This window comes from Biomphalaria glabrata, chromosome 4, assembly GCF_947242115.1.
Source record: "Biomphalaria glabrata chromosome 4, xgBioGlab47.1, whole genome shotgun sequence".
Lineage (NCBI taxonomy): Eukaryota > Metazoa > Mollusca > Gastropoda > Planorbidae > Biomphalaria > Biomphalaria glabrata.
The window spans coordinates 30,017,935-30,073,056 of NC_074714.1; the positions used below are offsets into that span (position 1 = coordinate 30,017,935).

General features: G+C 35.2%; 2 protein-coding genes across 9 annotated transcripts; one reads left to right on the forward strand and one right to left on the reverse strand.

Annotated features, from left to right (window-relative positions):
• The first annotated feature begins 1,235 nt into the window (after positions 1 to 1,235).
• On the forward strand, positions 1,236 to 23,717 carry LOC106059940 (UDP-N-acetylglucosamine transporter-like). Of its 8 annotated transcripts, none has more exons than XM_013217652.2 (6): positions 1,236 to 1,549; positions 13,364 to 13,485; positions 14,893 to 14,904; positions 17,172 to 17,371; positions 17,947 to 18,102; positions 18,830 to 23,717. In XM_013217652.2, exons 2-6 carry the CDS (start codon positions 13,371 to 13,373, stop codon positions 19,478 to 19,480), a joined length of 1,134 nt encoding a protein of 377 aa, XP_013073106.1. In that variant the 5' UTR covers positions 1,236 to 1,549; positions 13,364 to 13,370; the 3' UTR covers positions 19,481 to 23,717. The 8 variants fall into 8 exon arrangements, with proteins under 8 accessions (XP_013073106.1, XP_013073105.1, XP_055881576.1 ...); XM_013217651.2 differs by having other exon boundaries at positions 1,237 to 1,499; XM_056025598.1 differs by having other exon boundaries at positions 1,529 to 1,573.
• On the reverse strand, positions 22,638 to 53,508 carry LOC106059941 (uncharacterized). The gene is made up of 10 exons (XM_056025603.1): positions 53,343 to 53,508; positions 49,270 to 49,376; positions 45,088 to 45,164; positions 37,258 to 37,319; positions 28,079 to 28,182; positions 27,174 to 27,317; positions 26,908 to 27,001; positions 26,585 to 26,797; positions 26,342 to 26,432; positions 22,638 to 23,935 (listed from the first exon to the last, which is right to left on the reverse strand). The coding sequence occupies exons 1-10, from the start codon at positions 53,394 to 53,396 to the stop codon at positions 23,817 to 23,819; spliced, it is 1,065 nt and encodes a 354-aa protein (XP_055881578.1). The 5' UTR covers positions 53,397 to 53,508; the 3' UTR covers positions 22,638 to 23,816.
• Between the last annotated feature and the right edge of the window lie 1,614 nt (positions 53,509 to 55,122).

The following is a 55,122-nucleotide window of genomic DNA, read 5'->3' on the forward strand; positions in this document are numbered from 1 at the left end:
TACGGGTTCTTATTTCTTTATTGAAGTTGTCGCATGATCTCGAGTTGGCCACGCTACGAAGTCCTTCACAAATCACAATTATTATCTTGAACAGTGTAGAAATGTGTTGATTGGAATCAAAAATGCAAAATAATAGAAAAAAAAAGAGCAGAAAATAAATAGGATTAAAATCAACTATTGAATGAGTCCTGTGCAAAAAAAAAAAAAAATGTAGTAAAATTATTAATGTTTTCTCGCAAGCATTAGAGATTTATGAATGAACAGGCTCAACGCGATAAAACAAAAGGATATAGACTTAAGACGAAATACAAAGAGGCTTTGCTAAAATATGAAACAATCTTGACAGAATTTATTTACTGAACGTAATGATATTAAACAACTTTCAAACTTGTAGACTTTTATTTTCAATTGAGTGTATATAGCCAGCTCTAGGATGCAGACATTCAAACTAGAATTCCAAGTTATTGAGAAAGCAGTAGGCCTATTTGACATTGTGAGTAAAGTTCCCCTTTCAGACCTTGCGATCTATAGGGCAGATGGCGTTAAGTCATCTGCTTCTTTGGCCAATGTGTAACAAGCAGGGTGTCATATGTGGTCAGCACAACGACCAACCGTAGGCCTATTTACTTCCCCAACTAAAGTCAAGTATCCGTTAGAGATGGGTTGACTCAGGAGCGCCCTGAACATCCAGAAATTCAAAATCCAAGTCTTCACCGAGGTTCGAACCTAGGACCCCAGGTTCGGAAGCGCTTCACCACTCAGCCATCTCGCCCCCTTGTGAGAAGAGCAGTTAAGTAATGGAGGATGTTGAATTGTATTTGTAAATTGAAGTCAATGTACCTGAGATTGTGAATGTGAATGTCAAGTACATGTACCTGTTAATGTATACGATAGTAGGAATTCGTTAAATTAAGAGACTCCCCATTTCAACCGTTATACTCTATTCATTTAGTAATAGCACTAATATATATCAGATAGTTTCAAAATAATTTTTTTTCATAGAGCTAATTATTAACTACTCTCGGTACATTATTAAACTTTACACAATTATTTTAAGGTTATATGTAATTGGATGGCATACAATTTGTGGGCCGGATCGTATAGTGTATAGATATGCCAGGGCAGAATTTGACACCCAGTCCGCCCCTGTCCCACCCTATATGTGCATTAGAGGTCAGGATTACACTATCTCATTCAGATATGTTTTTGTTTTTTTAGGACTCCGAAAAATGATAGGGTCGGTGAATGGTGTGGTTCAAATCGATGCACGATGAGCCGAAAGTGACAAGCGAGTTGAGCCTACAAGTTTTACTTTCCCATATTTGATATTAGCAGAGAGTCTGTGTATTGGTTTTACCAAATAATAGGCCTATTGGTCCAAATGTAGGGCCTTTATTTGAAGTTGGCTACTCGCTAAACAAGCAACGGAAGAAGGAAGTTGTGTTCAGTGGTTACGGTGCCACGTTTGAGAAATAACTACTCTGAAATTCACCTCAAAGGTAAAGAAAAAAAAGAATGATGAAAACAAAAACAACCAGACTTTACCAGTGTACTAGTTATATCAAGTGTACAAGTACTAGACTCTAGATCTACTCTACTAGATCTAGATTCTAGTAACTAGATCAAGATTAATTTAAGATCATCAGTCAACTAATCACTAATCTAGATTAAGATTTTTAGATCATAGATCTAGATATCTATAATCAATAATAATCTAATGTAGATCTAGATCTATCATCTAGATCATCGATCTAGACTACTGACTAGATTAGAATAATTAGATCTAGAATTAGAATCTAGATATCTAGTATAGTGCAGTATAGTTATACTATAAATATAGTATTATTAGTATTAAGTCTAAGTCTAGTCTAGTAGATCTATAATGACTATAATCTATAGTACTGTACTATTAGATACTCTTTAGGAGACTTTAGTTACACTTTAGTATTATTAGTTTTTACTCTAGACTCTAACTCTAGTGACAGTGTAGTGTAGTCAAAAGTCATGCTCTAGAAATATATATATCTAGATTAGAATCTAGGTCATTCTAGGTCTAGATCTATACTCAGATTCATACAATTATTTGAGTTATATTAGACTCTAGTTTAGGTTCTAGTTTAAACTCAGGTGTACTTCAAACCTGAGTACGCTATTCTGCCTCAACATTTTGAACATGGCACTGGGTGGAGGTGGAAACAAAAACAATGGCTAGAGGCAGAGTAATTGATATAATAAAGGCTTAATGAATAGCAAAACAAGACTTCTGTGGAAGGGAATGCGAGAGCTTTCCCATTGCACGGTGCGGAATTGAAAGAGAGCTGTCAATAATGCATGCGCTGTTCCTCAAGGGACCGTTACACTAATGGCAGGTCCTGCACGGTTAGCTTGGTAAAACATAGGAAGATGGCGGGGTTCCATGTATTCTAGTCCATGTGACGGAGTGCCAGACACATTTTTTTAATATAGACATTGACTTGGATCTCTTCCAGACAGAGCGGTTTGTTCAAGCAGGCTTACATGCTACATGCCTAGAGTTTGAAGAGCCTCAAGGAACAGTTATAGGCCTACTACTGTTTCTAATTGACATAGATGATCTACCAAATCAGCAACAAAAGTCAGATTATTTGCAAATGATTGCATAATATATAGAACAATAAAAATAACAAAAGATACCGGTACTGAAATTTTACAAAAAGAATCACAAAAATGGAAATCAAATTGGAGCATGTCTTTCCTTCCAGAAAAATGACAGTTATTAAGAGTTACAAAAAAAAAAAAAACTAAAACAAATAAAAACTACTTATTTTATTCATGGTAAACCAGTCACACAGACTAAAAACTCAAAATATCTAGGCGTTAATGAAAAGCTATCATGGAATTCCCATATTGATGAAATAATTTTAAAAAATCAAGCAAAACATTAGGATTTATTAAAATATATTTTTACAAATCAAACAAGAACATAAAACTAAAATGCTATTTAACTTAAGTTAGGCCAATTTTAGAATATGTATCCTCTGTTTGGGACCTTTCAACTCAAGAAAACATAAAGAAACTAGAACAAATACAAAATAGAGCAGTGAGATTTGTAACTTGTAAAGAATATAATTACAATTTGATTAGAGTAACACCATTAGTAAAATCACTAAACTCAGAGACACTTCAGGACAGAAGAATAAAAAGTAAAGTAGCTATAATATATAAAACACTAAATCATAATTTACATATAGAAAAACAAAACCTTATGAAATGCTCAGAAAGACACAAAGATAGAACACATTTCTTATTCTATATGCTAGAACAAATTTGTACAAGTGCTCTTTCTTCCCTAGTGCCATTAGAGAATGGAATGGGTTGCCTGAATCAGCCAGGAAAACCAACAACTTAGCAGGGTTTAAGTCATTGATTAACATGCATGACTAGATTGACACATAAAATGGATAGGACGTAATTATCTTCTTTTTTGAAGTAATGTCTGTTTATAAGATTTAAGATAAGATTATAGATCTCTTGTGTAGTAGACTAATAGATCTAGTTATACTTAAATGTATAATATAAAGCATAAAGTAAGGTGTATGCATGTATTTATGTCCTGAATAGAAATAAAAACCGTTTGACCAATCTTGATAAAACTTGGCATAAATGTTATTTGGGTGCCAACTGGAACAGTAACATATGTAAAATAGCCCTAAAGCAAGCTCAAAATATCCCATTCATTTCGTTGATTAGACAAGACCAAAAGGTTATGCATGCGCATGCGTCCTTTGTGGGGGATTTAAAAAAATAGTAACACACAATAATTAATAAACTTTTTGAGCCCTTGAATTCATTCTTACAATTACATTAATAGTATCTAGACTCTAGATCTAGATTTAAATATATATAGGCCTACAAGCAAATGTTTTTATTAAAAATTGGATTTAGGTCAATTAGCTATTTTAATAGCTGCATTCATACTATTTTACACTCATGTTCACTTTACGAAGATCTGATTTATGAATCTGTGAACATGCACTATTTACATTAGATTTTTAACAAATATTTAAATTTTTACTACCTTTACTATTTTAACTGTGAATAGATCTTGATTTTAATGATATGACTGTATAGAATCTGGCCCTTGTTGTTTAGAGAGAGAGTAGTCCTTAAGGGACTGCAGGCACGACATGGCCTAAATTGTGCCGATGTGCCTCAAATCACAAATCACAATCACTTATAACTATTATTTTTGTTTAATTTTCTAATACACTGTATCAATGGTAATTGTGACGGCCCTCATGTATGACGTATATGAGTGGCTTGTTAGGTGTCTAGAGAATGATTATTTTTGAGTTGCAACACACTGGGCCATCAGAGATAAATCGGGAGCAAGCACGCAACAAAACAAGCAATAGAGAAAGATACATGGTACAAAATTGTAAAGAATTGATGGATATTTATTTACTAGAATGTACAAGGCAGAATAAAATGGGAGGGGGGGGAATTGCATCTATCTCTTTATATATTTTATATTATATATTTTATATTATATATTGTATCATCATACTAGGCACTTTTTTCCTCCGAACTTATCTGGTTGTCCTACTGATGCAGCAGCTGGCTGTGCTCCTGGGTGAAGGTCTTGCAGCTGGAGGTGGCACTCTAGCGGCTAGAGGGTTGCCGATGATTCAGTTCTTGTAGAGTCTCAATCCAAAGTTCTGATATCTGTTGTGGGCACATTAGGGCGGGTGGCCGGCTACCGTGGGCACAAGTTTGCTGCGGGCAGAGCTGATCTGCCGTGTGCAGCGTCGTTAGCAGGATAGGTCCAGTGAGTTGCGGGGAGTAGGCGAGGTTATGACGTCTTGCATAGACACGTGGTCTAACGGAACGCAGTGCCTAATAGGTGTGTGGTGTCCCAAAGGCACGTACCACCAAATAGGCAGATAGCACCAGGTAGATAGACAAGCAGTAATCTTTAAAAAAAAAGTACTAAATAGGCAGTTAAATAGAGCCAGATAGGCAGACACCTGAGGGAGGCACCAGGTATTCCTCTAGAAGTAAGAATAAATGACATAGTCCAGACTCGACTGTCAGAGAGATGGAGGAATGACAAAGTGTGTCTGTTCCGACTTAGTCTAGCATATAAAGGTCTGGAAGAGATGGGCGGAAACAGGAGGGGCAAGAGACTAAAAATTATCTTCCTAGTGGGTGAATCTGACTCGAGAATGGAGTCGCGCCTAGAAATGTCTAGAGGCGTGCTGACACGGATTATCTCCTTGATCAAAGAGAGACATGGGTAGGGGTGGTGGAAAGAATGAAGTATGCCTGGAAACTCGGGATGGGTGGGTTTGCCCAGGTGGTGTCAACCATGAACATCAGACACATGGTGCCCTTACCAATGCCCGTGTTAGGACTTTTTGTCTTTCATCGGGTCAAGGCGAGATAAGCGAGAAGTTGTGGCCATGTTGTTGCCAAGGTGGTGGACTCAGTCTAGTGAGAAGAGGAAAAGGTGGGGTTTGGTGGTGAAATCGGGCCTAAGAGTAAGAAATAATTGAGATAAAATAAATAAATAACATTTAATGCTGTGATAAAATTGAGTGAATTTGTCAGCAAGCTTTTGACCTGTGACAGTAATATATGGCTAGTATAAAATAGTATACTTAGACTTAACTTATACTACTTGCAGACCTAGGCTTATATATCATCTAGACTAGATAGATCTAGTCTGCATGGTGAAATATGATTCAAGAATTTGAATAAACAAACCAAACCAATTACAATTTTGAATTTCATTGTTATTTAGATAAAATCAGAACCAGAAAGTAATAAACATAAGGGAGGCAACTCAATGAAGACAGGTCTTTATTAAACACAAACAAAGTGCATAACAGTGTCTTTAGCATATATATAGCTTCTTCTCTAACTCCTCAACTTGGGCGGAACTCTGTTGTTTCTCTCTATAATGTAAACATTCATCTCTAGTCTAATTCCTAATAGTGCACTACTTTTGTAGAAACGAGATAGATGTCAGTGCACATCAGAATTACAAATGAGAGTTTCAACATTGCTTCCTTGTTAATTGATCTCTTCTGTCACGTGGGTGTGTTGTTTACATTAATGACCTCATTGATTTCATTGTAATTTAAACATGAAAATAGTCTAGATAATTCACAATAATTCACTAATTTTTATGATTATTTAGTAGGTCTACTCTATCTAGGCTAGCACTAAATCTAGATCTACATCTTATCATAGGAAGATATTGCCATGAATAAGACCACAGTCACGTGGCTTTCTATAAAGTAGGTCAGATATTCGGAACTACCTTATTATATTTTTCAATATCAAACACCGGTAGTGAGTTACAGTGTCAGATTTTGAGGTTTTTTTTTCAACTGTCGCACGGAGACTTCAAGGCCATGGGTAGTCACCCTTGCCTACGGTGCATGGCCTCTGCTTTTTAAAATCTTTTTTCCATGTAGAATAGTCAGGTGGTTTGTTTCAATCATTCTACACTGCTTTTACAATTTATTTGATAAACGTCTAGTCGCAGAATGGTTGGCAAAAAATTTAAATCTAAATTCAGAAAACAATTAATAAATAATTAAAAGTTTAATAAGGTCTAGTGCACATATTTATGCAAGAATTAAAGACTGAAATGCCCTCTTCCTTTTTTTTTTTTTCAATAAATATTTTAGTATTTTAACTATTTGAACACCTCTATAAATTAGTCATTTCCACAGTACACAGTATTATTGCTAAAAAGCTCTAGAATATAAATTTATAATTAGCAATTATTGTAACATCCATGACACGCTTATAAGGCGATAAAATTGAAGTAAATTTGCTTGGCAGTCTAATGTGCACAAGTTAATTTAGACCTCCATATAGTATAAATATAGTATAAGACTAAGACTAAGACTGCTTTATTGATCCTTACGGAAATTTGTTGTGATTACAAGGACTCGTTTCTCATATAAAGACAACACAACAGAAACATACACATAAATACAACAGACACAACGTAAAGAGTTCATTCAGCGACTACACACAGGTATCTTGGTGCATTCCATGTTCCCTGATCAATGAGTGGCGGTGATAGAGTCTGACCGAGTGAGGTACGAACGAGTTTTTGTACCGCTCCGTTCTTGTTTTGATTGACAGCTGTCGCACACTTCGCGACGACCTGGCGTAGTTCTGATGGAGCGGGTGGCCGTTGTCTTCCAAGATTTTTTCGATTTTTCTTAGGCACGTTTGTTCAAAAAGTTCCTTTAAATGTGGTAATGTTGTGAGTGTAATTTTTGATGCTTTTTTAATGATGTTTTCTAGACGTTGCAACAGTTTAGATGAGGCGTTGCCTTGCCAACAACTTATTCCGTATGTTAGCAGATTTTGTACAGTTGCGTTGTAAAATGTCTCAAGGATCTTCTTGTTTAATTTAAAACTGTTGAGTTTGTATAGAAAAAAGAGTCGCTGGGCTGTTTTCTTTGTCAGAGTTCCAAGGTGGTCTTCCCATGAAAGCTTGTTGTTGATGATAACGCCTAGATATTTATATGCCTTGACTTGTTCTATAGATGTGTTTATTTGCAGTTCACGTATAGTTTGTTTTTTCTTTCTAAAATCTATTATAAGTTCTTTAGTTTTTGTTACATTCAGTTCTAGAAAGTTGTCGGTGCACCAGTTTGTAAACTCTTCTATCGAGCTTCGATACTGAGTTTCGTCTCCTGAAATAAGACCGACTATGGCAGTATCATCAGCGAATTTAATGAGTTTAACTGAGTCATAGATGCTTCTTATGTCATTAGTGTAAAGAGTGTATAGTACAGGAGAAAGTACACAACCTTGTGGAGCACCCGTACATAGTACTCGAGTTGACGATTTGGTGTTGTTGACTTTAACATACTGGGGCCGTTGGGTTAAAAAGTTTAGAACCCATGCTTGTAAGTAAGGGCTTACATTTAAGTTACTCAGTTTGTTTATCATTAGATGTGGCTGTATGGTATTGAAAGCCGAGGAGAAATCTACGAAGAGGACTCGTGCGTAGGTTTTGGGTATATCGAGATGCTTATAAAGATGGTCCAATAGCAATAGAATGGCATCCTCAGTTCCTCTAGCTGCTTTGTATGCAAATTGGTGAGGGTCTAGGCTGTTATTGACTTTTGCTACAAGTTGTTTAAGCATATATTTTTCATATAAGATAACTATATAATTGGAAGCAGCTTTCTTAGGCCTGTAACTTGATGTATCGAGCACTGATGAAAATGAGATAAAGAGACTATCTTTTTTATAACTTGGGTTATAGGCCTACTCATCTTCAAGGCTAAACTTTCTTTGTTCCATCATATATATTTTATCTAAATTTCTGACATATTTGATGTATTTTATTCTAGTAGGGTACATCTAGCATTTGATCAAGTAAGTTTTAACAAAGTGTTTAGTTTAGTTGATTAAAAAAGAATAAAGATTCTACATATTGTTTTTATCTAGCATGCAAAATAGATATAAAAATAGGTTAAATTGTAACCAATTATTGTTTTTGAAATGATTGATAGAAGCTGAATTAAATTATCTTCTAACCAACCTCTTATGAATAATTATGTATAATTTCCTTTTTTCCCCTGCATCGTCAATATTGTTTCTTTTTTGCATGTAATACTACAAATCCTCAGAGTTAAAAAAAAAAAATGGAACATTTCTATACCTAATCCAATTATGCATGTATCAATCACTGGCAATGTTTTTCAGTCTCATGTTGCACTAGAGAGGAAACTGTCATTAGAGTAGACATAAGGAAGCATAACAAAAACCTATCAGTTTTTGCATTGACAGAAGTTATATTGGAGTGAATGTAGATTTTTTTTCCAACATGAATGACATCTTTCAAAATCATTTTTGTCAGTTCGGAGTGGTATATAATAATAATAATAATAATAATAGTGTGGCATCATAAGCATTAAAAAGGGCAAGGCAACGAACACCAACATTGAATTTGAAGGCATCGAGGAATTGAACTCCGCCTCTATTTATAAATATCTTGGAATAAACCAGAATGCCAAGATAAACCATAAGAAATTAAAAGAGGACTTTCTTGGCAAATATAGGCAAAGAGTTAATAAAATCCTCAACACCAAACTGTCTGGCAGTAATCTCATCACTGCAATTAACAGCTGGGCCGTCCCTGTGCTCCTTTACACGTTCGGTGTGATCAAATGGACTGACACCGACCTACATGACATTGACAGACTCACTAGAAAATTACTAACCAAGTTTCGATGTCTACACCCCAAGTCCTCCACCATAAGGTTATACCTGCCCAGGAAGGATGGGGGTCGTGGATTGCAGAACATCTTCAAATTGTGTAAGATGCAAGTTTTAAAAATACGATCAAAACTGCTCGCCTCCAGCAATAAATTAGTTTCCTTCCTACGGAAATACGACTCCGATGCAACCCCTCTGAACCTACACAATGCTGATGTCAATATCGGTTTGGACGACGTAGGGCATGAGATTCGCCAATGGGAAGAAAAAACACTCCACGGAAAATTTCCGGCTTCATTACATGGGGACAACATCGACAAGGCTGCTTCCTTAACATGGCTCAAAGCAGGTCATCTCTACCCTGAAACAGAAGGCTTTGTTACAGCAATACAGGACAGAGTAATCAGGACAAAAAATTACGAGAAGCATATCCTGAAACTCAATGTTGTCGACAAATGCCGAAAATGTGGAAATGTGGGCGAGTCGATTGAACACATTATGGCAGGATGTCCAGCCCTATCAGAATCAGCCTACCTAGGTCGCCATAACCAAGTTGCAAAGTTAATACACCAACACCTGGCTTTGACGTACAAATTGATCGGTAAGGACACTCCCCCTTATTATAAATACTCTCCGCAAGAGGTTCTCGAGTCTACTGAACATCTGCTGTACTGGGATAGGCCTATTCTGACCGACAAAACGGTAGATTTCAATCGCCCGGATCTGCTGTTCATCGATAAAAAAGAAAAAACCGCTACCATTATCGATATCGCCGTACCACTGTCTCATAATTTAAGAAAAACTGAGATAGAAAAACAAAGAAAATATGGGAACCTAGGCTTGGAGATTAAGCGTCTATGGAAATTGTCCAAAATAACAATATACCCCATTGTTATATCAACCGAGGGGATAATAACAACTGACCTCACAGACACCTTCAAGGCCCTTAACATTCCTAGGAACATCTTCGTTGCCTGTCAGAAGGCGGTACTGCTGCAGACCTGCCACATCACCAGAAAATTCCTCAGTGGAAACTGTTAAAGGGACTACGATGAATTTTGTTTCTCTTTAGCGAAACTCGACCCTGGCAGCGCCAGAGAATGACTACTCGTTCATTTCTAACATAATAATAATCTTTATTGTCCGTATATAAACAATAACAATAAATACACACCTGTATAAATTATACAGGCTATAATTTATAAAGGTAATAATCAAGGTCATAATTAAAAAGATTCAGATGTTGTTGTTGCTAGCAGGGTGCTGGCTACTAAAAGAAATTTGTGTCAGAGTTTCAGATTTTTTGTTTATTTTGTTGTTGCATTGTGCTGGTTAAAAAAAAAATGGTATGCAACTTAAATTGTTTAAATTCAACAGATCTTAAAAAAAATATCTTTTTACAAGGGGGTATTATCATGTACATATTTGTTTGGGGATTGTTATATTAAATGTTTTGATTCAGTTGTATAATAACTAAAATAGAAAATAATAGAAACAAGTCAAGTAGCTTACTATGAAAACATAACAGAGTGCTGTCCAAGCCCAGGAATGATGTAACTGACAAATTACTTGAAGATGAAACAGATTAGACAATAACCTATTTATTGAATATGGTATAAAAAAAGAGCCTGGAAATGTTATATTAGTATCTTATCTTATAAAATATAGATGTTACTTCCTGTGCTTGTTAATCATTGACCTAAACTCTGCTAAGTCGTTTGTTTTTCTGGCTGACTTAGGCAACCCATTCCATGCTCAATTAGTTCTAGGGAGGAAGGAGTATTAGTTAATTACCTATAGAAAAAACACACCCATAACGATAATTGATTCCTGAAATAGATTTGGTTTACTATTGCATGGCTACAAATAGTCACAAGGTTGGTTGAAGTATCATATAGTAAAGTGTAATATATTTTTTTTTTAAACCAGAGATCTGTAATGCTAATACTTACATCCTCAGGTTTTGCTGTATGCAATTTGAAATGTACACAATGAAAAACTAAACATATATATCCTAACAGTTTTAGTTGGACTAGAGGACTAGTCATTTGATGTATTTTTTTTTGCAAAGCTTATATCAACTCCCTCTGTCTGTCTGGAAAAAAGTTTGTACATGTTATTTCTCCAACACCTAATCTCGGATCAAACTGAAATTGTACACAATTATTTCTTTTACCTGACAACACAAGAATGAAAACAAGCAATAGAAAAAAGAATACATTTTAAAATAAAGCTTATCTAAGAGAAGGAACCGTTAAGTACTGCCATTCATCTGAAAATAATGGGGGTTTATCTCCTTTTCTGTTATATAAAACAAAATTAATTAATTAGTACTAAATGATTAACTAATAGGTTAATTCCACATCTTCACACAGTGCAATTGTAATATTGGCTTTGCAATGCTTATAAACATTTGACATCTTCACCCAATAAAACATACTCAGCCCCAAGGATTACCTTAAACGGACAGCCTCTAAATGTGGTAGACCACTTCACATATCTAGGTAGTATAGTGTCAAATGACGCCTCACTTTCAAGGGAAGTTGATAACCGTATGGCCAGGGCCAGTAGCACTTTTGGACGTCTTCAGGCGAGAGTTTGGCGGAACAGATCACTCCGCCTGCCTACAAAAATCAGTGTCTACCAGGCAGTGGTTCTCTCAACCCTTCTGTATGGCTCTGAGACATGGACACTCTACAGGAAACATCTAAGACTTCTTGAGCGCTTCCACCAAAGATGCTTGCGCTCCAGCATGGACATACAGTGGCAAGACTGCACTACAAACATCGATGTCCTTGTGAATGCCGGTATGGACAGTATAGAGGGACTTCTTTTGGTCTAACAGTTGCGCTGGGCAGGGCACGTATCCCGTATGGGAGACGAACGTATGCCAAAGGTAGTTTTTTTTTTTTGTGAGCTAAAAGGTGGTCGAAGCAACAGAGGTGCCCCACGGAAACTCTTCAAAGACCAGCTAAGGCAACAACTTTCCTTGGCTGACATAGAAGAGAGCACCTGGTTGCATGCGGCCTCAGAACGAGACAGCTGGAGGTCACTCACGAAGGCAGCGGGATACCCATTTGAGACCAAAAGAAAATCTGCTGCTGAGGACAAACGCAGGCGGCGAAAAGAAAATCTAAATTGACCGCCTGCGGACAATGGTTATGCTTGCCATGGATGTGGCAAAATATATAGGTCACAGCCACGGGAAATACTGCATTCCTCACTAATCTTCGGACTCGAAGACTAGCCTTATTATTATTATATATTTATTTATTTATTACCGGTACCCTTATTTTAAAATCAAAATAATTAATCATCAACAAGTAATAATTGTTTGATTTTTTTATTGATTCATGTCTTGTCAGGTTTAGTGAATAATTGAGCAAAGTTTTAGCTTGAACCAAAAGTGTGAAATGGGAGAAAAAACATGCTCAAACTTTTTACCAGACAAACAGACAGACCAAGTTGATATAAGCTTTGTAAAAAAACAAAATTAATCATTTAGTTGATTAAATATTGGTAATTAATTATTTTGTTTGGTATCCTGAACATGGGAAATAAATTGTACGTAATTGTACTGAAGTGGTGGTATAAGCTGAATTTAGGTCACCACTCTAAATTGTAAAAAACAATATTAAACTTTACAATCTTCTCTAGTCATAACTTTCTCACTAGCAGAGTGGTTAGAATGTTGACCTGAAGAGGCGTGTGCAATGAGTTCAAATTCATGTCACTCCCCCCCCCCCTTTTTTTTTTTGTAAATGCTTTTAAAATCTATTTCCCTTTCTTTCTTCAAACCCCCCCCCCCCCCCCCCCAATTTTCCCAACTGGTCCAGATCATAAGTGAAAGGATCATAGTGTATTGAGAAAGGTAAAAGCATGAAGTAGCACTAAACAAAAACAATTGGTAAAAATGTTATTAATCACACTGATTTATTGTTGTTGGTCTAGATCTATTACAAATTTAATTACATGATTGATCCAAACTAATTGATACACTTACACTTCGTATATGCTTTTTTTTTTATATAGTTTTTTTTTTATATTTTTTTTCTTGTTTTTATTTTTTTACAAACTAATGATAAGTTACTTCAAGTAATGCCTGTTTGTTCATTCTGATGTGTAGCAATGATATGTCACAAGAAAATAAACTAAATGAGGAGGCAAAGTCTGCATTCAACTACAGAGAGAGTCAAGATTTGCTTGAGACAGTTGCCATGAATAGAAAAGTAAGCCAAGAAAGTTCAGGTGAGTTATTGAAACAATATTACTGTTTCTCAACTGGACAATGGCATTAACATTTAGATTTACTACTGACTGTCTACTAGGTGTGTTGATAGTGTTTAGATGCATAATTGTTGTTCCAGCTTTACACACACTGCAATTGTAATGTTGGCTTTGCAATGCTTATAAACATTCCACATCTTCACACAGTGCAATTGTAATGTTGGCTTTGCAATGCTTATAAACATTCCACATCTTCACACAGTGCAATTGTAATGTTGGCTTTGCAATGCTTATAAACATTCCAAATCTTCACACAGTGCAATTGTAATGTTGGCTTTGCAATGCTTATAAACATTCCAAATCTTCACCCAGTGCAATTGTAATGTTGGCCTTATAAAGCCTGTAAAGCTTATTGTCATTCACATCATGTGAGACACACTATAGATTTCATGGCATAATTGATTTAACTTGAATAATTTATCAAATATAAATTGAGTAATCAATTGTACTGTTTGTCTAAGACTAAGACTGCTTTATTGATCCTTATGGAAATTTGTTGTGATTACAAGGACTCTTTTCTCATATAAAGACAACAGAACAGAAACATACATATAAATACAAGACACAACATAATCCTTAGTTCATGATGAAGTGAAAATAATCATGTTTACAGTTCAATAGATCATGCATATTACAGTTCAATAGATCATTCATATTACAGTTCAATAGATCATTCAAATGATTATGCATGTTAAGTAAACATTCAATAGATCATACATGTTGAGTAAACATTCAATAGATCATACATGTTGAGAAAACATTCAATAGATCATACATGTTTAGAAAACATTCAATAGATCATGCATGTTGAGTAAACATTCAATAGATCATGCATGTGGAGTAAACATTCAATAGATCATACATGTTGAGTAAACATTCAATAGATCATACATGTTTAGAAAACATTCAATAGATCATGCATGTTGAGAAAACATTCAATAGATCATACATGTTTAGAAAACATTCAATAGATCATGCATGTTGAGTAAACATTCAATAGATCATGCATGTTTAGTCTCTTCACTGCTCATTCCATCATGATGACTAATTGACAAAACCCTGGAATCAAAAGAGCCTTATTGTTGATGACTATAATACTTTCTGTGTTTACAAAGTTTAGAAATATTTTTTTTTAAATTATTATTATTGCTCACCTCTCTTAATAACTATGATCACTTTGCAGCAACTGTATATATCACTATTCAACATTTGGATATCAACTTTTCTTTTTTCATTATCAATAACTGATGACCTTTTCAGTATACATGTAACATAGCAATAAAATAGGAAATATTCTTCTCTAAGTCTTAAAACATTAAAAAAAACAATTCTAACATTAATGATAATGATCATTTTTTTATTCTGTAGGACTGTATAAAGGTAAAATGTTTTTCTTACATTTAGTGCTTGTTAGATTTTAATTGAATGATATTCTCCTGTCATTGTATGTTAAAGTACACTCAAACATTTGGTTCTCTCCTCCCTTGGTGTACGGTACATTCCAACATTTCCTTGCCTGTCATTTGTTATGTTTGATTTCTTTCCAATCCAGTCAGCTTTTTAATTCACATATTGGGATTGTGTTAACATTTAGAAATAGACTAATGTTCTTTTTTATTTGTAGCTTCTGCATGCCTAAGTTGTAGAACATGTTAACATTTTTCATTTTATAGTAGAGTACAAAACATATAAACATACAAGAATCTAGAAAAAACAACAAATGAAATTAATTGTTTATTTACTGAAATTTTGCAAATCATTAAGGACATTTTAGTTAAAGTCAGTTTTCTCACACTTTTGTCTGTGATGCACACCTAGACTAAACAAAAATTTCTTTGTATTCCCCACTCTCAAGGACTGTAAGCCCCCAAGTGGAATCTTGGAGCGTTTATAAAGTTCTAAAAAGTAATAAAAAAGAAAAAAAAAAATTGACTATCCTGCACCGTTTTGGCGCATTGTGTGGAAAGCTGTCGATACAAAGATCTGTTAAGAACTGTTATTGGCAATGTCTGAAGTTCTGAGGTCCTCCATGAAATTATGGCAACCAATTGAATTACACATACCTAGAGTTGCGATGACATGGAAAAAACAAACTAAAAGCAATATAATTATAATTACATTTGAAGTTTTTTCTTTGCCTACTGGTATATATTTAAATGTTTGGAATTCCAAGGAATTTTCTAAATGAAAAACATGGTTGTATTTGCTGCTCTACAAAATGATAGAGAGATCAAAAATAGAAGAACCTTTTAGAAATACAAAACAGGACATCAAACCTCATAGTGGCTAAAAAGACATTATGATAAAAGCAGAGAGTTTTAGATTGAAAGTTTGCCAGTAAGATGAGGAACACTTCTTCAACACTAACCAAAAATGGAAGGCAAGGGCTAGAAGAAGAAATACAGACAAACTAAGGCAGCTTTTTGAATGAAAGACTTTTAAAAAACTATTTACACTTTTGTTATAAAGTTTGTGCAGAATAGTTGCTTTTTCGATTAGTTTTTTGGGATAAAAGATTTCTTAGGCTAAAAACAGTGTCAATGTCTTAGTTAGTTATTGAGAATTTAATATTAGTGGGAGATATGAATAATTAAAAAAGGAGTAAGTCATCTTTATCTTAAACCTTTTGAGTTAGGTAGGAAGTCACTGAGAGAAAACCAGATATTAGAGAGGGACAAGGAAGGGGAAAGGGGAGCAAGAAGGCCAGGGCCTACTGGCCACCTATAAGGTCGTGGGTATTCAATAATAGTGTGTGTCATGTAGTATGGACAGATTCTATGCATGATTGTGTTACCTCCCTCTCTAAATGTTTTTGTTTATTTATGGATCCTAAATAATCGAAGTCTTGTAGTATATCAAATGTCAAGCTTGGTGCATCACTTTAAAAAAGTTTATTATAAAATCTCTTTGGCACCAAAATTTCACATTAGAAACATGTGACTGATTTTACTGATTCCAGTGCTACAAGTTTTAGTCATCCTATTACCACAAGATGTTATTTTTTAAAAAATAAATTAATAAAGATTTGTTTTGTTTTTTTGTTTAGGATAAACTGAAGCATTTGAAATATTTTTCTTTGATTAACATTTATTTGAATGACATGTTTGTTTGATAAGCTGCTTCTTAACTAATATGAAATAACAAACAAAAGTGCATTGCATTGTTCTATCTGGTCCTGGTCTAGAAACAGGAGCAAGAGAAATAAGTATTCCAACATTAAATTATTTTGTTTTCTTTGTCAATGCTAGTTCTAAAAGAATTTTTTGTGTTTCATTTAGATTTGAAAGTTTTTTAAGTTAACTTTTTTTTATGAAGTGGAGTTGGAGAGCATGGAAAAGGTTCCCCACTGCCAAAAAAAAAAAGGTTTTGAATAGATGCATTACAAGATAGGTGAAGGGAGGTTATCAGTTCACAATTTTAATGACATTCTTTCAGTTAGAAGGCAGTGCCATGGTAACATTAGGGTGCATTTAATGAAACACAATTTTTGTTTTTCTAAGAAATCTTTACCATCAATGAAACATTGTATTTGTGAATAGTTAATGTAAATTCAAGTGAAAGCTATCTGTTTGTCCTAGTGTTTGATTTCATTGTTTATAATAGTTATGATTTTAGCTGAAAGCTCATACTTTTGTACTGCATTTCAGAAGCCAAAAGTGTACAGGCCAAGACTCCAGCCAGTTTAAAGTACATCAGTCTGGTTTTATTGACCTTACAAAATGCATTGCTTATACTTGTTATGCGTTATGTGCGAACACGAGATGGTGAAATGTTTGTGGCAACGACTGCTGTCATTATGTCTGAGGCTTTCAAGTTTGTTGCTTGTTTATTCATAATTTTAATTCAGGTTAGTTCTTTGAAAGACTTAGATATGTTGTGACTAATGCAAGAGGCCAATCACCTCAGAGTGCTAATCCATTTCTATACGCCTATAAACACATTGTAGGCTAAAGGCACTTAGAGAACCTAACAGAAAACTAAAGACACTAACTAGTCTAAAAAAAATTGTTGAACTAGTAGGTCTTAGTTTTTCTTCATCATATTTATTGTTATGCATGTGGTCTCGTTCAATGGGGAACAAGTTCCATACCTTTGGTCCATGGTTTGAAAAAGCTTTACATTTTGAGGTGAAAACGCAGCACAACTAGTTAAGTCCATGTAATTCAGGGATCTCTGAGGAACATTTGACAGATGTTAGTTCTGTCATCTGATAATTTATGGACACCAACTCTTTATCTACCTTCCCCTTTGTCTCTCACTCAATTAACATGTCAAAAAGCTTCAGACACACACAGTTCTAGATCTATAAATACACAAAATTAATTAAAATGTTTAGAGAGAGAGAGAGAGAGAAGTTTAGTCTGAACAAATCAAACTAGAAAGAAAACAAAAAAATGTTAAAGAGAGTTTGTCTATTCACAGACTGGTGGTATTAAACCATGGTTAAAACTTCTTTATGAGGACATCATCCTAGAGCCAATGGATTGTGTCAAAGTTTCCATACCATCACTTATCTATGTATTACAGAACAACTTGCTCTATGTAGCTGTCTCAAATCTAGATGCTGCTACATTTCAGGTTAGTGTTGTTTCTTAGTCAATAACAACTTCAATATATTACGCTGGCAACACCCCTACAACTTCCCCTTCACCTATCCCTTAATCTGTTGGACCATTGGGACACCACACAAGATTTGTCCACCCTCTTTCTCCATTCCTCTCTGTCTTTTGCCTAGATATAGAACTTCTTTCAATGGCAGGCCCGCCATTCTTTTATGGTGTCTTCCCATCACTTTCTCTGTCTGCCTCTTCTTCTCTTTTTGGAAGGAAGGTCTTTGCAAGCCCTGAAGACCTTGTAATATGGCCATAGAGTTTTAGTTTTGAGTTTTTTTTGTACAATAGTTAGTAGGTCATCATGGGATCCAATCACTGTAGTAACCATGTCTCTAAGCTGTTTGAGTGATCTTTAAATGTGAGGTACCTAGGATACTTCTGTAGCATTTCAATTCCATTGCTAGGATCCTGCTCTCTAGCTCTGCTGTCAGCGTCCAAGACTCGCAAGCATATAAGTATGTGGCCATGACCACATGACTTTGGTGCCAAGGGCTATGCCTTTGTCTACAGCTTATTTCTTGGTAGGAAAGAATAGTCCACTGTCTGTTGTTTGGTGCAGCAAAGTATAAGACCTGCTTAGATGTCTTGTGACCATTTCTCCTCATGTCTGAGCTACTTTGTTTTTGTTACCTCACCTTTTGAACATTTAGTGTGAACACTTTTTTTTTTTATTGTATATTTTTTGTCACCAGGTAACTTATCAATTGAAAATCCTGACCACTGCCATTTTCTCTGTTGTGATGCTGAAGAAAGTGTTAAGTAAACTCCAATGGGTTTCATTAGTTATTTTGTTTGTTGGTGTAGCCATTGTACAGATGCAGCCAGATGGAAATCAGAAATCCAAAGTGGCCACAGAACAAAATCCTGTTATGGGACTTGTAGCTGTAATCATTTCCTGTTTTATGTCTGGATTTGCTGGTGTTTATTTTGAAAAGATTCTTAAAGGGACTCGCCAGTCAGTTTGGCTTCGAAATGTCCAATTAGGGGTATTGGGAGTATTGATAGGTTTGATTACCATGTATTTAAAAGATGGAGATAAAGTTTCTAAAAATGGTTTTTTCAATGGTTATGATCCCATTGTCTGGTTTGTAGTTTGTCTGCAATCATTTGGTGGACTTTTGGTTGCAGTGGTTGTCAAATATGCAGACAACATCTTGAAAGGATTTGCAACATCAGCTGCAATTATTTGTTCATGTGTAGCCTCCTTGTATTTCTTTGACTTTCAACTTTCATTGGAATTTACATTTGGTGCAGGACTGGTAATAGCTGCAGTGTACATCTATAGCAAGTATGAAGTTGGGACATCACCTGTCTTACCGACAGCATCAAGTAGGAAACTATAGAGTCTATCACATGGTTCAATTGAATATTAAAAGATAGTAGGTTGTAAAATTTCAGAAGAGTATAGTTCAATTAAGATGTGTCTCAATACTAAAGCTTCCAACATATTTGGTTGTAATAATAACATCCTTTAAGACTTCATGTTTGAATAGCTCACAGATATACTGTAATTCATAAGAAAAACAAGATACAAGTTGATGGAATTTACTCTCAATATAATGAAACTTGCAATGATTAATATCTCCCAGTAAACTAATCTAAATGAAACTTAACATAAGTAGTTTAACTTTTTTATTATTATTATTTAGCTTTTACTATTAACTTATTAAAATACATTGAAGAATTTTGTTTTATTTCTAATGTATTTTCTTCAAATAAAAAAAAAATGAATGTATAGAAAATTGAAAATGTTGAATTGATTGAATAGTGAAACAATGCTAAATGATTTAAAGAGATAAGCATTGATAACTTTAAAAGTTATAGATCAGAAGACAACCATTATTGATCTTTAAAGTCATTTGTGAAACTTAAAAAACTAACTTGACAAAACTATATCTATAGCATTTTAGATACATTTTGAACCTGTGGTTATTTCAAATTTTATCATTTGATATTCAATGAATAAGAATTGAACAGTATAATAATTTGAAATGACCACATCTAATGTTTTGTTATTATTATCACTTACACTAATGACACAAATAATGTTTATGATTACTTTATTAAGTTGTTTGTGTGATAGCTTTGACTTATTGAGTAGTGGTACTTAATCCTTTCTGTGCATTATTGTAGATATTATAAATTAGACTATATTTTAAACTGAATTTCACAGTAGATCAAATTTTTGTTTTTATCTGTGTACATGACATTTGTGTACCAATGAAACTGTAGATACTAATTTAATTTTTTTTTTACATTCGTGCTTCTCTGATCTTGTTGTCACTGTATATTATTTGATCCAGAAACGTTCAAACATTAAAAAAAAAAATTATATTTAAAAAAAAATAAATAAATACACTTTTAACTCAGCTTAGTATAATTCACTTACATTGGAAACTTTACCATGCAGGGTACTGGTAAGCTAGCTTATGCCAATATAAAATGTAGTGTTGTAGGCTGCAGATATGTTTGTAGCAACCGAAATAAACTAAATACAATTTTAACATTTGCAAGACTAATTAAAACAGTGTAACACAATCATAGTTTCTTCAAAGTTAAAGCATTTGCTGTGAGTAATTTTTTTATGGAAGATCAAAAATCTTATATTTTATTTGTCAGACACATGCTTTTAAGATTTATTTCTTTTAAAAACATAAACAAATCAGGTAGAAATTGAATAAATTTTATCTCAATATAAATTAAGACAAATCAGGTTTAAATAATAAACAATAACTCACTGGTACACTCATTTTTTTCCTTATCATCTTACAAATGTGTTTTAAATGGGTCTGATAACAAGACATTGGTTTTTGTTTCTGCATGTACATAAGAGCCAATGTGATGTTTTTACTATCATTACTGTCAATGTGATCCGACTTTGCTTCTGCAGTATTGCTTACAACATGTATATTTTATTTTTCATTCATTTTTTCTTTGTGGTTGAAACTATTTTAATAATGTTACAAAGTCTTGGTTACTTACATTTTATGAACATTTGTTTGCATTTTGCATCAGCCTAATGTAAAAGTTTGTGATGAATTAACATGTCAGGTGAACTATATTTTGTTTGTAGTATTCAACTGAAAGCCCATTATCTATCATAATGTAGAGCATTTTAGGGTTTTAAGGAAAACTTTAAAATAACCTGAACTTGAATTAAGCCCATGCTATGAGGTTTGACATTGTATGGTGACATTGTGATGCTCAACCCTTTTAAAAATGATTTTTATTTAAATTAAAAAAAAATGTGTTGAAAAGTTTAAATATAATGTGCTGTTTTTTTTATTTGAAGTGTGTGAATTACTGTGCCTGTTATTTTTTAAATAAATACATTAGATCTGAGTTTAATAATATTTTTTGTTATAGAAAATCAACAATTTGAGTTCTTATATAATTTGAATGTCAAGTTTATCTTCAAACATTGAAAACTTTCAATCCAATAAGACTGACATTTCTTTTTTAATACAGAATTCAATCAATATTTGAACCATTCAGTAAGACTAATGTTGATATGTTTTCTCAACTGTCTAGCCTGGATCTGTGTAAACTGGATCCCTTACTCTTTTGTTTGAAATTTTATGGACCCAGCATCAACATTTCAATTGACTTTTATCATTAAAGAAATCTTTTTTTAAACCATTGCAACTCTAAAGGGGTTGTTCGTAAATGACGGCACACAAAATTGACCTTTTTTGACTCTCCCCTTGTCATAAAGTATCACAAATTCTGAGGACCCCCCCCCCCCTCCCCTGACAAAATAAAAAAAAATTATTTATTTCAAATTATTTGAAGCAAAATGAGCAGAATAATTCAAATCTGAAAAATTCGTTATAGAAAATATAGCAAGAAATAATTGAAAGTTCATGCGGATGTTTCACTCGTTAACATCTGTGTGTTGATGAATTAAAGTCCTTTAGGCGATGTCACAGCTGATCTTTCAATAAATAAACTGAATTTAACTTTTTTTCTCCATTTGATGTTATTTTCAGGTTAGAGATTTGAATTTTCAAAAAACACCTTGACATTGTTATTTTTCCGGATATTTAAAATTAGTATTTTTTAGAAGAACAACCTGACAATTCACGGTCGGCAGTGCCAACATGATGTTTTCAGTTGAACTCCTCAAACAAGGCTGAAATATCTCTATATTTTCAATGCTTTTTATTTGAGAATAAAACTACCTGAGAAGTTCATGTTGAAATGAGTACCTAAAAAATGTTATTATTTTTCGATTTTTGAAGATTGAAAAAATATTTTAATTATGTTTTTTTTCTGAATTTTAAATTTGTGACGTCACAAAATCGCTACCCCTCTCCCTTAGAGCGTGACGTCATTTACGAACGACCCCAAACATTGTCACTTAATTTAGACACTTGTAAAAAAAATTCAAACATCTATCTTCTATTCTTAAACAGAGATGGGAGAAGGGGGGAAATCATGTACAGTAGTTAGTTTGAATATATTAAGACTTTAATGATCTTATTGGGAAATTTGTTGTGATTACAATTAAAAAAGAAAATAGTAAACTTTTCTTTAGTAAAAAGGATAATTTTCTTGAAAATGGATTTTGTTTAAATGCCCCATATCAATATTCTGAACACTTCCAAGTCATTTTTTGCTCACATTTCAGAGCTATGCATTCAAATAAACAAAATGTTGACTGAACTATAGTAAAATGTGCCAACAAGGTCACATCAGTTTTAGGAAGAAATATAGAAATAAAAAATGAAAGTCATACACTTTTTTTTTTACATTTGATACTGGTTTCAGTATTTTTTTCTTCAAGATTTTTGTTGTTTGAAATCATTTGTTTTTTTGTGCATATTTCTTATGTGTGAATAAATATTTGATGTGAGAATAGAAATAACTTAAGGCTGTAAGAAAGGTCTCTACTTGTATCAATAGTTTAGAAACTTCCATTGGCTGCGTGCAACACATATGTTTTTCATTGATTGAATGTTTCTGCTCTGAAAAATCTGTGAAGACAACTTGGTTGTCCTTATAAATTATTTGAGACATTGTAGAACTTATATTTATGTATTATTAAAGTATTAATTTAATCAATTGTTGACATTTGTTCAAAGTTAAAAATAATAAAGATACTAAATGTGGGATTTACACTGCTATTCTTTATTTGCTTTGTGACTCTACATGTCCTTTAATTTTCACTAATTTCTCTTTAATTCTTAAATTTTATGTCCATAACACCCTGGCTTATGTAAATTTATATTGTTAATGTTTATCAAATTTTATCCTATATATCATAGGTAGTATACAATCAAGGACATGCAATGTCAAGTTTGTTGATTTGACTCACTCCATACCTTGTATTTGTTTAGATAGGCTCTGATTTTTCTGAGCCACAAATTTTCAATATTTCTAGTTTCTGGTAACTTTTCAGACACAAATAACAACAATGAAATTATCACCATATTGAAATATTTAATAATTGTTTATACATTATTGTTTATACATACTATGTTTTGCTTGTTGACCTGGTTCAATAATGAAAGATGGGGGAAATTTACTTATATTAACTTAAGGCACTGTGGGTTCTAACATTAAAAGGAAATTTGTTCACTTGCTTTGTTGACTTGATTTTTTACAAATGAATTGCATTTCTATATTGCATTTGTTATAATATTATTTTTAATTGGCCAGTTCAACAAAAAGTTATTTTCATACAGTGAGTACTGTTGGCTGATTGGATTTAAATCTAGAATCACAACGGTGTAATGTTTCTTCTAACACACTCAGGCACTGTTGCAAACTTTCTGAAATTTCTTTAGATGCTTCATCTAAAACAAAAAAAGTGAAGTCTTGTAAGAAAGTAAGTGTATTATTATAAATAATAATGTACAACAAGTATGTGCCTATTAAAATCTCTTGTCACAGTAATATATATATATATATTGTAACGACTATTACTATCCAGGCTCTGCAAACTGCTACACTCGACACTACCAACTCAAAGAACTTGACAACTTGGTCTCCAAAATAATGTTAAACTTATATGTCCAATAAAATACAGCCAATACTGTACAATTGATTGACTGACTGACTGTACAAAAGCTTGACCGTTAACAACCGTACTGCCAACCGTATCAACTCTTGCAGTGGCTTCTTCGCCTTCTCCCAGACTTGCACATCTAAGGGTCTGACAAGGTGTGGTATCACGACCATGTCCAGACTTAGGATTGGCCACACCTACATCACGCACTCTTTTGTGCTGAAGAGAGAGGAGCCCCCACTTTGTGAGTACTGTGACTCTCGCCTCACCGTGGAACATATCCTCGTTGATTGCCCCAGATACCAGGATGTCAGGGCGAAATATTTTAGAGCCACTATTTTAAAAACACTATTTGATAATGTCGACCCTGGGAAGGTACTGGGCTTTATCCGGGAAGTGAGGCTATCTATGAAGATCTGATTTATGAATTTGTGAACAAGCACTATTTACATTAGATTTTTACCAAATATTTAAATTTTTACTACCTTTACTATTTTAACTGTGAATAGACCTTGATTTTAATGATATGACTGTATAGAATCTGGCCCTTGTTGTTTAGAGAGAGAGTAGTCCTTAAGGGACTGCAGGCAAGACATGGCCTAAATTGTGCCGGTGTGCCTCAAACCAAAAATTTAAAAAAATCAAAATCAACTGTTCAGAATTGACTTAACACAATAGGCTCTTTGTGTCAGACTTGATTGCAGATCAAGTTCAAGACATTGTCTCCTACTAGTGAGGTGTCTTGATTCTACTCTGCACCAACCCATCGTAATGCGCCGCACAGAACCACACCGCTGAACAGCACTGAAATGATCCAATGGTCTTAGTAGTGTTCAGTTAAGATGTTTCTTGAAACTAAGCCAGTCATGGCGGTTGATCATTGCCATTGTTATGGTTGATCGCTTATCTAGAGCTGGCCTGGGTAATTTGCGTCGGCTGCCTCCTACACACACTACTTAACCCCTATCCGCACCACCACAAGACTTAAAATAATATGTATGTATATAATACATGATAGCTACGCAGTTGGAGGTCAATGGTTTGGTTTTTTATTTTCTTTGCCAGCATTCTGGTCTAAATTTGAATATACAGGGCATAGTAAATACACCTATAATTATCTAAAAACTAAAAAAAAAATTATGTCCTTTGTCTGCATTGATCAAAGTCTTAAAAGTTTATCAAAGCCAAACCAATTCATTAACTTCTAAATGGAAAACTCAAGACTCTAAAGCACTAGCGGATACAGAACTTTGGAGTGGGGGGAGGGGGGAATTTTTTTTCCAAACCCTAACCCTAACGCTGAGTAAACCCTAACCCTATGCATAAACGTGCGTACAGCATATATATATATGCTATCGCCCCCTCCCGACCCCACCATATCGGCCAACATACTAGAGGGAGGGGGGGGGGTGAAATAATCTAAAAATATGTTGAAATATAAAGAATTAGTATATATTATTAACAAGTAATAAATTCGTATACAAATTTTGTGAATTCTATACTAAAATTCGTCCCCCCCCCCCCCCCCCCCCCCATCTGCCAGTGCTCTAAAGGCTGTCAGAATTTGTAATTGTAATATGAATAAAAGATAAGGAATACTAACCAAAGGTGCTACACAGAATTAATCCTGTGTGTGTAGAGTTACATTAAAATTGAATTGGGAAGCCAATGTAAACTCAAAAGAGATTTTTGCATAGGACTGTTTGATTGTTGGCGGGGGTGGGGTGTGTGTGTGTTACGTGACACATGTACATGTATGTGTCAGGGTGGGGAAGCAGGTCACTCCAAATCAAGTCAAAAGTGTATGTCAGGGCAGGGAAGCAGGTCCAAATCAAGTCAAAAGTGTATGTCAGAGGACAAGATGCACAGAGAGAGAGAAAAGGAAGGAGAATGTGAGCATTCATTGTAACAGATACACTAATTCACACGCTAAAAAGTATGTTAGGGAGATCATTAAAATGTGGCCCGTTAATTGAAATAAAAAAAAAAAAGAAAGGGTGTTTCTGTCATTATAAACAATATAAAGTCTGGTAACAAATCAAGGGCCGTAGCCAATGTGTAATGAGTCATAACTTATAAATAAAACAAAATTCTACTAAAAAAAGTTTAATAAGGAAGATGGTTACCTGAACCGCAACAAAAAACCCCCAAAGAATTAAAACATTAACATTTCTTATTAACAATAAATTACTACCTATTGTGACTGGAAAACCTGTGAATTCTTTCTTGACAAGTTTATTCATTTTGGTTTGCGTCTGGCGAATTTCATTCATGTTTGAAAGAAGCTGAATAGATAATAAAGTAATAATTAATATTTTTTAAAGGAGGTTTACATCCAAAATATAAATCAAAATGTTACTTGGAAAATGTTCAAAAATTTAGATAATTAAGTTTTTAAAATAAAAACCACTAGGGACAAAGCATTAAATGAATTTACCCTTGTAAAATTGCCTAGACATCCATGTACAGTTTGTATAGTATCACCAAGTTGAGAAAGTTCCGGTGGTGATTTATTGCACCATTGTTTTATATTGGACTTGTAACATTGCTTGAAACCATCTGACAATTGCCAGAGTTCTTTTAAAATAGTAGACAACATATGTGACATCATGAGAACTTCTTGGTCTTTGTCTTCCCCTTCCAGAGTCATCTGTAATGGGACAGAATTCTACATTTCATCTTTACAATTCACATGATAAAAGTCAAAGCTGTAAAGGTGTACTCATAGAATATTTGAAATGGAAACAAAATGACACTAACCTCTTTTTGTAAAGCACTCAACTTCTGCTGACTAGTCTGGATGTCTAAGCTTAAAGTTTCTGAGAGCGTCAATAAATCTTGTAATGTCTGAGTCCTGCACAAATTTATTTTTTTTGTTGTTTAAAAAAAATAACTTAAAATCACTCTGTCATAGAATTGTATGAAATCAAACTCAAATGTTAGTTGTAATTGTATGAATGAAATCAGCACAAATCTACAGCAGTATTGAGTTCATCTCTAAAACAACAAAAATGTCATGTGTTTACTTGTTTGTCTTTCTTTGTTTCATCTTTAGGTTATCCACTTCCATGTGTATGTCTCTAGGCAAAAGATTTGTGCAACTATCAAACATTGTAAGGAATCCATCTTGTGTTATCAACATATTCAACTGAGACTTGTACATATCTGGTCTAAATAAATAAAAAAAATTAGTTAATACAGTAGAATGTCGATTATCAGGGTTAGTTGGGAACAGGGTCGCCCAGATAACCGAACGCAGAATATTATACACTGTCCATTTTACCTAAAATATAAAGAAAATTCTTAAGGAAGGTATTGTACCATACTTATATTTAAAATTCAACCAAATTAAATTGTACATGTATACAGAGGAACTAAGCCATTTAAGATTTCCAACTTCAATTGCATAGCCAGCAAGTTACATTTTCTTTTGAACATGGATAAAGCCATGTTTCCTGAGACACTACACAACCATCTAACACTTCTCACTGTCTTTAAATCCAGTGACTTGCTCACACATGTGTTTCATAAATGTGTTTTGAAACAGACGGAATAGACCAAGATCAGGAAGCAATGCAATATAGCACTTAGCTACTGCACTGTAAAACAAAAAGCACAACAAAAAAAGCCACTCTGGATATTTCATGTTCTGGATGACTGACGTCTGAATAAATGACATTCTACTGTACAAATAATTAGTAGGCTCAACTTTATTATAGAACTCATTGACATGTCAACAATTTGATCAAATTTGCTGCTATTTTAAGCAAGATGCAGTTGATTTAATTGAAAAATTAAAATAAAACTTTGGCTGGTCAAAAAGGCCCTTCAGTATGTCCAATTTAATTTTAAAAACTTGATAAAAAGAAAAAAAAACAAATGAAATGTATTGTGTAAAACTTTTCAGACAATTGACAGAAAGCACATTTACCTTGTGTATAATGTACTGTCAAGTGAGTAACCCTTTTCTTTAAAACACAATGAATCTAAGAATCGATTCACAAACTCAATCTGGTCATTATAAGGAGCAGTTCCCTGGATCAGAAAATGAAATTGTTTTTACAACATTTAAATGAAAGATTTAAAGAGCTAATAGAAAGACAGAATAAATCCTTTTAAAGTTGGCCAAGCTTTATTAACCATGAGTTCTAATCAAATTTGCAAAGTAAATGAACTGTGTCAGCTGATGCAAAAATATGTATACCTCTCTTAACTTTAGGCTGCCTCTTTTATGTGTTTCTTATCTGCTGCTAGCTGTCAAAATTGGACCCCTTCCCCCCAAAAAAAAAAAACAACTACTATTATAAATTTTACCCAGCAATTAATTATTTGTACTTGACACTTTTGCTCTTTTGAAAGGAAACTAGTTTCAATGGTTGTATATACATTTATTTTCAAAACTAAATCAAAGAATAGAACAAATGTGATAATGAGACTCTGATCAACTGTATCATACTTAAAATATTTCAAAGACTACTAATGTCCTCTTTAAACATACTTTTGTTTCAAAACTTAAAATGTTTTTTTTTATGTTACTCATATACACTATAGTACAAGATATAAAATTCATCTTTACAGAGGTGAAATCTATAGGGAAAATACAGACAACTAAATAAAGTAAAAGTATCCCTTTCAGACTTTGCAATCTATGGGGGCAGATGATGTAAAGCTTATCTGTTTCTGTGGCTATAACTTAACAACTAACCACCTTTACTTCATGCAGTGTACTCAACAATGACACATTTCTGAAATAATACTTTGCATTAACTCATTTCATTTTCTCTTGTTATAGATACCAATCTCGTGTGGAGTTTTTGATCTCCCATTGAGAGCCTCCCCAGGTGACGGATAGGGAAATGCCCTCCAGATATGGTGGGTACTGGGGAAATAAAATACACAGGGTGGACCAAAAACAAACCTGCTGCCTTGCTAGGGCTAGGGCACCTTACCCCAAAATAAAGGCAGCTATCCAGAGAGCTGAAAGGGACAACCCCCCAGCTGGTTGTGCGCAGGGCTAACAACCCTGTCATTTAAAAAAATACTGTAACAAAAGCTTCGACACAAAAGAAAACTCGGACAGATCTCAATGGAAAACGACCTAGGCCTGGAAAAGGACATGATTTTTGGAACATGGAACGTGCTAAGCCTATATAGAGCAGGTGTGCTAGACCAACTTACTGAAGTGTCAAAGAAATATAATGTTGCGTTCTCTCCTAATCAAGCCTTCTGTAAACACTGCTAAACACAACACAGCACATCTAACACATCAAGAACCTGAATACAAGAGCTCCACAATAATCTGGTACTTTAATGAATGGATAAGTAGATAACAGCAAATACTAGACAATTGGCAACAAACACATCAACAACTAAAATGTTTTGCTGTACATCACCGTTCAAAACTCTACTGTCTCTATCTCTTTCTGGACTCGTACATAACACTTGAGGACTCGACCAGGACCGACTTCATGGCTGACTAACAGTCCCGGTCTCAACGCTCTCCGGTCTTGAACTGACGCTTTCTTACACACTGTGTCTCTCGTACACGCAGGCTTTCAATCACATGACCATAACAATGGTCATATTTGCATGTAATTGCAGTACTGTCCCTTGTCCATGGCCCCGCTGACCTGAGTGATTTGCATGAGTTCACGTGTGTGTCAGCTGAACCTATAGTTAACCCTATCGCGCCGCCAATAGGGTTATAACAATAAGATACCTCTTGTAGCCCTACAGGAAATCAGGAGGAAAGACTCAAGACATTCTCAGAACTAAGGAGTATACTATACTTTATAGCGGTGGAAGCACTAACAACTTAGGTACAGGTTTTGCTGTTAAAAAGGAAATGGTAGGTAATGTCATTGGATTTAAACATGTAAGAGATAGACTGCTCACTACGTTTGAGAGGAAAATTCTTCAACATATCATTTATCAATGTTTATGCTCCTACTGAAGATGCAGATGATAACACAAAAGAAGCCTTCTATGATGGATTGGAAAGAATTTATGATGAAGCACCAAAGCATTTCATCAAAATAGTCCTAAGAGATTTCAATGCAAAAATTGGAAAAGAACCAGCATTCAGACCAACAATTGGCAAAGAAAGCTTACATGAAGAGACCATCAATAATGGCATAAGATTAGTGGATTTTGCATCAGGAAAAGGAATGTCCATCTGCAGCACTAAATTTCAACATAAGAATATTCACAAGGTAACCTGGATCTCACCTGATGGCAAAACCCAGAATCAAATAAGAAACAGATTTAGGCTAAGACTAAGACTGCTTTATTGATCCTTACGAAAATTTGTTGTGATTACAAAGACTCGTTTCTCATATAAAGACAACACAACAGAAAAATACACATAAATACAACAGACAACATAAAGAGTTCATTCAGCGACTACACACAGGTATCTTGGTGCATTTAATGTTCCCTGATCAATGAGTGGCGGTGATAGAGTCTGACCGAGTGAGGTACGAACGAGTTTTTGTACCGCTCCGTTCTTGTTTTGATTGACAGCAGTCGCCCACTTCGCGACGACCTGGCGTAGTTCTGATGGAGCGGGTGGCCGTTGCCTTCCAAAATTTTTTCGATTTTTCTTAGGCACGTTTGTTCAAAAAGTTCCTTTAAATGTGGTAATGTTGTGAGTGTAATTTTTGATGCTTTTTTAATGATGTTTTCTAGATGTTGCAACAGTTTAGATGAGGCGTTGCCTTGCCAACAACTTATTCCGTATGTTAGCAGATTTTGTACAGTCGTGCCGTAAAATGTCTCAAGGATCTTCTTGTTTAATTTAAAACTGTTGAGTTTGTATAGAAAAAAGAGTCGCTGGGCTGTTTTCTTTGTCAGAGTTCCAAGGTGGTCTTCCCATGAAAGCTTGTTGTTGATGATAACGCCTAGATATTTATATGCCTTTACTTGTTCTATAGATGTAGTGTTTATTTGCAGTTCACGTATAGTTTGTTTTTTCTTTCTAAAATCTATTATAAGTTCTTTAGTTTTTGTTACATTCAGTTCTAGAAAGTTGTCGGTGCACCAGTTTGTAAACTCTTCTATCGAGCTTCGATACTGAGTTTAGTCTCCTGAAATAAGACCGACTATGGCAGTATCATCAGCGAATTTAATGAGAGACATGGATCAGATAAACTCGATGTAAGAAGTTTCAGAGGAGCAAATGCTGACTCAGAACACCTACTAGTAAAAGCTAAACTTAGACAAAGAATAAGTAAAAAGTACCATACACAATTACCAAAGAAAGAGAGCACAGCAATAATAATAATAATAATAATGGCCGCCGGAAGCTATGGCGTGTTTTCCTTCTCTCTGACTCAGTTCACTTTTTAGCGAGATCAAGGAGGTATTTGTACTCTAGACTTTACAAATACTGAAGTACTGCTACATGGTTGTAAGTCTGCATGTATTTAGGATGTTTCCATGAATTGGGTTTGAAAACTTTCTTGGTTTTAAGATCACTTCTTATCCTAGACTAGGGACGCCATTTTCGCTGCGTCACTTCCATGATTACTAGACCTAGATCTAAAAAGCTTGTTTACTGAGACAGTAGATCAAAATAAACTAGTAAACGCACGTTCTTTTTTTTATCTTCATTTTTGAATTTTGAGGAAATAGAACGGATCCATTGCTTCTTCCAGGACAGCGATGAATATGAAATAAATTAGGCGGTAAATATTATTCACCAATGAGTCGAGTGTTTACTGAGGGTAATTCACAACCTCATGACCAAACACAAGAGGTCGGTCTACTCCCTGACTCGCACCCCACACAATTGAGAGGTGCTGTTGGTGGTAGAACAAGAGGAGCCAAAAGGATCAAATGGACGAGAGAAATGAATATAGAAATTATCAAATCGTTCTTCCGTGTAAACATTTGTGATGATAAACCTCTCCCAGGTTATAGGCAAAAACTCTTCCTGGAATTTAACAAATTATACCCTAATCTAAACCTTACAGAGCAGAATGTTGTAGACAGAAGATCTGTAATAATTAAAAAATGTTATTTGACCCCTGCAGAAATTGACGTGATAAGAAGAGAAGTAGGTCATGAGCTTCAGATACAAGAGCTCATCTCAGATATAAACGACACGCCCACACAGCCGACCAACGAAGACATTAGTAGAACACCCAACAACAAGAGAATGACCCAACATCGGCAATAAGTAATGAGCTACACTCAAAATTTTCTAATCTTATAGACCGTTATAAAAACACCAATCTTAACTCTAGGCCTCGTATCCCCAAGCTAAACGTCAAGAAAGAGACAAACACATACATTAATGAAATAAATAAAGTCTTAGCCAACCATTTTGAAACACCAAGAAACTTGTTTGAGACACACCTCGCTATATACTGCGCCGCTGTGGCTGTCACGGAGCTCTCTGGACAAAAGACCTTCGAGCTAGGCCCAATTAATCAGAGACCAAAACAACATGTGCCAGCATGGAAAAGGCGCCTTGAAGACAATATTAATCAACTGAGGAGCCAAATGGATACAATTGGACAATATCTGGGAAACAACCATTCCGCGAAAATACTTAACAAAATGAAGACAATACTAAGAACAACTGGAATCAAATTGACGGACTGTGATAGCCACGCACGACTCTTATGTTTGAAAGATACTCTGAGACAAAAAGCTTAACTAAAGGGAGCTAGGTTAAAGCGCTACAACGAAACCACCAAAAGAAAGGAGCATAACGCTTTATTTCAGCACATGAGAAAACAGTTCTTCCGTAAACTAGCTGATAATGGTGCTGACAAAATTCAAACCATTGATAGCACTAAACACGGCTCCTTTACCGACTGCTGGGCGGCGCTTTGGTCCGACCCGCTACATTACATTACATTATGTGCAGGCTGACTGGATCGAGGAAATCCAAACTAAAAACAACCTAATACCAGAAATGCCTGATGAGGATTTCACAGCTGAGGAAGTCTCAGCAGCTATATCAAAAACCCACAACTGGACTGCTCCTGGACCGGACAATATACACAACTTTTGGCTGAAAAAACTTACAGCCGTACATGCACCACTAACATCAAGTTTTAACGAGCTAATATCAGAACCGTCTTCAATGCTGTTAGAACTCACTGAAGGGAGAACATCTCTCCTCCCCAAAAAAGGGGATCCGAACCAACCATCAAACTATCGCCCTATCACTTGTCTGTCAGTGGTGTATAAACTATTAACTTCACTTTTAAAAAGTAAAATGTATAAATTTTGTTCTGCCCATAATCTACTAGCAGAGGAACAACAAGGTTGCATTGAAGAGTCGATGGGCTGTAAAGTACAGCTAACTATAGATGGTATTATATTGCATCAAGCTAATAGAAGAAAGAGAAATTTACACATGTGTTACATCGACTACAAAAAAGCTTTCGATTCAGTTCCGCATGATTGGCTATTAAAAACCCTGGATATTCATAGAATCAACCCAAGAATAAAACAACTATTGAAAGTCTGTATGAATAATTGGAAGATAAACCTGCACCTTAATCGTGATAAACTAGGTTCTGTGCACATAAGAAGAGGTATATACCAGGGTGACTCACTATCTCCACTCTGGTTCTGCCTAGCGATTAATCCTCTATCTACATTACTCCAAGACTCTACAAACGGTTTTAGGGTTGACACTAAATGTACAAAATGTGTGTCCCACTTATTATACATGGATGATCTAAAGCTATATGCAGAAACCGAGCAAAAATTACACACCTTAATCAAAACGGTAAAATGCTTTAGTGACGATATCTGTATGTCTTTTGGCCTGGATAAGTGTGGCATCATAAGCATTAAAAAGGGCAAGGCAACGAACACCAACATTGAATTTGAAGGCATCGAGGAATTGAACTCCGCCTCTATTTATAAATATCTTGGAATAAACCAGAATGCCAAGATTAACCATAAGAAATTAAAAGAGGACTTTCTTGGCAAATATAGGCAAAGAGTTAATAAAATCCTCAACACCAAACTGTCTGGCAGTAATCTCATCACTGCAATAAACAGCTGGGCCGTCCCAGTGCTCCTTTACACGTTCGGTGTGATCAAATGGACTGACACCGACCTACATGACATTGACAGACTCACTAGAAAATTACTAACCAAGTTTCGATGCCTACACCCCAAGTCCTCCACCTTAAGGTTATACCTGCCCAGGAAGGATGGGGGTCGTGGATTGCAGAACATCTTCAAATTGTGTAAGATGCAATTTTTAAAAATACGATCAAAACTGCTCGCCTCCAGCAACAAATTAGTTTCCTTCCTACGGAAATACGACTCCGATGCAACCCCTCTGAACCTACACAATGCTGATGTCAATGTCGGTTTGGACGACGTAGGGCATGAGATTCGCCAATGGGAGGAAAAAACACTCCACGGAAAATTTCCGGCTTCATTACATGGGGACAACATCGACAAAGCTGCTTCCTTAACATGGCTCAAAGCAGGTCATCTCTACCCTGAAACAGAAGGCTTTGTTACAGCAATACAGGACAGAGTAATCAGGACAAAAAATTACGAGAAGCATATTCTGAAATTCAATGTTGTCGACAAATGCCGAAAATGTGGAAATGTGGGCGAGTCGATTGAACACATTATGGCAGGATGTCCAGCCCTATCAGAATCGGCCTACCTGGGTCGCCATAACCAAGTTGCAAAGTTAATACACCAACACCTGGCTTTGACGTACAAATTGATCGGTAAGGACACTCCCCCTTATTATAAATACTCTCCGCAAGAGGTTCTCGAGTCTACTGAACATCTGCTGTACTGGGATAGGCCTACCTATTCTGACCGACAAAACGGTAGATTTCAATCGCCCGGATCTGCTGTTCATCGATAAAAAAGAAAAAACCGCTACCATTATCGATATCGCCGTACCACTATCTCATAATTTAAGAAAAACTGAGATAGAAAAACAAAGAAAATATGGGAACCTAGGCTTGGAGATTAAGCGTCTATGGAAATTGTCCAAAATAACAATATACCCCATTGTTATATCAACCGAGGGGATAATAACAACTGACCTCACAGACACCTTCAAGGCCCTTAACATTCCTAGGAACATCTTCGTTGCCTGTCAGAGGGCGGTACTGCTGCAGACCTGCCACAACACCAGAAAATTCCTCAGTGGAAACTGTTAAAGGGACTACGATGAATTTTGTTTCTCTTTAGCGAAACTCGACCCTGGCAGCGCCAGAGAATGACTACTCGTTCATTTCTAACATAATAATAATAATCTTTATTATCCGTATGGAAATTTGTCTTACAATTTGTGCATTACACAAAACTCACAAAGGATCTATAGATATCTATAGATCACACATGTGTGAGAACAGAGAAGTTGAGCTTATTACAGAAAACAGCAGGGTCATTTAAAGATAAGCTGAATACTTTGAGGGGATCTTAAATACCACTGAAGATGGAAACAATGGAGAATATGAACTGCCACTGGGAGGACCACATCCCTTAGTGAACCCACCAACACTTTCTGAAACATCAGAAATAATTTCGACCATAAAGAATGACAAAGCACCAGGAGAGGATCAAATTACAGCAGAACTAATTAAATATGGAGGGAAAGACTTACATTCCCAAATACACAGACTAATATCAAGAATTTGGGAAGAAGAAGTAATACCAACAGAATGGGAAACAGCTCTTAAAAAACCAATACACAAAAAAGGATCCAAGCTAAAGTGCTGTAATTACAGAGGAATTTCTCTACTAAATGTGACTTATAAGATCCTGTCTAGGCTTATAACTAAGAGGCTAGGAAAATACTAAGAAGAGATCTTAGGTGACTACAAATGTGTTTTCAGACCCAATAAAACCACAACCAATCACATCTTCACACTAAGATGTATACTAGAAAAATGCCATGAATACAAATACCAATACACCAACTCTATATAGATTATAAAATGGTTTATGACAGTATCAAAAGGAAATATCTATATGACACTCTATAAGATTTTGGAATACCTAACAACCTGACAAGACTTATACATATTACATTACATAACTCCAAAAGTAAAGTCAATACAAGAACGCTCACTGGAATTTAGGATTAAATGGGGATTAAGACAAGGTGACTCACTTTCTTGCATGCTTTTCAATTTGACACTGGAGACTTATAAGTAATATACACATAAACACAAGGAGAACTACTACCTCAGGAGAGAAAATATGGGTCCACAACCAACAGGGACGATATTCAGTCAACCTCTACAATACCTTGCTTATGCAGATGTCATTGCCTTATTGGGTAAAGAAACCTCTGACATTGCTAGAGCTTTCACACAACTAGAAGAAGCATTTTGACCAGCAGGACTTGAGGTCAATGACAGTAAAACCAAGTACATCACAATGACAAGAGACAATCAGAGGGACAATATATCAAAATCAAAGACCATGAATTTGAAAATGTCCAAACTTTCAAATACCGGTATCTAGGAAGTACAATTGATTTAAAAAATGACCTATTAACAGAAATAAAGGAAAGAATAGCAGGAGACAACAGAGCATTTTATAGCACCCATCATTTACTTAAGAGCAAAACAATATCAAGGAAAACCAAGAAAATAATATACAAAACCATAATAAGACCAGCAGCAATGTATGCAAGTGAGACATGGTCACTAACAAAGACAACTGAAAATTTACTAAATAATTGGGAATGAAATTTTTTAGGAAAATCTATAGTGCTATACAAGATGAAACAGGGTGGAGGACACGCACTAACCATGAGATATATCAATTGCATGAAGATCCATCGAAAGTGACAGAAATAAAAAAGAACAGACAATGTTGGGCAGGTCACCTTGAAAGAATGTCAGATAACAGAGGAGAAAAAATTGTATACAGGCAAAAAACAAAAGGAAGGCGACCCAAAGGCAGACGCCGAATGCAATGGATTGATGATGTGAAAGCAGATCTTCAAAAGCTTGGGGTTAGGGCATGGAGACAAAAGGCCCAGGAGAGATCTGAATGGATAGGATGGATGGATAGATACCAATAATTTGTTGAAAGCAGTTAAATCAAGTCTCTTCTTTCTATAACTTTACAGGTAATAAAATAAAGAGTACTTACTTTGATAAGTTCAACATCATTACTGCCACATAGACAGAGAGCATGTGCAGCACTTAACAGTCCTAAAATAAAAATAAAATCCTGATGTAAAATAATGAATATATTTTAACTAAAAATAAAAAAAACATTTTTGTTAAAAAGACAATACCTCTTTATGCAACAAAAAGAGCAATTATTTTGCTCTTAACAACTAATGATTTAACTCTTTGGCTCCGGAATTAATTCGGAATTATTTGCCACTTTTGGACGGAATTAATTTTTCCGCCATTTCAGAGTGCGCTACTTTGCTTCGATATAACTTGTATAACTTTTTTATTTATTATTGGAAAATAATAAACTTGATATAGAATTAAAGAGAAATGGATGCTCTTTCCATTTCTTATGTTTTCTAGTTTGCAAATTATGTTGTTTTTGTAATTTTGGGTTTTGAATATAAAAATTAAAAATGAAAAACTCACCAACTGACATTGAAAATATCCATCCAAGTGCATGTTTAAAGAAATTTATTGTTCAAATTGAATTGAAATAGCTTTTTTTCTCATTTTTATCCATTTGTTTACAGAACACCACAGAAGAAACAGCAATAGATGCAAAAAATAATAAACTGGAACTAATAATCCAATGTCACTACTTTAACGAAAAAGCCCATAAAAAAAGCAACACGCTTGGAACAAAACACTTTTACCCTAAAACTAGTCTAACTGTACAGCATATATATATTTATAGTATTTTCTTCTAAAGTTCTTCATGTACTTAGTATATAAATATTCCTTCTAGTTGTGATATTCATGGAAGCAGTCAATATGAATGTGTGGGTTCGACTCCCATCCAGCGCAAACATAAACCGTTCTCCCTGACCCAAAGTGTTTACATACTCTGTCTTTCTTTATAGATTATAGTTATAGGTCTCCATTCTCTGAAAATGGATCTTATTCTAGCAGGGGTGTTCCATTTAATCCTATGGTCAGCATAGCTATTTATTTTGCTAACAAGACTATCAACAATGTGATTGTCAATGAAAAAAAACATTCCATCTCAATAGATGCAGTGCTGACTAAGTCTAGGTTGACAACCCAATTTCTTGGTGGAATAAATCTGAAATTGTTCTGTTTCAGTGCCTAGATGATAGATCTAGAGATCTACATCTATCTGATTAGATTTAGATCTAGATAATGTAGAGACAGCTAAACTAGTTCTAGATCTACATTGAACATTAGCTGGGGGTGGAGCTGCTTCATCAGCTAATAAACTTCATCATTACTAGGCCTAGGCCTAGGTCTAGACCTATAAATTAATTTACTAGATCTAGATCTATATAATTAGATTTATCAATATCACCATCAGATGAAACAAAACCACTGTCATCTGAATTCTTATACTTCTTTATCAAAGAAATATTTAGATCTACAAAGTTTATATGGCCTTGGTTGAAGCTCCATATTAAAAAAAACACGCACACAGAAAAAATAAATGTCATCTCTTTACAAACTTCGTACAAAATAAAAACACGTTAAATGAAGGAAATTCCGGATGTTTAGCAAAGGGAAACTATTCTAGATAAACATTAAGCAATAAAAAACAAGAATTGGAGAAATGGAAACGAAAAAAAAAAATTTTGAGATAGCTGATGCCCCCAGCGTTGGTCCGACTTTTTTCCACTTTTTTAAAATCAACGCCCTGTGCGTTGGTGCGGAGCCAAAGAGTTAAAAAAAAAAACAAGGTTACAAAAGACAGTTTGTGTGGAAACACAAACTCAAAATCGACCCCTGAAGTAAAATGTTTTACATAATTCGGATAATCCTTCAGAGTTGAAGATAGTTTACTTCCTAGTCCAAACCTCCCGCAGGACGACGGGGGATGGGAGCAGGCAGGGTTTGAACCTTGACCATCGATAAATCCGAACGACAGTCCAGCGCGCAAACCGCATGACCAGTGGTCCACCCAGGTAGGCGTCAATATTTTCAGAAGCAGTACCTCTAGTCAACATTACAGCGCTTGACATCACCAGAGCTTTGTCAGAGATATTTTCCAGAATTGGTTTCCCAGAAGTTATCCTCTCCGACAGAGGCACACAGTTCACAGCTGACATTACCAAAGACTTCATGAACATGTACCACATCAAGATGAAGTTCACAACGCCCTACCATCCCCAAAGCAACGGGCTTTGCGAACGATTCAACGGTACTTTGAAGAGGTGCATTTCAAAAATAGCACACGACAATCCGCAGAATTGGGACTTATTCCTACCAGCAGCTCTGTTTGCATACAGAGAAAGTCCTCAAGAAACCACAGGATTCTCACCTTTCGAGATGGTTTATGGCGCCAACCCACGAGGACCAATGGCAATCCTCAAAGAAGCTATTATTCGCCAAAACTCAATCTCATCAGAAACCAAGACAGCGTTTCAACATGTGCAAGATACCAGAAACATAGTCATATCTGCATGTGAAAAAGCAAATGAAGCCACAGCCATAGCAAACTCCAATACCAGAATGAGAGTCAATAGAAACAGAACACTGAAACAATTTGAACCAGGAGATCAAGTATATCTGTTACTACCAGACAAAAGCAACAGACTATTCATCAAATGGCAAGGTCCATTCTCCATACTCAGGAAGATAGACATACACAACAAAAAGAAAATCTATCACGTCAACATGTTACAAAAATATAACACAATAACAGAAGGTACCACAAGCCCAGAACAAAATGAAAGAACCATATCATGTCTTGCAGTCATAAAAGAAGAAGATGAAAATGACATGTCTGAATTTGACAACATCAATATGCCACAAACAACTACCAAACAAACTGAATTTTGGCAAGACATCAAACTCAATTCAATGACACCGCAAAAGCAGAAAGAACTAATTACCATTCTCAAAGAAAATTCAGACATATTTACAGATGTTCCAGGCAAAACGTCAATTACGGAACACAATATAATACTTACTGATTCCAAGCCTACAAAAGCAAGACCTTACCCATTACCAGTACACTACAGAGACTTTCTTAAACAAGAAATTAACCAACTATTAGAGCAAGGAATCATTGAACATTCCAACTCTCCATATGCCGCACCAATAGTTCTTGTCAAACGGAAGCAAACGACAACTCCAAGAATGTGTGTCGACTTCAGACAGTTGAATAAAATAACCCAACTCGACTCATATCCTATGCCAAATCCTGAAGATCTTATGACCAAATTTTCAGAGGCAAAGTTCTTCACCAAAATAGACCTGTCCAGAGGTTATTACCAAATACCAGTCAGACAAGAATGCAAACAGTTTACGGCATTCACCACAGCTTATGGGCTATTCCATCTCAACTTCATGCCATTTGGTCTAGTCAACGCCACAGCACCTTTAATAGAGCCATTCACAGCATACTAAGCAATCGCTCTGACACAGTGTCATATATAGATGACATTTGCATATTCCATAAGACATGGAACGAACATATCAAAGGACTACAAGAAGTTTTCAGCATACTGAAACAACATGGTTTGTAAAATGTTTTACATAATTCGGATGTTCCTTCAGAGTTGAAGATAGTTTACTTCCTAGTCCAAACCTCCCGCAGGACGACGGGGGATGGGAGCGGGCAGGGTTTGAACCCTCGACCGTCAATAAATCCGAACGACAGTCCAGCGCGCAAACCGCACGACCAGGCAGCCATGGTTTTACCATAAAGCCTAGCAAGGTAGAACTAGCCATGTCAGAAATATCCTGCCTGGGTTATAGAGTCAGCTACAATTCGCTGAGACCACAAGAGAACATTATTCAACGCATACTAGACATCAAAGTCCCCACCAGTAAAAAGCAAGTGAGAAGTATTTTGGGTCTGTGTAATTTCTACAGACATTTCATACCAGGTTACATAGCACTCATAGCTCCATTGATTGAACTCACTAAGAAAGGACAGCCAACGAAGATTCCATGGTCTACAAAGTTACATACCACTATTGAGAACATTAAAGCTGAATTCTCAAGAGACACTATTCTCAAACTTCCGAATCCAGAGAAGCAATTTTACCTCGCCACAGATGCTTCATCTTCAGCTATAGGTGCATGCCTAATGCAGAAATACCAAGACACTTCACAGAAATGCCAAGAGACTTTGCACCCAGTATTTTTCATCAGCAGGAAGTTGTCACCAGCTGAAACCAGATACTCAACCATCGAACGTGAATGTCTAGCCATTGTATGGGCCATAGCCAAGTTCTCCAGAGATCTACTAGGTGCTCATCTCACACTCCTAACTGATCATGCACCACTAGCATTTCTGAACTCAAAGAAGTTAGTGAACAGTCGTTTAACTCGTTGGAGTCTACAACTCACAGACTACCAATTTGAGGTCAAGACAATTCCTGGACGTGAGAATGTCTTCGCTGACACACTTTCCAGATGTATTTAATTCTTTACATAATTGTGTATATATTTTTCTTCCACAGGTGTAGTATATCAGTTTTGTATCGTCATATTTTAATTTTATCATGAAGCACCATGAAGAGAAGTAACTCATTCAATTCAAGATTTAATTTATTCAAGTATTATGCTTTGTACAACCTTTGATATTGTCTCATTTTCATAACCACTTGAATAGTGAAACAGGTGTTCTAAGTCATCAATAATTTTGTTCTCATATACCTGACACTGCATTTACATTTTTTTTTTTTTTTAATGTTATCTCCAAGTTGACTTTATTTTTCAGAGCATTGTCATATGTTACCTCAACCATTTTTCTATAATTTCATGTATGGTATCTTGTGTATATTTAAATATTTTTAATACATATGAGCATTTCTATTACCATACAAATGCTAAATGGAGGGGGGGGGGGTAATATGTCACAGATGCCATTATAGATTTATTTGTATATTTCACATTTAAAAGCTTGTGTGTAAATAGAAATATAAACCCTTGACTGAGCCTCAGGAATTACCCCACAAATCTAGATCCTTGACAGCGCCTCAGGTTTTACCCGAGACGTAATTACGATGTTGCAAATCTATTGGTTGATTTGAAAATAAATAAAGACATTTTAGCGCCAGAGAATTGACGAGAGTAGAAAGAACGCCAGTCGATGAAAGAATGTCCTAGTAGACAGTCGCGTTTACTAAGAGCTCTGATTTAAAGCCTTTGTAATGTTTTTTGTGCTTATTGATCTGTAACTTGTACATAAGCTGTACTTACGTTTTATATTTAAATAAAGTTCCAGAGTTGTGTTTTAACAAAGAATCTTTTATTGTGAATCCTAGATCGTCATTTATTCAACTATTTTAATTCAAGTGAAATCACCGGCACCACAACACACGTTGTGACAGGGGAGTATTGCCACAGAGTGGAGGTTTGGAGTCAGAGTTTTCCTTCTCCTAGATGGGTTGCGTTATTTAGGCTGACGTACCCCATCAACACGAAGCTAAACTGGTTTTGAGGCGCCAGTGTTCCGCCTTTCATCCATTCTCCTGTCAGTTTGTAAGAACAGGTTCCGCCGGATTTTTGAGAAAATCACACGTGAAGGCCAGGAGCTGGATTTGACTGTCAGAGGCATTTAGAGACGCAAGCAATGGGAGAATTTCTTGGAAAGTGGGTGCTTATCCCCACTTTCACCCCCGGCATTGACAGTCCTTTGGAACCCACCATCATAAGCATAGTTTCGGATCCCCCCCCCCCCCCCCCCGCGAAAAAAAAATATATGTATATATATATATGTTTGTGTGTGTGTATATAATTAATCTTTATTATATTCTGACTCTTCATTCTTTCGGAAGACGTTTATTGTACCCTAACAGACTCCCAATCTACTCTGCAAGCACTTAACAGCAGCACCTCAAACAGTCCAAGAGAGTTGACAACACTCATTGTGATAATCCACCAGATGATATCAAAATTAAATATCAATATTACACTACAGTGGATCCCTGGACACATTGGCATCATGGGAAATGAAAAGGCAGATAAGGTATCAAAGGCAGGTTCATCTATGGAACAACCAGATAGACTTGTTAACTACCTCACCCTAAGGTCAATGTTAGCCAACAATCACAAAGAGGAGTGGCTCAACCAATGGGAATCAGGAAACACAGACAGAGCCATGTATAGAGAAATGACTATGCCTAACAAACTGGACAGTATTAACTTCCTCCCCCGCAAAGAACAATCTACAATCTTCCAACTAAGAACAGGACACACACGACTATTAAATTACCACCTGAACAAAATAAACTCCACACAACTACCCCTTTGCGGACATTGCGCCCACCCTTTTGAAACCGTAAACCATATCCTCTTTGAATGCCCCTCCCTAATCCACCTTAGGCAGACCCTACTTCCACTACAGCCCAAAATAACCAACACCCTGTACGGCAGTGCTGAACAACTAAAGAAAACAGCACACTTTTTTTCCTTGGCACAGTCTGCAAAAGAGCTCACAGCTCAGCAGCAATAAAGCTGGCTAGAAGAAGAAGAAGAAGAAGAAGTGGCCTACGGCTAACGAGGGTGTCATGTAGCCAGCACAACGACCAACCGCCTTTACTTTTCCCCAACTAATGCCAGGTACCCATTAGAGCTGGGATCCTCGGTTCGGAATAAATAAAGTAATTGTTTTGAAAAGGCTCAATCACATATTTGAATCCTCAAAAAAAAAAAAAAAAAAAAAAAAAATTTCCACTATATAAAAATTTTTTCACGAAAATGAATTTTACAAGATTACTATTCGTTTTAAATTAGGTTTAACTTATAATGCATACTAATTAGCTTTTTCTCTTTAAAAAACTGCTTGCATAATTGATTTTAAAAATTAGAATTTTCGCTTTCAGGAAAAAAAAAAGTAGCCGTTGCATCAGAACTTTGAATGGTCTAAAATATTGTGAAGTCTGATTTTCAATATTTTTTTCTAGTTTACGAGATCTAAACGGGACGGACGGACAGACATTTCACACAAAACTAATAGCGTCTTTTCCCCTTTCGGGGGCCGCTAAAAAAAGGAACATTTCCTCCAACCCTTGGTGAATAAAAAATCCTGGTTAAACGAATGTATAAATCTACTGGACTTTATAATACTCTATTGATAGGCCTTTAGATCTAGACTAAGAAGATGGTGCACAAAATGTTTCTGAACATTGCTTTGTTTGTAAAATGTTTTACATGTTTTGTTTGAACGTTTCGGATGTTCCTTCAGAGTTTTAGATAATTTACTTCCAAGTCCAAAACTCCAATTGGACGACGGAGGTTGGGAGTGGGCGGGGTTTGAACCCATCGATAAATCTGAACGACAGTCTAGTGTGCAAACTGCATGACCAGGCACCATCCATTAATTTATTAAACTCGTTAATGAACAGGGCCTACATGCAGAAATACCAGGAAATGTATAGTCTAGTTCTCTAGCCAAATTTTAATTAATTTTTGTATACTTTAAAAAATGATAACTCGAGTTTTCCCAGTGTGGCCAATGGACTAGATCTTTTCCAAATGATAAATAGTTAACACATTTACTGTCAAATTAATAGGGAAATCAATGAGCCGTTTTTGAGAACTGAATCCACCCAGGTTTAAGATTTTGCTTCATTCTGAATGAGCAACTTGAATAGAGGTATTGTAAAAAACAAAATGATGGCTATCAAAACTTTATTTGATATAAGTGTACTTTATAAAATACTTATAGGCTAGATTTTGACCAATAGTTAGTAAATTTGCTTATGATTATTTATATATGTTTTCTTGGCTATTGCATTTTACTAGTCTTTTGCAGGTTCTTGATAAGAAGTCTTGGTATTAAATTAATGTTTCAATATCTATGGTTTAACAAAATGAACAAAAAAAATTTTACTTTGTAATCTAGACTCATTTCTTGCTCCTAAAGAATTAGATCCAGGTTCTAGAAACTCAGCAAGTTCAGAGTCATATCTGAAAATACAAGAAATAGCTGTTTGACCATAGATTTAGAAATATAGACACTCATATATGTAATATATCTTTGAAATAATTTGAAGTACAAGTTATAATACTTAAAAAGAAAATATGCAAAGAGAAATATTTAATGATTTTTGTGTCCTATTGTGATATTCATTTTTAGCAGCCCCCAAAAGGGGAAAAGACGCTTTTAATTTTGTGTGAAATGTCTGTCCATCCCGTTAAGATCTTGTAAACTAGAAAAGATTGTGAAAATCCGACATCATAATAATTTAGTCCATTCAAAGTTCTGATGCAACAGCTACGTTTTTACTTTTCTAAAAGTGAAAAGTCTAATTTTTTAAATCACGTATGCAAGCAGTTTTTTCATAAAAATACACCACTTTTACAAGTATTCAACATTAATAGTAACAAACACAGGCGGCTCTTTAGTAGTAAAGACGACTATTTACCACGTTTTTAAAACATTTATGCAAATGTTTTTGGACTTTTTGTTAAAAAATTATTTTTTTTTTACATTTGTATTGCTACGTTAAGTAAGTTCTGTCCTACTAACTACTACATTTACCCAAAAATAATGTTTACTTTTTAAGAGAAAAAAATCTATTTAGTATGCATATAAGTTGGACATAATTTAAAACAACAATTAATAAGTAGGTTTTCCATATTATTGCCTGAACTGCAGAACAAGTTACAAGCCAAATCTGGTATTCAAAAGCTTTTGTAGTTTCTTGTTTCTATTAATATAGATATAAGCCAATATATATAGAGAGTTCATTCATCATGGTTCGATAATGACCACTTTGTCATCCAGGGGGCTGAGGGCTTTGCACTGGGGTTTTATGCTTCCTCATGTGGCTGGTGAGACCTATGTGAGCCCGGAATGTTCGGCTGCACACTGGGTAGGTTATTCCAGCTGGAGCTAGTGTCGTGGGCCTTGCTTTTCTTCTCTGGCGTTTTTCTTCTGCCAGCATTGTTCTCTTTTTCTCAGCAACCTGTGCGCCAGTTTTCACAGCACAACGCCATGATGCTCTGTCTCCCAGGTGGCTGGGTCTATGCTGAACGCCTTCAGAGAAGCTTTGAGGGTGTCCCTGAATCGCTTTCTTTGCGAGCAATTTCCTTAACTTAGTTGGCCATACAAGAGTCGTTTATGGATGGGGTGGTCTTCCATTCTGCAGACGTGTCCTGCCCATCGCAGCTGGGACTGCATCAGAATTGTATGGATGCTTTGTATGGATGCTTTGCAGACCTGCTCTTCGAAGGACTTCAGTATTTGGTATTTTGTCTTGCCATCTAACATTGAGTATTTTTCTTAGACACTAGCTTTGTATTTGTGGTGATACCATGTCCATTTTTAGACAGTCTGCCATAGGATGCACTGGCCTTGGTGATACGCAGGTCGATTTCATTATCAATCTTTCTGTTTCTGGAGAGTGTGCTGCCAAGATATGTGAATCTGTCCACTGCATTTATATCATGTCCATTTATCTTGATGCTTGGATTGGAGTAGGCTTTCCCAGGAGCAGGTAAATATAAGACTTCAGTCTTATTTGTGTTAATGGTAAGGCCAAAGTCTGAACATGCTCTTGAGAAGTCACTGACAATGCTCTGCAGATCATTTTCAGAGCAGGCATTTAGGGCACAGTCATCAGCAAATAGCAAGTCCCTGATTACTGCTGAATTTGTTTTTGATTTTGCTTTGAGCCGCCTTGGGTTGAATAGGCCACCATCAAATCTGTATGTTATATTTATCCCGATGTTTTCTCTATCTGTGAATGCAACTGTCAGCATAGCAGAGAACATGATACTGAACAATGTAGGTGCCTTGTTTTACCCCGTTCGATACTTTGAAGGGCTCTGATGGTTCTCCACTTTCTTGGACACGAGCCTTCATGCCATCATGAAATAGTCTTACCATGTTATGAATTTTCGTGGACAGCCAAACTTTGACATAATCTTCCATAGTCCTTCTCTGCTAACAGTGTCGAATGCCTTTATTAGGTCGACATATATTGAAAAGAGGTCAGCATTTTGTTCTTGGCATTTTTCCTGGAGCTGCCTTGTCGCAAAGATCATGTCAATGGTACCACGCTCTTTTCTGAAACTGCACTGGCTTTCTGGTAGTAGACCATGTTCTATGTGTTGCATGAGCTGATTTAGTAGGATGCGAGAAAGGAGTTTCCCAGCAATAGAGAGAAGAGATATTCCTCTGTGGTTGTCGCAGATTTAGCGGTTTCCTTTTCGCTTGTAAAAATGGACTATTGTGGCATCTTTAAAGTCTTGTGGTATTGACTCTTGTTCCCACATAATTAAAAAGAACAGCTAATGAAGTCTTTCAATCAGGGCTAATCCACCTTTTTTTTGTAGACCTTTGTGAGGAATGGAGTCAGCTCCCGGGGCTTTTCTGCTTGCGAGCTGTTGAATGGCAAGATCGGTTTCCTTTAGTGTAGGGGGATCATCTTTTCATTTATTGGTACTTGCTGTCATTTATAATGGAAGGTGTTCTGAGAACCTTTTCGAAGTGCTCAGCCCAGCATTTTAGGATTTCTTCCTTATCTGTCTATAGATTTGTCCCATTAGAATTTAGTAGAGGGGATGAGCCTGACTTTGTGGGTCCATAGACTTCGTTTATGGCATGGAAGAAGTTCTCCATGTCGTGCTTGTCTGCAAATTCCTGTATTGTTTCCACTTTCTTGCTTAGCCAGGTATCTTGCATTTGGCATAACTGTTTTTGCACATTTTTGCGGATGTTTGTGAATGCATCTTTAGTGGACTGGGAGTTTGGGTTGTTCAGATACAATTTATGGAGCTTGTGCTTTTCATCTAATAGTTTTCTGATCTCAGTACTGTTTTCATCAAACCAGTCCTGATGCTTTCTCTCCATAGGTCCGAGTATGCTTAATGCTGTTCAATGGAGAGTTTTTTTAAGCATTTCCAGCTTTTATCTACATTTGATTCAGCTAGAGGGGTGGACTTGAGGCAGTTCTCTACCACATCTGCAAGCGACTTTTCAATTTTGTCATCTGCTAGTCTGGCCGTGTTTAGCCTTTTTAGGGGTTTAGATTTTTGTGGACGTCTCTTTGGTTGAATACGAATGTTTAGTTTTGTGATGATGAGGCGGTGGTCTGTTCCACATTCTGCCCCACAGCAAGATTTGGTGACACATATGTACTGACGGTAAGATTGTCTGGTGATGATGTAGTCTATGAGGTGCCAGTGTCTTGAGCGGGGATGCATCCAGGAAGTTTGCAGTCTTCTGAACTGCATACTTTACTTTTAGAATTGAAGAGGAAGAACATTTGATAAATCTTGGAAACTATTTGCTACTAGTAATACTATGAATAAGCTTGACATGTAACAGAATAATGGCAGCAGTAAGCTACCAAGGTTAGTAAAAGAAAAGGGTTAAGAAAATATGGCAAAACATAGATAGGCCCTGATGAGGACCCTCCGCCATTGTAGATTTAGGGTCAACACTTAGTGGAGCTCGAGGCTTCTTTCAAAGGCAAACCTAATTTAAATTGCATCTCTTTCTAACAAAACAACATAAATACATACATATAGTTTCAAAGTGATGGTAATTAAACAAAGGGCTCCAATTGGTGTTGACCCTAAATATAGAATATTTTGTGGTTATATAAATAAAAATAAAGACATGAACGACTAGTGTTAAGCTACACTAGTTTACAATAAGGAATTTGGCCTGTAAAAGTTAGGATTAATTTGTTTTATTTATTTTTATATATCTACAATATAATAAAAACAATGACCCTGATTAGTTATGGAATAAAGAATCTTTAGATATAGGCAAGTTGTGTTCACCAAGAAGGTTTTGGACTTATTTAGTAAAGCGAGGACAGAGATGAATTCCCTTCATTATCTATTCAATGTTTATGGATTGACATGCTCTTTGTCTCACTACATTGTTTGCCTTCGCCTGTATTCAACTGTTAGTTGGCAGTTTAGTTATCATCTCTGTTTTGAACTTTACCTATTTAAGACACAGAGCAGAGTTACCAAGACTAGAAACATTCTGTATTAAAAACATTAACATATAAATTTATTTAAAATGCACATTTTTGTTCTATTCAAAACATACCTACAAAACAGCCAATGAAGTATTTTTAGTCGAATTTCTCCTGGGTTAGTTAAGAGATTTAAAACTGCATCTTCATCTATTTCTTCTGTATAAGGACAGCCAAGAAACTGAAATTTTTTCAAAACTGTATTAAACCAGTGTTATTTGATGAAATAATTGAATTAGTTTGGATCAGTCATGTAATTAGATTTGAAATATATCTAGACTAACAATAATAAACCTGTGGATTATTTTTACCTATTGTTTTTGTTTTGTTTAGAGCAATTTCATGCGTTGAGCTTTCTCAATGTGTTATGATCCAGTCACTTGTCTAGACCAGTAGGGAAAGGGTGGGGGAGAAAGAATGGTGAATGTCACCATGATCGCTTTTTAAGTACATTTTATAAAAAACTATTAAAACGTTGTACGACTTAAATTCAAACTTGAGGGTTAAAGTGCTAGCAAAGTGCTTATGAAAATAGGTTTTATAGTTAGTTTAAAACTTTTAAGCAAGACAACCTAATTCTCTACACAAAGTATAAAAGGGACTATTTTAACTTATGCCACCACATCTGTCAAGTAAAAGTTCTTTCCATTGTTCGATACCAAAAAATAAAAATAATAATTAATAATAATTATCATTAGCTAATTAGCTAATCGATTATTTTTCAATATTGTTTCTTGTTTTGTCATGTAAAAGGAATAATTGTGCAAAATTTCAACTTGATCCAAAATTGGGTATGGGAGAAATAATGTGTAGAAATGAATGAGTTGATATAAGCTTTGTAAAAAAAAGGTGTTTGACAAATAATAATGAATTTAACTAATTCTTGTTCACCGAACAGAGCAATATCGCAATAAGAAATATTATTGGGATTATGTAATCTATCATTTGTTCGATGAGTAAACATGACCTAGATCAAGATATCATAATTCAAGGATAAAAAAAAACAAGCCAAAGAAAAAAGATTACTTAAAAAAAAAAACAAAGCTTATCTAAGGGAAAGAACTGCTAATTACTGCCTTATCCAGAAGAAATGAAGAAACTAAGAGTAAATAAAATAAATGAGAAATGGACAAGCTGTCATCTGAATCACAAGAAACATGATGCCTATCTATTATAAGTTATTCCGACAAGATGAACGTCTAATCTTTCGACTTGGGACCGGACACAACAGAATGAGACAACATATGTACCGGAAGCTCAAAATTGTAACCGGTTTCTACAAATAAATTATATATTAATATAATAATAATTAAATTTTTTTTAAATGTTGTTTATTTTTAGAAAATTATATGAATAATTTTGTTGTTTGTCAAAATAATATAGATATAGTACAAAATGTATATTTAAGTTTAATGTATGTGTTCTTGTGTGTGTTTGTTACATGTTTTACTAAAAAAAAATAATTCATAACATATTATAAAAAAAAAAAGCTAATGTGGTGTATGCAAAACGTTATAACCATTTAGTAGGCAACAAATAATATAATATGTACAAATGTTATGGCACTTGAGTGCACATCCATACACACAATAATAGATTGGCATAAATAGGCAGCTGAAAAAAAAGTCACAGTAGTAATATCATTGTAGACCTCTAGCCTACAATTATTGATCGACCAGGTGCGCTAAAGGCCTTTGTGTGAAACATCAACATGCACTGGGCTTGTGATAAGTATATACGCACTATTAGATGCTATGTGTGGTCTAAGAGATTGTCAAAATCAAAAGAGAGTATGAAGCCTCCCCCCCTCCCTTTTTTTCCATGTCTCCATAGCATACCATTTGAGTGGAGCTCTAAAAAAAAAAAACAGGTGAGAGAGAGCAGGAGACTAGCGAGTATCAACCAGTTACTAATACCAAAAAGGCTAAGGTGAAACAGGAAGGCACTGCGCTAGTGGAGCTGGGCTACAGGAAAAAAGTGCCCCGTAGAGACAATAAGGTAGAGTAGAGAGAAGACTCCTCCTCTTCTCCCCCGTAACAGATGCGATTTTTTTCCTTAGCACGACCAGCTAGGCTAGGCCCAAAGTAGTGGACTTGGTGTGACGTCAGTTACAAGCCAAGAATGAAAGTGTGGAGCGTGGGAAAAGTGATAATATGCTTGTTTCGTTGCGCTAATGTACAAAAAAATAAAAGGATGAAATTTCTTAATGTTTTATATATATTTCCTTTGATGTGGCCGATAAATCTCCAAACCAACAAACAACTTTGACAGGGAAAAAAATCATGTCGAAAACTTTTACGCAACAAAAAACCGACCCTACCCTTCTTCACATCAGATTTAATTTTAACTATGCATAGTGATACATTACAAAATAGCTATTTTTATAGACAAAAGGATGACAAATTCATTGTCACCCTCAGTTTTTTCATAGACCATTACGGAGTTATGAATTTTGAAACTTAAAAATAGCCGGAGATTAGCTTAGCGTGGCCGACAACCATTCTTTACTCTAGAGATACTCAGCTTAAATGGCTTATTAAAAGTTATTATGGATTCAGACTCTACACTCTAGTAAATAGATTATCATTAGGTCTAGTAAGTCTAGTAAAATACTGGTCTACAGGCCTAGGCCTAGGCAGACTAGTCACTAGGGTAGGTAGTTGCACCAAAAAATTTAAATTAATCTTATACCAACAAATGTGTAATAGAATGAAAGAGGATGAAAAATGCTTTCCAACAACACCTAATTTATTATGCTAGCATTATTGGTTCAAAAGTTATTGTGATTTTAAGTTTGTCCGAGGCGTCCTGACATCCAATGGACTTTATATAGAGAAATAAAAAAAAAGTGAAGCAAATTTTTTTTTAATGTGAATATTTCCAAAACTATTGTGAATACATATACAAAAGTATATATCAAATTGTACAGTTTTAAAGGAGGAATTTTAATTTATAAGTGGCAAATCAAAATGAAATTAAAATTATAAAATATCATTAGTAAATTACGAAAAAAATACAATTTTTTCTAATTTTCTTAAAATAGTCTATAAAAAGAAAAATGCTCCTGGTTGTCAAGTTTTCAACACAATAAGCTTCTAAATTGATCTAGATCTATCTAGTTATAAAACAATAGTGTAGATTAGAAAAAGAATCTTTAAATTTAAGATTTAGATCTATTTAATTATATTTATTTGAAAGAATATTTTAGATACCTAGATTTACAGATTTTAGCTTCGACATCGACTGACCAAAAGAACTCCCAAGAATACAGATCTTTATTATATTTTATGTTAATAAGCAATGATATAGGTATAAAGAAGTGATTCATTCAATTTTACATGTTTTAGTGTAAACTAATTTTATTTTTCTTATGTAAAAAACAGATATTATTGATAAAAGGTCATTCCGACCTTAGTGAAATTCTAGTACCTGATAAAAGTGTGCTAAGTTTTAAAATATCGTTGACTCGTTTAATCATAATAAATTTGGTATCATTGGAAAGCTGAATGAATTTTCTAAGTGTATGGTTTAAAACTAAAGATGTACGGGATCCTTTTTTTATTTTCCTTGTTATTTGAAAATTTCAAATTTTTCTGATTAAAATATTTAGGACATAGTAATAGAAAAAAAAATATTTTTTCCCACTGGCCGTTAGAGGAACCTCTTATCTTTAGAATAAACGCCAGAAAATGTCATAAAAACACTCAGTTATAAAGCAATGTCTTTTCTTAGGACATGCTTAATTTCAGTTTTGTAAAACCTGAACAGGAAATTGTTTTGATGTCAAATGTGTTTTTAGATCCAATATGGCTTCCTGTGAGAGTACCTACACTAGGGCTAGGGCCTAGATTCTAGATCATCATCTACTATGATCTAGCAATCTTACACTGCACTAGCCTCTAGCTAGAGTCTAGTCTAGAGCTAGACTTTCACTAAGTTGCCTTTGGACCACTTTTGACTGTCACTTTCCTTTGGTTGGGCTTGGCTATACTTTATACTGCCACTACTGGCATTATAAATATAATACACAAAAGAGATTAATACTAGATCTAGATTTATTAAAGTATTAAAGGTTATAGTCTTGATAAATACGTTGAATTATATTTTATATCTATTCAAGTAGATCTAGATTCTATATGAGGCCTACGTCTAATTTTTCTTTAAGAGCTGACTCCAATTTCTCATTTGAGATTAACGCCATTTCCCTCTTTCTTTTATGAAAATCACAAAAGTAGAGCTGTAATTGACTGTTTTTTGTTTTTTTTTAAATCCCAAGAATAATTTCTCAGAAGTCCTTAGATTCGAAAAACGGACTCGTACTCCTACATAAACAGTTTTAGAAAGGATTAAGTAGTACAGCAGACCTTCTCACACTTTTGCGCTGGGACCCCTGTATTTATACAGTCAGAATTAGCGGAAACAGATACATAAATGAATGGTACATACGTTACAACTATAAAAAAGAAAGAAAAAACACAACATTTTGTTTATTGAGATTATAGTTTTGTTTACAATAAAATTGTAAACTAATTTGCACTTAATTTGGATGATGTTGATGAGATTTATAAAAGTAGGCCTATTTAGTATTTATGCCCGGTTTAATGTTTGTAAGTAGTAAAATCTACACGAGCAATAATTTCTAGTCTATTTATTTTATTTTTCATGAGGTTCATTTCGGCTCTAAATTCAAGTTGTACCAAATAAGAAAATGGGAACGCAGTCATCAACTTCTGTACAATGACCCACAATGCAGAATCTGTTTTTGTAACGAATTCGTAGCATCTTTGGTCAGCCATTGGTTTAAGTGCCTAGTTTGTGGATATTTCAAAAAGCTGCTCATGTATTAGTATGGCTGCTGGGCATACATTTCAGACCCAGAAAGAAAGCCCTTATCGGAGACAGGCGCAGAAGAAAACAAATAGAACGCCAGCGAACAACAGCTTCCTCCGCACGAGATGCGGGGAAAAAAAGTGCAGGTAGCAACTGGGTTTGCATAGTACGTCATGTTAAACACTGCACTCACAAAACCTCTTCAGTTGGTCTTTAATCTTTGTTATTGAAGTAAGTCGGGTGTTGCACGCGTTCAATATAATAAAGTATTGTTCTCCGCCATGACACTAATGGTTGTTGTATGTTTATTGCTGACTGTGAACCTAGATCTTAATTAACATGGTGGCAGCGGTATATTAATGATCAGAGGTAATCATTAATCAGTATATAAAAGTTTATTGTTTGCAATAATAAATAGGCAACAATTCAAGGCTACGCCGTGCAATTGCAGCTAGAAATTTCCTTCCTGTACCCGAGCCGCTCGAGGTAGAAGGTAACATGGCCGCTAATTGGAAAAAGTTTCACCGGAGCTGGAGAAACTATGAGTTAGCCACTAAATTGTCGGAAGAATCAGAGGAGGTCAGAATGGCCACCTTTCTAACAATTATAGGAACAAAAGCAATGGACATATATGAAGGTCTTGAAATTGAGAAGAGAAAAGAAATTTAAGAAAGATGGAAGAAATAGTGAACAAATTAGAACGTTTTTGCATTGGAAAAACGAATGAAACGTATGAGCGTTATGTTTTCAATACTCGAGAACAGCAAGAAGGTGAGGACATTGAAAAGTACATAACAAATCTGAGAAGACTAGCAAAAACGTGTAGTTTTGAACACATGATTAGAGACAGAGTAATTCTTGGTGTTAGACATGAATGCCTCAAAATGAAATTGTTACAAGATAGTAGTCTCACATTGGAAAGGTGCAGAGACATTTGCAGAGCATACGAGACCACCAACAAACAGTTGAGACAAATACAAGCCGACCCTCCAATCATTGAGAAAGTATCAACACCCTCAAGAACAAACATTCAGAAAGGTAAATGCAGGTATTGTGGAAGGATTCACGAATACATTAAGGAAAAGTGCCCTGCATGG

Bases quoted from the DNA above. Each gene is read 5' to 3' on its own strand.
- LOC106059940 (XM_013217652.2), top strand. From the start codon at position 13,371: ATGTCACAAGAAAATAAACTAAATGAGGAGGCAAAGTCTGCATTCAAC. The intron at 17,372-17,946 runs GTTAGTTCTTTG...GTCTATTCACAG, and splicing joins TATTCATAATTTTAATTCAG to ACTGGTGGTATTAAACCATG. The intron at 18,103-18,829 runs GTTAGTGTTGTT...TTTTGTCACCAG, and splicing joins TAGATGCTGCTACATTTCAG to GTAACTTATCAATTGAAAAT.
- LOC106059941 (XM_056025603.1), bottom strand. From the start codon at position 53,396: ATGGCGTTAATCTCAAATGAGAAATTGGAGTCAGCTCTTAAAGAAAAA. The intron at 28,183-37,257 runs GTAAGTACTCTT...TTTCTGATCCAG, and splicing joins ATGATGTTGAACTTATCAAA to GGAACTGCTCCTTATAATGA. The intron at 27,318-28,078 runs GTAAATGTGCTT...TTATTTATTTAG, and splicing joins GACAGTACATTATACACAAG to ACCAGATATGTACAAGTCTC.